Here is a 70,333-nt window from a genome sequence, read left to right on the forward strand (position 1 = left end):
CATTGAAATATGAGAGGGTTGTGCTGAGAAAAACTAGGGTGGGTAATGGAAGTCGAGAATCCCTGGTGAGTAAGGAAGTGCTAGAAATAAAACGGAGATTGGACCATCGCCTCAAAGAGATTGCTGCCATCTTACTTTACGGCGCTGGGTTCTGGTTACACCCAAAGCCACTTCCGGCCTTGCCCAGGAAGTCGGAAGTGGGCTTGTGGGCTTGTGAGCTTCCGGCCGTAGCAGTCATCGTCGTTCAAGGCAGGCGCGAGCGGACTCTGCTGCTGGGACGAGGGGTAGTTTTCCAGGAATGACTGTCCTCACTCAAGTGAAGTCAGCGGTGCCCTTAGTTCGTAACGGGGTCTAAACGGCAGCTCTGATGGGTAAATCTCTCCTGCCGGCGTCCCCACCATGGCCCCAGCGCTGCACTTCGCCAGCCCCTTCCCGAGCCAGGCCCTGTCCCACTGAACGTCATTGCAGTGGGGTCACTGATTACCCCATGAACACTGATTAGAAGTTTAGTTAATCTGAACTCAGTGCTCTCGTGCACCCTGCTCAAAAGCCTGCGAGGAGGAGGAGTTTGTTTACATGGCTTTGTGTATCAATGAAAGGACCTGACCTAAAGTCATCACTTCTGAGTGTCGCCAAGAGAGGCCTAAGGGGAAGGCTTCAGGATGGATGTTTTATTTTTGCAAAAGACCTAACTTCCTCTGAGGTGAACAAGTCAAATGGACTGAATTTTTCCTTCTTCCGTTTGGAACTCCTCCCTACATCCCCTTGCCCCATGAATAACCACATCAGGGAAAAAAAAACAAAATTTTTTTAAAGATGTAGAGCCAAATATATTTTTTAAGTGATTTAAAAGATGTTTTTCAACAAAATTGGAAATTTTATTTTTTAAATTCTGGAAGTGATTTTTCTCCAGTGAATCAGCGAGACCCTAACAGTTCTAAGTAGACAGATCTGATGGATAATGATGCCTCAGACATATCACATTCCTTTTTGTTATTAAGGTGCCGTACAAAAACCATGAAAATTACATACAGAAATCAGAAACTACTTATTTGTTGTCTACCAGTCTCATTAATTTTGCAAAGCTGGAGTTTCACTGTAATGGTTCTATTTAACCTACCATCTTCTGTGTACCCTAACCTGAATTTTCTAAACCTTTCCTGTTCAGCACTACTACAATATCTATTATCCTTATATTTTGTCGCACAGCATCTTTTGCCTGTGCATTCATTCCTTAGCAGGCATGAGCTTCAAGTTGTCACATATCTGTTGCATTTGGTGGGAAAACATCTTAAATACATGTAATGCCCAGACTGCTCCTAGATCACATCCTGAGGTTCAGTAGCCTCCCTGATGTCTCCACTGGCCTCCCCCAGGGTTAACTCTCACTCACCAAGAGCAAAAGTGATCTCATCATGTATAGATTGTAATATCCCCAGCGGTTTTTCTGCTGAGTTTGGATAATGTTTCAGGTAGCAAGAGGTTAGCTTCTGAGTCACCCTTGTCCTGGGTTTCCTCTTACTTCTCTGACCTGTTGGTTAATTCCTTCATACAGTGTGTTTACTGAGTGTCTGCTACATGCCAGGCACTAACAGCATGTGACTTATAGTCTGTGGTGCTCATTTTATAAATTGGTGATATTCAAACTAATCACAACTCAGAAATATGTTTTACCTTGCAACCTAGTATACATATATGTATGTAAATATATTCATAACAAAAGTTTCGGGAAAAGATCTTTACTCAATATGCAAACCATATTAATATTTGCTATGCTATTATTTTTAATGCTGGTGGAGACCTATTCTGTTGATTTCATGAGCCACTCACAGTTTGAAAACCCTGCCCTAAATGTCAGTGCTTCCCAGGCCCTGATGCTAGCCTCTTACCTCATGCAGCCTAATTTCTCTGAAAGCCCTCAACCAAGTGCATGTCTCTGACTCCTACCCCTGGCTACTGCTTCTTCCTTGGACCTCCGTCTCTACCCAGAATCCCCACAGATCACATTCTGAGATCCAGAAGCTTCTCAGACCAATGGCCAGTCCATGGCTGCCTCTCACTCATTGCATACAAATCTGATTTCATCCCCTTTTCCCAAATCCTGCTGCTGCTTCTGTATTTACTTTGTTGGTGAATGGTTCTAATCATCAACCTATTTACTCCAAGGAGAAACCTAGAAGACATCCTAAATGAATCCCCCTGTCTTCACTCTGCATCACATTAAGTATCTCAGAGAGATCCCTCCTCTCCATTTCATTGCCATTGCTTCAGCTTAGACCTTCCTCACCTCCCCTGTAGATAATATACCTCAAGAATCTTCTAAATTAGCTCTGTAGAATAGAACTTTGAGCAATGATGCTAATTTCTGTAACCACACTGTTCAATATGGTAGCCACTAGCCATGTGAGGGGTGCTTGAGAGCTTAAAATGTGGCTAGTGCAACTGAGGAACTAAAATTTTAAGTTAAGACAGCCATACATGGCTGGTGACTAATATATTGGACAGCACAATATCAATGTTCTCCCCACCACAAGTGTACCGCCTTCCAGTCCCTGACACAAATAAACAACCAATCAACCCCTGTTGACGAATGAATGAAATATGAAAGCCATATAAAGATGTTAGTAACATCACCAATTACTAGGTAGCATCACAACTCATCTCTTTTATTAGTAACTTAATTTCTTCATACAAAAACTCTGTTATCTTCATGTTTAAAAGCTACCTTTATTAGTTTGTTTTTTTCTACCAGTAGAAACTACCTTTTATGTTGTTTTTCCTACTATCAGTCAAATATTTAATAAATACCACCATCAGTTGCTCATTAAACATATTAGTTGACTAGTGTATAGTGATAGAAAGCAGATCAGTAGTTGCCTAGGGGAGTGGTAGGAGGGATTACAAAGTAGCACACAGAAACTTGTGGGTAATGGATGTATTTTCTATCCTGATTGTTAGGAAGATTTGATTTGTGTATACGTTTGTCAGAAGTTTTCAAACTTCACATTTCAATATCTGAAATTTTGTATGTCAATTATACCTCAGTAAAGCTGTTTTTTAAAAAATCTGATTGAATACTTGCTGCTCCCAGAAATAGAGTCTACCAGTAAAGGTTGATAAAAGGGACAGCCTTTACTCAAATGCCAGAATTATTTCTACCCTTGTTAAATCTACTGGGTTTTCCAGAAGTAAATTATTTTCCCTGACTTGCTCATGTCATTTGACAATAAAAAAAAAAGCAAACACTTATGCAGTGTTTATCTTGTACAGGCACTGTTCTGAGCAGTTTATATCTATTCATTTGATCCTCATGACAACAAACTGAGGTATAGTGTACCTCCATTTTACAATTAAGGAACTAGAGGTTAAATAACTTGATCCAGTTTAGTGGAGAGTTGGAGAGAACAGACTGGAAAGGCAGGTTGGAACAGGTGGAAAAAGGGACTTAATATCATATCTGGAGAGTAAACTTCATTTAGTGGTTAATAAAAACCTTTGACAGTTTTTGAGCAGGAGTACGACACAGCCAGAGCTTATTTTAGGGAAATTCATATGGCAGTTCATAGCTGTATTCGCCAATGCCTGGAACACTACCTGGCATATAGTAGGCCCTCCATAAAAATCTTGAATATTTATGGAACCATGTTGGGAGTTATTTATTGATGTAGATTTGTGGGGAAAGACAACCATTTGGATCCAATATTTTCAATTTGTCAAATATGCCCATAACTTTATTCTTGACCTTCTAACTTTCTCTCACTACACTCATTATTACTGTTCCAATTATCATTCCCCTCTATAATGACTCCCATAAGAAACAAAAATACACCTTCCTGGATTTTCTCTTCATGGTTTGAGTTCTCCCCTCCATAGCTACACAAAAGAAAGTTCTGTAATCGAGCCCTCTTTCACATGTGTGTCAAACCTTGTGTACAGTCATCATGTACAAATTTCTCTTTTCCAGGTTAAATATTCTCAGCCCATTCAGTTATGTGATGTATCTGTCACCATCCTAGTCACTCCTCTGGGACTGGCCAATGTTACTTAAATGCATGACATCAATACCGAACAGTGAGTCCAGAAATATCCTAATTAGTCCATTTATCTGGCTTGAAAAGCTTTGGAATTATCCTCAACCAGTCATCCTCTACACCAGGGGTCCCCAAACCCCAGGCCACGGACCGGTGCTGGTCCGTGCCTGTTAGGAACTGGGCCAAATGGCAGGAGGTGAGTGGCAGGCAAGCAAGCAAAGCTTCATCTGTATTTACAGCCGCTTCCCATCGCTTGCATTACCACCTGAGCTCCGCCTTCTGTCAGATCAGCGGTAGCATTAGATTTTTATAGGACCGCGAACCCTACGGTGAACTGCGCATGTGAGGGATATAAGTCGCGTGCTCCTTATGAGAATCTAATGCCTGATGATCTGAGGTGGAGCTGAGGGAGTGATGCTAGCGCTGGGGGATGGCTGCAAATACAGATTATCATTAACAGAGAGGTCTGACTGCACAGAGACCATAATAAGTCAATTGCTTGCAGACTCATATCAAAACCCTATCAGTGAGTGGCAAGTGACAATTAAGCTGCATCTGGTGGCAGGCTTTACAGTGGCAAGTGAGTTGATGTACTTCAATTGTACAGCTGCATCTGCTGGCAGACTTTAAGTCAGAATAGGACACATTTTAGTCCGCGCATGGCCCGCCCATTATTTTATTTACCACTTCCATCCGCGCCTCTTTCCCACACTGTACACTTGTCTCAGTCATGTTTTGGTAAGCCCACAAGCTAACCCTAGCCAAAATGAGTAAAAAACAAATGTCGCTGGAGAGCTTCTTTGAAAAGGGGGAAAGACCCAATGATGGGACAGCAGAAGACTCTAAGACGCCAACAAAAAGAAAGCTGCATTTAAAAGAAAATACCAGGAGTCCTACTTAAATTATGGGTTCATTGCAACAGGTGATTCACATTCTCCAAGCCCGCTTTGTATAATATGTGGCGACTGGCTATGCAGCGAAGCCATGAAACCTTCAAAACTGCCTTGCCAAATGAAGACCAAGCACCCTGCATTAAAAGACAAGCCTTTGGGGTTTTTCAAGAGAAAAAAACGTGAACAGGAAGAACAGAAGCAATTATTGAAGGCCACCACTTCATCAAATGTGTCTACACTGAGAGCATCATTCTTAGTGGCTAACTGCATTGCTAAAGCTAAGAAGCCCTTTACTGTTGGTGAAGAGTTGATCCTGCCTGCTGCTAAGGACATTTGTTGTGAACTTTTAGGAGACCCTGCAGTTCGAAAGGTGGCACGTGTTCCTCTTTTGGCTAGCACCATAACTAGACGAATTGATGAAATAGCAGAGGATATCGAGGCACAATTGTTAGGGTTAATGAGTCACCGTGGTACCCAGTCCAGGTTGACAGGTCTCTACTGATGTTGACAACAAGGCAATAATACTTGTTTTTGTGCAATGCATTTTTCAGGAGGATGTGCATGAGGATATGTTATGTGCACTTTTGTTGCTAACCAACACCACAGCTGCAGAACTATTCAAGCCTTTGAATGATAACAGGAAAACTGAATTGGTCATTTTGTGTTGGTATATGCACGGACGGAGCAGCTGCCATGACTGGACGGCTTTCTGGTTTCACTACCTGGGTCAAAGAGTTCGCTTCTGAGTGTGAGTCTACGCACTGTGTCATCCATAGAAAAATGCTGGCTAGCTGAAAAATGTCACCTGGACTTAACAACGTTTTTCAGGATATGATTAAAATCATCAACCGCATTAAAGTACATGCCCTTAACTCACGTCTCTTCATGTAGCTCTGTGAGGAGATGGATGCAGAGCACACACGTCTTCTCTTATACACAGAAGTGAGATGGCTCCTAAAGGTAGATCACTGGCCAGAGTTTTTGAGGTATGAGAGCTGCTCCAGAGATTTTTAGAAAAACAGTCACCACTGGCAGCACATTTCAGTGACACACAATGGGTTGCAAAACTTGCTTACTTGTGTGACATATCCAACCTGCGCAGTGAACTCAATCTGTCACTTCAGGGGAGAACGACAACTGTGTTCAAGTCGGCAGATAAAGTGGCTGCATTCAAAGCCAAACTGGAATTAAGGGGGCAATGAGTGAACACTGGGATTTTTGACATTTAAACATTAGCAGAGATTTTGAAAGAGACTGAGCCAGGGCCTTCTTTCTCCCAGCTGGTGCATGATCATCTATCTCAGCTTTCAAAAGAGTTTGTGCATTACTTCCCAACCACAAAAGATCCCCGAACTGGGAAGGAATGGATCCGCGACCCATTTGTGAATAAGCCAGGTGAATCGACTTCATGCTAGAAGAGGATCAACTGCTTGAGATCGCAAATGACAGTGCCCTTAAAAGTATGTTTGAGACAACTTCAAATCTCCATGTGTTCTGGATTAAAGTCAAGGCCGAATATCCTGAGATTGCCACAAAAGCACTGAAAAGCCTGATTCCATTTCCAGCATCCTGTCTTTGTGAAGCAGGGTTTTCTGCAGTGACGGCGACCGAAATGAGATTACGGAGTAGGCTGGACATAAGCAACACACTTCGGGTGTCACTGTCTCCCATTGCCCCCAGATGGGACCATCTAGTTGCAGGAGAACAAGCTCAGGGCTCCCACTGATTCTGCATTATGGTGAGTTGTATAATTATTTCATTATATTTTACAACGTAATAATAATAGAAATAAAGTGCAGAATAAATGTAATGCTCTTTAATCACCCCGAAACTCTCCCCCACCCCCCACCCTGGTCTGTGGAAAAACTGTCTTCCACGAAACAGGTCCCCGGTGCCAAAAAGGTTGGGGACCACTGCTCTACACAATGCTACCTTAAAATGTATCTACATCTCCCACCTCCATGCCTTTCTGGTTCAGGCTGTCATCACCCTAGGCCTGCATCCTGTGTCTGTTTTCCACTTACTTGCCTCCTGCTGCCAGACTTGTACTCCTTACACCATGATGCTATACATGGATCAGCAGACATTCATTGAGTATCTGTGATGAGCAGGTACTGTGCTCATGCTTCAGGGCATTGTTTATGAGTGGAGCAAAGCCCCTCCCTTAAACTATGGGGGAGAAAAGCACATTCTAGCATAGGCATCTCCAGGTTTATGGAGATGGCATTTGACTAAACTGTTAAGAACGTGTGGATTTCAAAGCAGAGTTCAATTGCATTCCAAAACCACCACAAGCTAGGAGGAGAGGCATGGATTAGATTCTTCCTCATATCCTTCCAAAATAACCAACCCTGCTGACACTTGAGCTCAGACTTCTAGACTCCAGAACTGTGAGAAAATAAACTTCTGTTGCTTAAGTCACTCAGTTTGTAGTACTTTGTTACAGCAGCCCTAGGAAACTAATACAAGCCCCAAACTAGAAACAACCCAAATGTCCATCAGCTGTATTTATTCAGTAAAACAGGTAAAGTATGGTATAGTCACACAATGGAATACTATACAGTAACAAATATGAACTAACTACAACCACTCTTAACAATACGAATAAACCTTACATATGTAAAGTTGAGCAAAAGTATCGGACTCAAAAAGAGTACATATAGTATGATTCTGTGCATATAAAGTCAAAACTATAAATTAGCCCAAACTAATTTATGGTGTCAGGATTATGGTTACCCTTTCCGTGGGAGTAGAGACAAGAAGTGGGCCAAAGGGTTTTCTGGGGTTCTGGAAATATTCCATTTCTTAATATGTGTGCTTATGCATGGGTTTGTCTAGTTTAGAAAAAAGCAAGGGGAAGGTCTGAGGGATCTAAGTGTACGCTGATTTAGGGAACCCCTGAGCAGAGAAGAGGGGTCGAAGCTCTGGATGAGTGGCAGGATGTGTGGTACTAAGTGACCTTGAAAGGAAGATTAGAAATGGTAAACAATGGTCCTGAGAGCCATCATCCACAGTCTGATAGGCAGCCCTGAAGAGGGGATAGTCACATTCCCCAAAGCGTTTCCGGAAGCCAACACTAACAGCACATCTCAGTGGAACAAGACATTGCACAGAGAGCTCAGCCAGTAAGATCTTGTAGAGACAATTGGCAAGCAGGCCAGGAGTACCCCCAACCCTGGCAGTGCGACCCTGGATAGGTCATTAATTTGTGGGTGCCTCCTTGGCAGAGCTGTGGCGAGGATTAAGATAATAGGTATGAAGTCTGGTCTCATTGTAAGAAGTCACTAACTTACTGACGGGACTGTTCGGGCGGGTGGCCCCCAAGGCCACACAGGGCCGGGCACCCGTATCCCCGGCTGTAGCACCCGCGGGGACCCCCTTTGGCGACCCAGCGGGCGCCTGTGAGCCGCAGGAACGCCATACAGGGCACCTGGACCCAGCCACTGGATGCTGAGGCGGTGCACGTGGGTCAGCGCCTTTTCCTCTGATTGGGCTGGAAGAGACCCGGGGAGGGGACGTGGACAAAGGAGGAGGCAGGGACTGGTTAAGCCTGGGAAGAAGGCGGGGCCTTGACAAGGGAGGGAGGCGGAACCGGAGTCTCCCTAGGCTCCGCCTTTTAGCGCCGCCCCCTTACTGGGATTTCTGGCTTGGGCAGGCGAGGCTGAACCTTTAGTGGAGCCTTCTTACGTCTCCTAATCCTCCCAGCAACCGGTGACGCGGCCCTCATGAGGCCCACCACTGGCCAACCCGGGAGAGCGGGGCTGGAGCGTGACCCCCAATCCCGAGGCGCCTCCCAGCTCCCCCTACTCGGCGGCCCCGCGCTCCGCCAGCTCCTTCCCTCCCTTCCCCGCCCCAGTCCCGCAGTGCGGCAGGCTGGGGTCGGCGAGCCAGCTGAGTGGGAGCCGCGCGGTGTCCGAGGATCCAGTCGGCGACCGGTGAGGGGACCGAAGGGCCGGGAGGGAGGGTTAGCGCGGGGCAGTGGTCCCCAGCTTGCGCCCGGCTTCTTCCCTCCGCTCCGGGAGGCTAGCGTTTGCAGCCGTCGAGAACGACGCCCCGGCAACGAGTGACGCGGCGCCGCAGCGGAGCAAGCGATTGGCCGGCGCCCGCCCGCTGCTGCCTCGCGGCCTGCTCCTCCCAGGCCTTGCCCTCCGTATGTCCTCGCCAGTCCTCCCCTGGTGACCTTCGTGGCTGGCGGCCCCACGATGCGGACATCGCCAGGCTGAGTCAGTTTAAAAGGGCAGCGGCAGCCTCTGGACTCGGTCGATGTTAAACGCCCCCTACTCTCCACTGCGTTTTTGGTGCCCTGTCTTGCCCTTCGCGTGGGCTGGCGCCAAGTGTGAAGAGCTGGGGTGGGCCCGGGGTGGGAAGTTTCGTGCAAGGAGAATCTGACCAGTAACTCGTGACGAAAACTGACTGATGCACCCGGGATTGGCTGCGCTGCGGGAGGGCCAGGGAAGGCGACCTGCTCCTGTGGGGCGTTCCTCATTCCTCGAATAGTTGTGCTCAGCTCCCGTTAAGTACTAGGCACCAAGTCTTAAAATGAGTAACCAATGTCACTACTTACTCTCGAAGCTGCCGGTGTGTGGGGAGGGTCTACGAAAGCCCCACACTGCTCTAATCCTGTTAAGTAGGGTTCTTTTGGGGGGTGGGTCGGGGGGAAAAGACTTAAAAAAGGTCTTGTAGAACGTTTAGGATGCTTAGGTGGTAAGAGTCAGACCTCTTTTTCAGGGTTCCATAAAATTTACCTGGGGAGAGTAAATCCTAAAAACTCGGCAACTGCAGTTCTCAGACTTAACACCTTCCCTCTTTTCATAGGAAACATTATCGCAGCTTCCTTTACTGAGTTTTCTCAGGCAGGAGTGTTAGACACCCCGCGTCCCCTGTCCAAGGTCACACAGCTGGTAATGGAAGACCCAGAATTTGGACACTTGCCTCTCGGGTCTCCTACACAGGTTGCAGTTAAGGACTTAGTAAACCAAGCCAGAGTATTTGCAGTATATGCAGTGGATAGGGCTGTGGAGGATAAGATGACTAGAGAGACGCCCTCTCCTCCAGGAACCTAACGTTTGAAAGAATTGTATTCCAGATTAATACATCATTTAAAAAAAGTATTAGATGCCTTATGTGTGCCCAACTTCTTGCTAGGCCTATAGGAAGAGTGCAAAGTACCATATAGTCCCTTCCTCATCCCAGTTCTGGGCTCCTCTGGCTCTTCTGGGCTGTAGTCTTGCCCATGTGTGAAAGGAACATAGAGAATAATCTATCCTACTATGTTCTCTCCCTGTTAATATACATACATTCTCCACACTTCCCAGATTTCACAGGAAAATCTTTGTGAAAAAACCTTGCAAAAGAATCTGTTTGGATCATGATCGGGCTTGGGTACTTGGAATGGGGAGGGAGCTGTCATTCCTGTTTCCACCAACTCCTTAAACATGTCAGACTGGATCCGAAGCTGGAAGGGGCAATGTCTTTTAAAGTACTGGACCTTGTTTCTGTTATGGGAAAAAGGGAAGTGAGGACTGGCCATTCTGGTGCTCTGGATTTCATACCCCATGCTCACCTAGAAAAGAGAACGAAACCTTTCCAGAGTAGATTGGGAATCACTGTTTTGGAGGAGTGAAGGTGCTCAGTAGGGCTTCTCTGAGGAGGGATTATTGGAGCAGAGCCCTGAATGAAGGAGGAGAAAGGGCTTTCGGGTAGAAAGAACTACAAGTGGAAAGGCCCCAAAGCAGGCCCCAGAGGGTCAGGGAAACTATTTCATCCATCCAGTTCCTCCCCCCTCCTCCTCCCAACAGTGAGAAGTGGGTTATTTGCTTCTAGATGGATGTAAATTTCAGCAGCCTCTCGGGGTGTCTCAGAGTCCTGGAGACTACATTGTCATTAGGGCTGGGCAACAGACTTTAGGACTGGGACCAGGGTGGGGGTTAAGTATATATAGAGAGGCCAGCAGAAGAATCTTCTCTCCCGAATGCAGCTACTGCTCCCCAAACCACTTCTTAGGCTGCCCGTTTCCTTTCCTCTACCAGGACCGCAAAGGAATCCACCGCAGAGTACACAGAGTGAGCCCCGGTCCCATGGTGGTCCCTGGGGCCGCCAGGGGCTTCCTGCCGCACTGCTGCCAGCTGGCCAGGGCCAGGAAGGGTTGGGGACTATCGGGGAGAGCCCGAGACGGGCCTCCCAGCCTGCCATCCCCTTCCTGTCCCTGGACCCACCTGCCGTCCTTGTGGCTCTGGATGAGCTTGCACCACAGGGGAACCTCAAGTCACATAGGGGTAACCAGTAGTACCCACCTCAAAGGACTACTGGGAGGATGAAAGGGGTACATACACAGAAACATATGACAGCCATTCCATATTGATGCTAGTAATAACTGGAGAGCAGCAGTGATAGGCTTTGCATGAGTTATAACGCCAAGTCCCAACCAGGTCTCCTAGATGGCAGTGCGGATATTCACTTTCCTGAAGAGCAGATGGGCCCTCTGGAGGGTATGGCCAGAGCCCCACATCTTAGGAGATGAGGAGAGTGGCTATCTTCTGGTTACTGAAGCTCTAAGGGTCAGGGCAGTTGGTGACCTCTTCCCATGCAGTCCCCTTCAGGGACTGTGAGGTGGGTCAGCCTCCCTTTGTACATTGTTCCAGGGTTTGGAAAGGCCATTTGGCAAACACTATCTAATAGAACAGAAATGTGAGCCACATTTGTAATCATCACTTTTCTTAAAAACAGGTGAAATAAATTTTTAAAATATATTTCATTTAACCCACTATATATAAAATATTATTTCAATATATAGTCAACATTAAACATTATTAATGAGATATTTTGTATTCTTTTTTCATACTAAGTCTTTGAAGTTAGGAGTGTATTTGACCTGTATCACGTCTCACTTTGGACCAGCCACATTTCAAGTTTCAGTTGCCACATGTGGCTTGTGGCTACTGTAGCAGACAGCACAGCTGAGACAGCCCTCAGACCCACTCCTGCAGCCCAGACCAGTTTTATCCAACTCTGGCTTCAAGATGGAGGAATTGTGAGATGATCACTTGCCCCAGAAATGTCGGCCTGGCAGAAAAGATAACCAGGGAGGAAAATCTTTATACTGACTGAACAACACAGCTCAGAAGAAAAAGAACTACACTTCTCTCACAGTAGATTGTTAGTAAATGTACTAAATCCTGATTAAGTCCAACACTCCTGTGAACAGTTAGATATGGCATGAAATGCCTGCAATATCTATTAAGAAACAAGTTTCGTGGTATACGAAACAAATTTATTGTGAATATTAATTTTTGCCATTAGCTTATCTTAGTAATTGTCTTTTATTAATTACGTGTAAGTTTGTAAGTATTAAATACTTGAAAGGTACTAAAATACTTTAAAGTATTGAACAATTAGGACTTTTCATCAATTCACACGTAATTACCCCCTTCCCTCTTTCGAAGCCTCCCTTGTACTTATTTTTTTTCCAAAAATCAAAGAAATTTGGTGGTATAGCAACTTCAGAATTCAATCAGGAAAATGATGGTTAGGACAGTCTAGAAATTGTTCTTCTTTTGGCACAGTAATATTTTTTTTTTCTTTCAGATTTCTTCCCAAGCATAGACCCTTTCCTTCCAGGGCAAGCTCCAGCATGGGGTGAGGTACAGAAGAGATACTTGAAGGATACACCCTGGCACTCAAGCACAAAACCCGCACCCTTGACCAGGGTCTCTTATTCCATGTCTGTGATGGGGCAAAATGGTATCTTTGTTCATATGTCATTTATGTGTGTGTGTTTTCATTTGTGCATTTGTCTTTCCTTCCTTGGGCATGTGCCCTTGAAGGCAGTAGCCTGGCAGAGGGTGTAATCCCAGAAACTTGGCCTGAGAGGTGCCAGGGTCTCCAGAGACACTCAGGTGAGGGGGAATACTCACTAGGACATAAGCATTGCTCTCTTTGCCATTTGGGATCAACCACTGACCCTTGAGAGAAGGTTGTATTCACACAAGGGCAAACATTCTTTTGAATTTGACCAGCTATAATTAGCAGCCCAAGCAAGTGCCTGGGCTGAAAAATGTCTCTGGAAGAACCAAGAAACTCCCTCTAAAGTCTGCTCTCAGGTCTGCAGAGGGGCTCTTGCCCCTGCTTACAGATTTTGTTTAAAACTCATCCTCTTTGAATAAGATGTCTAGGATTTAAAATACTCCAGACCGCCCCCCCCCAAAAAAAATAGTGTATGGGCTGGGGTAGGGTGGGGGGAGTGTCATAGATGAAACAAAATAGCAAAATGTAAATAGATGCTGAAGGTGAGTGAGTGATTTGTGGTACTATTCTTGTTAGTTTTTTATATTTGAAAATATCCATTTTAAAAATACTCTCTTCCAAGAAATGTTTCCTTCTTTCTCTTCTACCTGCATCTGTCCCCTTTGCTCAGTTTAAATTCACATTGTCCCTCTTATTTTATCCTTCCTGCAGGGCACAGCACATCCTGCTCCAGAGGCACAGGGAGAGAACATGCTATATCCACCACTCCTTCCCAAGAAGGAGGGGAACAGAAGCTTCAGAGCCCACCCCTGCAGGTCTGTAGTTTTAAAGGCTTTTTTCAATTGACCCTATTTGCGTCCAAAAGATGAGGACCCCATCTATGGGGTGTTTTAACCACAGCTCTGGGTATTTGAGTTTCCATCTGCTAATAAGAAAATGACTGATGACTATTTTGTTTGCTTACTCTTACTGATCTGTTGGGTGACATGGCCTGTAACTTATAGTGACTATACCTGTCTCCCGTGTCCCACTGAACTGAACTGGGGACAGATCCATGGATCTTGAGGGGAACAGTCAGTGATGAGGCCAGTCAGGTGAGGAGAGCAGCCCAATTTGTGCTTTAAATAGAGGGCACAGGAGGTTCTGTGCACAAATGCTGACCCTGCTCACAGAGAGCCACCTGGACCAACTTGTCAGAAGGATCCAGGGATACCATTTGAGATAAAGAAAATAGGAGAGCAGATTCCATCCCCATAAAGGGGCTTCTTTGCTACTCCAGGTTCTCAGATCCCTGGAGCTGGGGCAATGAGGAAAGTCTGCAGAATGTTTGCAAACAACATGAATGCCCGGAGAATTAGAAAGGATGTCCCTTCTCCCCAGCCTTCCCTAGAAATGGGAAAATCACTTCTTTGATAATGCCATCAACTTTTGATAATATTCTTTGTGAATTATCCATGCTTCCTTTTACCCCTTTCCTGGGTCCTGAGTTGCTTTCTCAAGGCTAGGCCACAGAACTTTGAGACTGTGTACTGATGTGGTATGATTGTGTATCAGGTGCTGTCCAAAGCCAAGGAGCAATACTTTGGGTTTTCTCAGATACCTTCCCTTGCCCAGGTCCCAGCTGTCCCTGAGCCTTTTGCCTGGGCTGCTGCTGGATAGGTTTATGCTTCACCGCTTCCAACCCAGGCCTGGCTGGGTTCACACTGGTTACTCAGGAAACCCTGGGTCTTCAGAGGAAGGTGCTGATGTGGTTTAGGCCCAGGGGACTTCTCATTACCCATCTCTCCTTGGTCGTTTCCTAGTGCATCTCCAGGCCAAGGTCCCTGGGCTAAGGTCATAAAACAAGCTGGACACTCTTCCTTCCCTCCCGAACAGTGTACTGGAGGAAAGCTCCCCTCTTGAGTCCCTACTGCCCTTCCTGGTGGCACAAGGACCTCTCCCCCCCCATATTTCTAGGACTCCCATGGCTTTGCCTCCTCTTGGAGAATGGAACTCCAGAGATGGTCTAGCTGGGGAAGGTACAGAAAACAGGGAGCCTGTGCTTGCCCCTCCATTCCCCAAGGTGTAGCTGTCATAGATGTTGCTGGGGCTCACAGTGACCTTCTCCCTGCAGGGCTCACGGTACATGGTAAACCTAGCTGCAGCCCACCTCTGAAACAGCCACAGCACCTGCTGTGAGAGAAGGAACCCCAGAATCCGCGGACCAGTTTTCCGGGCCTCCCTCTCTTCCCTCTGCTACCGTTCCCTTTCTAGGCCTTAAGAAAACTGAAAATAACTCTCAGCTGGAGGAGGTGGACTCCAGAGTGTGAGTGGCACGCTGCACCCTGAGGGCGCCCGGCCTGGCCCTCATCATGCTCGCTGCTGCCTCAGAGGCAGCAGCCGGCAGGCCTTATGGGTGCAGTGAGTGTGGAAAGAGCTTCCGCTACAGTTCGGTGCTGCTGCGGCATGAGCGCGCCCATGGTGGCGACAGCCGCTTCCGCTGTCTAGAGTGCGGCGAGCGCTGCGCACAGGCCGCAGACCTCCGTGCGCACCGACGCGCTCATGCGGGCCAGACGCTCTACATCTGCAATGAGTGTGGCCAGAGCTTCCATCACAGCGGCCGCCTTGACCTACACCAGAGCGCGCACAGGCGGCGCAGCCGCTCCTGCCGCTGCCGAGCTTGCGGCCGCTGCTTCCCACACCTCCCGGCTCTGCTGCTGCACAGGCGCCACTGGCACCCTCCTGAGCGGCCCCGCCGCTGTCCGCTGTGCCCTCGTGCCTTCCGCCAGAGCGCACTGCGCTTCCACCAGGCACGGGCACACCCGTGGGGGACACCGGCCGTGCCCGCTGACACGCTCCATCGCTGCACTCAGTGCCCGCGGGTCTTCCGCAGCGGTGCGGGACTTCGGAGCCATTTGCGTGTCCACGCGGCCAGGAGCCCTGGTGACTCCACACTTCGGCAGCCAGGCACTTCGGACGCACACCAATGTAGTATGTGTGGCAAGAGCTTTGGCAAGAGCTCCACACTAACGCGACACCTGCAGACGCACTCGGGTGAGAAACCTTTCAAATGCCCAGAGTGTGGCAAGGGCTTCTTGGAGAGCGCCACCCTGGTGCGCCATCAGCGCACGCACACGGGCGAGAAGCCCTACACCTGCAGCGACTGCGGGCGCCGCTTCAGTGAGAGCTCCACGCTGCTGCGCCATCGGCGCAGCCACCAGGGAGAGCGGCCACACGCGTGCGCCACGTGTGGCAAGGGCTTCGGGCAGCGCTCCGACCTTGTGGTGCACCAGCGCATCCACACAGGCGAGAGGCCCTTCCCCTGTACCGAGTGTGGCCGCTGCTTCAGCGACCGCTCGGACCTCACAAAGCACAGGCGCACACACACAGGCGAGAAGCCCTACCGCTGTGAGTTGTGCGGCAAGCACTTCACGTGCGTGTCCAACCTCAACGTGCACCGGCGCAACCATGCTGGCCACAAGCCCCACAAGTGCCCTGAGTGTGGCAAAGCCTTCAGTGTGGGCTCCAAGCTGGCACTGCATCGCAAAACGCACCTGGGCGAGCGGCCGGCGGAATGTGCGGAGTGTGGCAAGTGTTTCAGCCATAGCCGCTCCCTGTCGCAGCACCAGCGGGCCCACACACGTGCTCGCGCCGCCGCAGCTACAGCTGCCGCTGCCGCTGCCACTGAGGCCAAGGCGGGCACTGCCCTCATCTTTGCTGGGCAAGCAGGACAGGAAAAGCCAGGGCTTTTTGTGTCTCAGTTGAGAGAGACTTGCTGAGAGTCTTCTCCAGAGTGGACTAGATAAGCACTTTTATAGTGCCATAGGGATGGGTGGGACGACTCGCAGATGGAGTTCTGTGGAAAGACAGCGTGGCACATTACCTTTCTCCATCTTTGTTGGTAGCACTTCACCTGGCCTCTCGCTGCACCCCTACACCTGCTTCCCCTGTCAGCTCTTTGCCTGTTCTCTGTCCGTCCTTCTCCCCCTCTGAGGTGTAGGTGCAGGGGGAACCTCTCAGACCCCACACGTGGGAGAGCGCCCAAGTATTGGTGTGTCCCATCCCTGCGGCTGTGCTCTCAGGTGTTTCCTGTTTTCCCATCAGCATCCTGTCTTCTCTTGTCCGATCTCCTTTTCCCATCTCCTTTTTCCAGCCTGAGTGTCTTCTACCTCTTCTTTCTAGATACTTTTGGTGTACTGCCTCTTCAGGTAATGACCACAGATGTGGCTGGAGTCACATCCCACAGGCCCTGTGGTTTTCTTGCCTTTCACTTGACTGTTAGTCTCTCTGCTGCTTTCTCCCTCAGCTTCTGAGAGATGGGAAATTTGCAGAGAGGTAGTGGGAAAGCTCACTTCACTGAAAGATATCTCCACGCCAGAAGCACCCAGAGAAGTGCTTCACACCATGTAAAGGTGGGCAGGAGCTCTCAGCGTGGCTGCCCACCTGTCCCATGGGACAGACCTGTTGGTGTACAGATCAAGGTGCCTCTCAGGACAGTGTTCTCCAGGTGGGGGACATCAACCCTGGGACCTGAGTCAAGACCACATGGGTCCACAAAGCTGGGCACTGCCAAGTGTAGTAAGAACGCTATACACAAATTAAGCTTGCAGCCATGAGGAAACTGAGCTCCACAGAGGCCACAGTGCAGGGATGAAAATTCCCTGTAATTGGCCAGCGATTTTTTTGCTTGCAGGTGGTGAAATAAAGAATTATTTGAGTTCCAGATGCCAAGAGCTTCCTTTGTCAAACCTGAGGCTGCTGTATTTGCAGACTTCAGGAGTCACCCAAGAGACAGGCCCTTTCAAAATTCCAAGGTCTCTGGTCCCTTCCCAAGCTAGCTCAGCAATCTTGCACATATAGCCCCCTCATTTTTGCACTGGAAGGCAAGACTCTTTAGGGGCCCCTATACATGTGGTTCTCTTGGTTAGTGGAGAGTACAAATGTGGCCCAGGAACACATACCTCTAATCCTACTCCAGCCCAACCCTCTGCAATTACCTAGTGCCTTGCTTGAATGCAAGAGTGGGAGGAGTGCCAAAGCGAACTGGGAAAGAAAGCTGGGTCTTCAGGGTGGGTGCAGGTGGGGGTCTGCAGAGAGAAGAATAAGGCCTGCACTTAGGGTGCACTCAGGCACATTCCAGGAGAGCCTGCTTCCAAAGGAATCAAGATTCCTGTACCTCAGGTGCCAAAACACTCGCTCTGCTGCTCTGCTCACACACGTCCATGTAAAATACTGGGTTTATTCTGTCCTTTAGGAAGACTAAAGTAGCCTGGCTCCCCTAGAGCACAGTCTTGCCCCTGCCCTGCACTCCCCATCACCCTAGTCCCCAGGGACCAGTCATCTGGCCCTTCTTGCTCCTTTCCAGTCCCTGGCTCCCCAAATTCTGGGGAGTGCTCACTGCTAAGGGCGCAGTGTGGGAGCCTGAGGAGCCAGAGAGGGCCTGGATCCCTCGTCGGTCCCCAGGGATGCAGGGGCAGAGATGCTGGAACAGGACTCCAATGGACCAGCTAATTCTTGTGGGGCCGGGAGCAAGGCGGGGTGGCTTTTGCTGCGGTGAGCTGTGACACTGTCTGGCTTCTCGAAGCGCTTGCCGCAGAACTCACAGGGGAATCGCAAGGCAGCCACCGTCTCTGCATGCTTGCGCCGATGCCAATTCAGGGACGCCTTCTGGCGGCAGGTGAACCCGCAGATCTCACACCTGAGCCAGGGACAGCAGGGGGAAGAAACGGGCCTCAGCCCATCTTGACTTCCCCAGGGGTTCCTCCTCGTCCCAACTGCCCAGATGTCCTGCCAGCACCTCCCCATTTCCCCCCACCCCGGGCTCCCTTCCCCACACTCACTGCAGGGGTTTCTCTCCAGTGTGGATGCGCCGGTGGATGACCAAGTTGCTGCTGGTGCGGAAAGACCGGGCGCAGAACTCACAAATGTAGTCTCGGGTATCTGTGGGCACATGGGGGACAGCCCAGCATCCATCCCCAAGCTGAGGCCCTTCCTTGGTCCACCCCCACTGTCCCCCAAACGAGTACTGTCCCTATTCAGCCTGCATATCTCACTCCTCCCACCACCCCCCAACAGTGCCGTGTGACCTGTCAGATGCCCTGTGGGTGTCAAGAGCCAATCCCCTCTCCTTTCTCCCTGAACCTGCCCCCCTGCCAGCTCTAACAGCACCTGCCCGTCGCCCATCTCCAGCAGTTCTCACAGCCCTGCTGTGGTTTTTCTCCTACACCTCCTGCAGCAGAGGAGGTAGACTTGCTTTTCATGGCATCCTGTAGACCTCTGTACCACCGCTGCTCTGTATACCCTGCCATCAGACCACACACACACCCCTACAGCCTTCATCCCCATCACGCTCCGGCACTCCACACAGCTCTGGCTCCAGGCCCTCTCCTCAGCCATCACCACTGCTGTCAGTTTGTTTTCTACATGTCCAGCACTCCCCTCCCCTGACCTTCACTGACCTGGCCGCCCCCCACAACCCTTCTCAGCCACCATTCCCAGGTCATGCCCCATCACTGCACCACCTTGAAATCACAATTTCAGACATCCCAGTTCCAGCCAGGGCCCCCTACCTTGTCCTGTTACAGTTATCCCACAGTTCCAGGCTGCCAGTCCAGCAGCCCACTGCCTTCCCACTGTCCCCCTCCCCTCTCTTTGCCCAGTTCATTTCCAGGGCATCTTTGTAGCCTTCCTCCACTCCCACTACCAACTCACCTGTCCCTCTCTTCCTCAGCTGTGCCTGCTTGGTTAAAGCCCAACTCAGGATAAATACAACCCTTGGCCTGATCCAGGCCGGCACACGTACGCCAAGGGGGGCGGGAACACAACCTACAACATCCCACCCTCACCCCACTCTGAGCTCTACTTTCATACACAACTACAAGTGTCAAGCCTCACCCCCGCCGCACACACACAATGCCTCTGCATCTCCTTGGTCAGTTCACTCTCCCACTTTCTAGGGTTCAGAAGGGCATTTACCACACGACCTCCTCTTTCTACCAACCTCACTCAGCAGTGACCTCGTTTTATAAGTCACCAGGAAGAGAGGAGCCGGGAGAGAAAGCCCACATCCTCCCCCCACCTAATCCACCAGCCAACTTGCTTCTGTGCCCATATATGTGAATAGTCCCTGCTTCCCTGGGGCTGCCCTCCAACTGTGCTCAGATACAACCCTCCTCAACGACTTAGGGTTGCTCAACCCACCCTGGCATCAGCAAGCCTTTCCTCTCTGTGGGATCATTCCCATCTCTGTGCTCAGGCTCAGAGCCCTCCAACTTACACCCGTTTCTCTGCTTGTCTTCACAGTAGAACTCCAAAGAGTTGTCCATACTTGCTGTCCACACTTCCTTAGCTCGTCTCTGCTCTGAACCCAGTCCATTCTGGCCGTCATCTCCCTTGTCACATGCCACTTTGTCCTCTGGTCAAGGACGGCTTCCCATCGCCCTGCCTGGCGGCCCGTACGCATCCTCACCTCACTCAGCTCTGCAGCACCGGCACATCTCACCCCTCCCTCCTCCCTGGAGCACTTTCTCCACTTGGCTCCTCAGATACCGCTCTCTTCACCTGCCGCAACAGCACCTCTGTAGCTGCCCTTCCTACCTGCCCTGCTCAGACCTCTTCTCTACCCATGTTCACTCTCTCCCTGTAGGAACACTCCACCCGTGGCTCTAAACACCACCCATATGCTCACGATGAACACTTTTTTCTCGCCCAACATCTCCCCTGAACACCAGATTCACATTTTCTGGGATACCTAAGTAGCATGTCCCCCCAAAAATGTCATGTCCCTTTCCTGAGGCCTGCTTCTCCCTCATTTTCAGGAAGTCACATCACCTTCTGCCCAGTTGGCTCAGGCTGGAACCCTCCAAGTCCTACCCATGGACAATCTGTTCTTCCCACAGTAGCCCTGGCTCCATCTTCACTCTCTTGTCAGTCTCCAGCCACTTCTCATCAACTCGACTGTCTAGGTCTCTATCACTGTGCACTGCACATTCCTGCTATCCCCTATTCTCCACATGGCAGCCACAATGCTCCTTTTAAAATCAGTTCTGTCCCTCCCTCCACCGCACTGGTGCCCATCACATTTGGCCAGGAGCCAAGCCAAACGATGGTGGTCTTGCAGGCCCCTACCACCTATCTGACCTCTCTTCCTTCCTTTCTAATCTCCTGGCCTCCTCTCCATTCCTGGAACATGCCCGCAGATGCCAGTTTAGGGTCCTCTCATGTGCTGCCTCTCATGTGGATGTGGCGAAGCCTCCATTCCTCCCTTCACTTAGGTCTTTGCTCAAAGCACCTTTCACAGCTCTTTGTAGCCCTTCACTAGAGTGGACATCTTAGGTGAGTACTGCCTGCTTTATTCACTGCTGTATCCCAGCACCTAGAACAGTTTCAAGCAGGGAGGATCGAAACACACAGAGAGTGCAGGATGAGTGTGTGAGTGCGAGTTATCCCAGAGCAGTGTGACAAGACCTGCAGATAGGAGGTGATTGGCCTCATGGGGGAGGTGAAGGGACTCACAGAGGGAGGGGAAGGGACCCACAGGGGGAGGGGAAGGGACCCACAGTGGGAGGTGAGGAGGCATTTCCACCACTCACCACTGTGTAGCTTCACATGCTCCTTCAGGTGTTTCTTAAAGTTAAAGGACTTCCCACAGGCCGGCTCTGGGCAGGAGAAGGACTTTTGGTGGATGTGCTGGTACTTCTTGTGGTGCTAGGGGAGGAAGCACATGGTTTCCTCAGGGCAACCACCAGAGCTGACCCAGCAGGCAGGCTCTTCTGCCCTCTCCCACAACAGTTCTCCTTGTCACCGCCAGCTCATATCATCCTGGCCAGTCCTCACCTATACATGAGCACCCCAATCCCATCCCTTCCTGACCCCAAACTCTGCCCTCACCCTATCCTGCCCTCGACTTCCATTATCTCACCTCTTTGTCACAACCTCACCTTGCAATGCCCAGGTCCCTGAAAAAAGTGCACTTCTGGTGACACTCTTGGTTCCCTAACTATGGATTTGCCATCTGCCAGGGATGGGAACACATATTTTGGTGGGTATGATATTCTCCTTGATATCAATATCAATGTACAACAATACATTACAATGTATGTACAATGTACAACAATACATTACAATACAATACAATGGCCTACTTTTTATTAATAGCTCACCATGGGATTATATCATTTTCTCCTAAATCTGCTTTGGAAGCACACACACACACACACACACACACACACACACACTTCTTCTCAACCTGGAACACTTTTAAGGATAGTGTATTCTTCAACCTTAACTCCCCAAGTATTTCTGGGAAATATTTCTCTTTTTATCTGGTCTAATTTCACATCCTGGCACACTAAGTTGCATGCGCTTTCCCTTTCTCCATAATCCTATTTTCCCATAATTAAACTGCTGCTGGGGGCTGCTTCAGTCTCCTCCATTAATAGACTCAAGTATGTCTGACCAGCCCTGCTGAATGTTCTTCTCAGAAGCCCAGAGCTTCACCACCACTTGGGGACCTTCCCCCTCTCCCAAATCCCATCCACCCAGGCTTCACCATCCCTCGGGTCTGGGTCCTCTCCCAGCCTCAGAACCCTGTGAGAGCTCTGGCTGAGTGTGGGGTGGGACTCTTCTCTCTCTCTGCCTCAAACCTCTCCTGCAGTGAGGCTGGGGACAGGTCTGTCCCCTAATCCTCCTGGAGTGAGGACCACCCACATGAGACAGCAGGGCGAGGCAGCCCGATGGAGTGAGGAACCCAGCACCATGACACACTAGCTGAGAAGCCTTGGGCAATGCTTAACATTTCTGTTTTCCTTGGTTTCCTCATCTGCAAAGCAGGAGTAGTACCAGCACCCACTTCATAGGAATGCCGAGAAGATCAAAAGACTTGACACATATCAAGTGCTTAGAATAGTCACTAGCACCCCAAAAGCCTGAGGAATGCCACCATCATCTCCACGTGGTCATCAGAGGGCCTGTGTAACAAGCAGTAGTGGGCAGCAGCTGCGCACCTGAGGCTTGGTTTTCTGCCTTATCTACGAGTCATCTGGATTAGTGATTATTAACTATAGGCAAGCTCTGCACGTCCATCCCAACTCTTCTCTCCCTGGCTCTGAATTCCCCGCACACCCTAGGCTTCTTTGCCTCAGCTTCTCCTTCAGCCCTTCTCCTCCACCCATGAGGCTACACAGAACCCAGCCTGTACCCCTCACATCCTCACATTCAAATACTGCCGGTTTGAGAAGATCCTTCCGCAGCCAGGGAAGTCACAGGGCAGCAGCTCTCTTTTGGCAGCTTTTCTGGGGGAGGAGAATAGGAAGCATGAGGACTTGTGCAGGCTCTCCTCCACCTCGCTCCGCTCCCTTCCCTACCCAGAGCCACTTCCCCCAGTCCTACCTAATTCTCTTGGGGCCGATCTGAGCAGTGTCCTCATCCCATGCCGAGGCCAGAGCAGACTGAGCCTGACTCCCAGGGCTACGGGCAGCAAAGAGGGAGCAGAGGGCCTCGAGGGAGGGCCATGTCCCAGGATGCCCCTGCCCTCTGTCTCAGCCATCAGGTTACCTGGCCAGGGGCTCAGTCTGCTGGTCTGCTTGAGGGGTCCCACTGAGCTCTGGCTGTATCCTGACTTCCACAGGCAGAGGAGCTCCAGAACCCAATGAGGATGCTGATGAGGATGGCGAAGCAAGAGGAGTTGGGACAGCTGCAGGGGCCGGGGGTACCTCCCCATCCTTAAGTGCATGGGTGACAGGGGAAGGGGGTGGTCTGGGAGCATCTGGCTCACTGCTGAAAGGAAAATGAAGAAGAGGAAGGCATTATCTCCCTGGATTCTCAGCCAGCCCCAGCCCAACCCCAACCCCTAAATTGCAAAGATCCCAAACTCAGAACAACCCTACCCCTACCACAGGCTCCCTGTTCATACCTACTTTCAGCTTTCATTTTCCCCCAGAGCCTAACTTCCTTTCCACCCAATCCAAAGCCTCTAGTTCTTTCTGCCTTTTCCAAAGCCTACCCTGCCCTCTCCACCAACAAGCCCCTCCCTCAAGTCTGCAAATCTCTGGGTTCCCCAGCCAGTCACCCCCTCCCTCCTCCTGCTCTGCTCAGCATCCTCCCTCAGCCCCAACTTGCTCATCTGGGGAGGAGCTGTAGGTCCATGGGCTGGCATCACTGAGCATCTCCTCTTCATCCTCATCTTCCTCTTCCCCGTCTTCTTCTCCTAGGGATGGGAAGGCCTCTGGCGGGGGTCCCACCTCTCTGCAGGTCCAAGGAAGGCAAGCATGAGGTCGTGCTCCCTCACTCCCATTGTCCACCCAGGTCTGTCTTGTTCCGCCCCCCCCAACCCCAAACTCACCTGGGCAACCTGGCCTCCTCAGTCCTCTCATCATGCTTAGATTCCAAACCTGTTGGCATAGGTAGGGTCAAAGGGGAAGGAACTCTGTATTGGAGGGATGAGGACGGTGGAGTTCTAAGGTCTGAAGTGGTAGGAAGACTCTTAGGAAGGAGGAAGAGGGGGCAGAGGCTACTGGAGTGGGAGGGGCTGTTTTATTTTAGAGATGGTACATTCACATGGTTCAAAAAAAAGGGGGTTTTTTCTGAACCACGTGAAAAGTCTCCTTTCCAATACTATACCCCAGCCACCTCATTCCTCCTACAGGTAACCTGGTTTCCTACATGCCCTTCTAGAAATATCCTATACATTCATAAGTACATACAAACATTTTCCTTTCTCCTCTTATTTTTCCACCAACGGTAATATACCATACATCCAATTCTGTATTTTGCTTTTCATACCTAAAAGTATATTTGAGGATGTATTTCCTTGTCACCATAGAGTTTTTCCACAGAGAAAGGATCATTTTTAAAGAATGGGGTTCTGAGCTACAGGGACAAGAACACTTTTCCCTCCTTTTTCTCCATAACTCTTCTTTCCCCCAGCCTACCTGCGGGCTCCGGCCCACTCCTGGCTTCTGGGCACCAGCTTCTCTGGCCAGTACTTGCAGGGGGGACCGGATTGGGCTCCTCTGGAGATGTGGGGCCTGAAGAGGGGCCCCAGGAGAAGGTGTGGCCAGCTGAGCACTCCCACACAAGCCCCCCATCTCGGCCCCCAGGTCCCCGCAGCCCAGGCACCAGGCTGCACTCTCGACTGTGAGTATGAGACAGGAGCACCAGATACTGAAGACCCTTGGGGGCCACAGGCTCAGGACCTAGAGCAGTGAAGGCAACAGTCAGGGTGAGCTGGGAGGTCCTCTCCTCTCATCCTGGAGATCCACACTCAGACAGCCCTGTACCCCCACCACCTGGGCAACCCTGGTCCCTAATCCAGTTTACCATTCTTCAGAGCCCAAACCCCAGGGTTCTGAGATATTGCTCCCTTCTCCACAGGCTGCCTCCTTGGGCTCCCCAACTCCCCCATCTCTTCCCAAACACACTCAAGGCTCCCTCTTATCCAATCCCCTTAGGGAGGGTGTTTCTGGGTCACACAACTCCTTGTTGCCCCTATTCTCTCTCTGGCTCCTAATCCTCTACCCCTAGCCATTCCCTACCCACCTGCACAAAGCACGCAGCCTGAAGAAGTGTACCTGCCAGGGGGACAAGAGGCAGGTCAGGTGGGGGCCCATGTGGCCAACTGCCCTCAGCTCTGGGCATTCACACACTTACGGGGTCCCCTATTCTCCGGGACCAAGAGGTGGGGGGAGACCCTGGGAGGCCACAAATCACACTGGCCTTACTGCTGAAGTGAGAAATCTGCCAGTGGGAAGGAGCAGCAGGCCAGCACTTGATGTGGGGGAAAGGGGACGGGTAGGGTGCTGGGTGTTGCAGCCTGGGTGCCCTCCGCCAGAACCCTTGACCCGGCCCCTAACCGGTCCAACAGGAACTTGGCCAGCTGCGAGTGCAGGGAGAAGCCCAGCTGCTCCTTGAGGAGGCACCACTGTTCCATGTGGCCGCCCAGGCGGATGCGGCACTTGCTGCGGCGCGCGTCCAGCTGCCGCCGCTTCTCTCGCCGCCTGCGGGACGCGTCCGCAGGGGAGGCAGCCATGAGTACCAGGGCCTGCGGGGTCGGGGAGACACGCGTGTGGGCCGACCTGATCCGAGGCCAGAGGCCCCGGCTCCACCCACCGCTGGGGCCTCAGTTTCCTCAACGGTGAATTGGGGCAGAACTAAACCACTGCAATAGCATTCGCTGACACTGGGTCCAAACCACCTCTGCTTCCATTACAGGGCGTGTAAATGAGCGCTACGGGGTGGGTATCTTGGGGGTGGGAGGCAGGCGTACTGCATCAAAGTCAGAATGGCCTGATCCTGGGCCCACTGACGTGAAGAACTGGAGCTATGGGTAAGGAAATTTCGACTAGGAAGGGGCAGAGGGTAAGGTAACAGTTTCATCTTCAAAAGGGCATGGGTCTTTACTGGTTGATGAGGGAAGGAGAGGTCGTGTGCATTGGGAGAGCTCCTCATAGTTGGGTCGTTGTGGGTGGAGCCGGGACAGGAGGGCGGGAAAGGGGGGGTCTGGAAGGCGCCCCCCACTCCGTCTCGGGCCGCCCCACTGAACACTCACACTGCGTCGGATGGGCCAATTCCTAAGGCAGCTCCCAGGCCGCCCAGAGCTCCCGCCGCGGCCCACTCCCACCCCGGCCTTACCTGAGCGCCCCCACCCGCCCTCATCCCGACTGCGCCTGCGCCTCCCCAGCGTCGCGCGCAGGCCCGGAGAGCGGCGAGAGGACAGGGGCCCACCTAGCGCGCGCCGCCTCCGTTTCTCTTTTAAGAGGAACCCGTCCCCCTTCGCGTCGGTGGCTCCAGCTTGGAACTGGGGCCGGGGCTTGCCGGGGAGGGGAGAGTCGGAGGCTGGCTGCGCGCGCCTGCGCACTAACCGCCCAGCGCAACGCCTGCTGGGAGCCTTGGTTCCCACACGAAGTGTTCAGGTTCGTTGCTGAGCCCTGCGAGGGCTGTGGACGGGTCGCTTCCGCGGCAACCGCCTGTGCTTGGTGACCAAAGGCATGGAGAAATGGAATAAGTAGGGCGAAGCCCTCCTCCCGTGCGCCGACCCCAGCCCCTTCCAGCCCCTTCAACTTGCCCAGGGACGTGGCTTCTGCAGTTGTTCCTACTTTGTACTTCACCTTCGTTTTCCCCCCCTCAATTGCCACCAAGAAGCAAACACGTGCTGCAGAATCAGACACCTTTTTTTTTTTGCGGTACGCGGGCCTCCCACCGCTGCGGCCCCTCCCGTTGCGGAGCACAGGCTCCGGACGCTCAGGCCCAGCCGCGGAATGGCACGTGGAGACCCTCCCGGACCGGGGCACGAACCCTCGTCCTCTGCATCGGCAGGCGGACGCTCAACCATTGCGCCACCAGGGAAGCCCCGGAATCAGACACCTTTAAAACCAATTAGAGCCCTCTCCAGACCCCAAGGCAGCCACCACCTATGGCCCATTCCCTCTGTTCCCCGTCAAAAGTCATCCGAAAAGTTGCCTAGACTTGCAGCGGACTATTCCGCACTTCATTCCCTCTTCAGTTGACTTCGCGTGGAGCTTTTCTCTCCACCGAGCCACTGGAATGGCGCTTGTCAGGGCCACTTGGGGTAGCCACCTTGCTAAAGGCAGCTGTCAGTTCTCTGCCTCTCTACCCCTAGAGCAACATCTGACAATGTAGATATTTCCCTCCATGCAACGCCCCAACCTCCACTACAGGTTGGCTTCTGTCACTTCACACACTCCTGGTTTCCCTCCCTCCTCATCGGCTCCTCCTTTCCTTTGCTGGATCTTTATCCACTGTCTAGGCAAAACAGATTGAGTGTCCTCTGGTTTGGGCTTTGTCCCTGGACCAACTCCTCTCTCTTCTGGACCAAGTCTTCTCTTTTCTTTCTTCTTGTTTGATGTATTTGGCCCCATGGCTTTAAATACAGGACACTGATGACTCCCAGTTTATATTTCCAGTCTAGCCTTCTTTCAGCTCCAGACTCATATCTAACTGCCCACTTTACACTGATAATTGAGTTAAGAACTAGAACAGGGCTTCCCTGGTGGCGCAGTGGTTGGGAGTCCGCCTGCCGATGCAGGGGACACGGGTTCGTGCCCCGGTCCGGGAAGATCCCACATGCCGCAGAGCGGCTGGGCCCGTGAGCCGTGGCCGCTGAGCCTGCCTGGCACATAGAGAGCAGTGACAAAAGCTAGTTGATATTTTCTCAAACATGAGTGTGGCTAACACATAACCCTTAACAATCCTTGCCCCTCTCCTATCTCAGTAAATGTTGCCATCATCCACCCACTTGTTCAGAACAAAAACCTGGGAATGATCCTTGACTCTTCTTCTGTAATACCAACACCATATATTGATACATCAGCTAGTCCTGCTGATACTATCTGTAAAAATATATCTTGAATCCAATCAATTCTGGCCCTCTCCACTGCTAAAACCTTACTCCAAGTCACCTGTATTAGTTTTCTGTGGTTGCTGTAACATCACCACAAACTTGGTGGCTAAAAACAGCAGACATTTTTTCACTCATAGTTATGGAAGCCAGAAGTTCGTATCAAGCTGTCATCTGGGTCATATTTCCGGTAAAGGTTCTAGGGGAAAATCCTTTCCTTGCCTCTTGTAGCTTCTAATGATGACCTGGCATTATCAGGCCTGTGGCCACATCACTCCAATCTCTGTCTCACTGGTCACATTGCTACCTCCTCTTTTGTCTGTATCAAATCTCCCTCTGCTTCTCTTTTATAGGGACATTTGTGAAGGTTTTTGGACCGACCTAGATAATCCAAATAATCTCTCCAACTCAATAACCTAAAATAATCACATCTGCAAAGTGTTTGCCAGATTGATCTGCTTCTTTCCACTCTCACCCTCACAAAGCAGGAAGGAGCAAATCTCCTGCTTAAAACCTTTCATGTTTACCAGTACAATCCAAAACCCTTATTATGGCCTCAAGGCCTGTGTGGTCTGGCCCTTGGCTGCTTCTCGGCCACCCCACCTTTCCTCACTTTGTCCACTCTGTCCTACTATTCCCACTTTTTTGCTATTTCTCAAATGTACCAAGCATGCTGGAGGGAGTTCCTTCTCTCCGGAGCATCCACTCCCCAGCTCTTCATGGGGTTGTTTCCTTCTTACGTAAATCTCAGCTCCAAGATCACCTACTCAGATCCTTTTTGTCATTCTCTGCCCCACTGTGTCCTCTTCCTTCTCCGTCATAGCACTCATAGTTCTCTGAAATGAGTTTAGGAACTTATTTGCTAGTGTGTTTGTTGTTCGTATATGATGATTGTCGGCTATCCCAAGCTTCTCCTCTGTGGTCTAAACAGCCCAAATGACATGCTGTCCGATCATAAGCTGCCCTTTAGGATGAAGCCACTATGTCCTGCCGATATCATACTCTTGAATTGTGGTACCAATGACTCAACATGACATTTGTCTGCCCAGTATAAGTTTGGAAGAAAGATCACCCACCTTATTCCAGATACTTTACTAATTAATGAAGATCCTTCATTAATCAAAAGAACAGGACTCCACAGGGAACAAACAGAAAAAAAGACTTTATTCTTTCCCTTCATGGTCCCTTACTAGACATCTGCAAAATCCTAATTTCTCTGTCCCATGGATGAAATCACAAGCGAGTTCTATAATTCTTGGTTACTCTTAGATAATAAAAAGTCCTTTATTGATTTGAGACCCAAGAACACTCTTGGTTCTGTCAGTCTGATACTGTTCAAAATAATAAAGCTCTAAACTCCTTAATCCTCCAGTAACCCTCTCCAAAGGAATCCTCTTTTTTTCTCTCAGCCTCTCTTCAATTTCTTACATCATTGAAGTAAGGGATGAGCCAAGCCTCATCCTTTGTAATAAATCCTGAAGAGAAGCACTAACTTCTTTGGCATGGAGGGGAAGGGGGGCTTCTCTATATTTGTTCTCTGCCTTTAGTGATACCTTAGCCTGATCTGAGACTTTAAGAGTTCCATTTTATCACCCCATTGCAAAGGTTAAGATTAAATTTGAGCTTTTTGTAGCTTTAGCCCTGTTGAGTTACACAGAGTTTACAGTCTCTTGAAACTGCCAATTTTTTTTTTTCACGGGAAGTTCGTAAGTCTCCCTATGAAGGACTTGTGAGCTAGGCGACGGGATCCATGTGGGGGGCATTACATTTATCCTCATGACATTTATTTTTCCTGGACTCCAGATGGCACCCTAGCTTCCTCCTTATCCCCTGCCTTGGGAAAAGCCATATCTAATAATACTGCTGTATCCTCTTAGTTCTCAGTATCTTCTCTCTAAATAGAAAAACCACCTTCCACTCCCCTGGTCCAAGAAGAGCCAAACTGCTACAGCGTTGTAACAAACCGGTGATCCGAAATCCTGAGAAGGCTCATTTGAAGTGGAGAAGGAGCACTCCACAGGCAGTTTATGCCCCAAATTTCATGAGACCCACAGACAGGATTAGACCTTTTCAGGCCCCAAGTCTATGCACGAGTCCTTCCTCCCACCCTTTGTCTCCCCCTCATCCAATCAACGTCCGGCATCTGTTTTCTCCAGCCAATTAGCATCTCGAGGAGCCCTGTCCCGTTTGTCTTCGCCCCCTGACCATCAGTGGGCGGTGCCTGCGTTCTGAGGACAATCACACCCGAGCATGGCCGGCCACTGCCCTCCTTGACGCCATGTGGGCGGGGCGGGACTGTAGATAAGAGTCGCGGGTCGCTTCTGCTCTTGGCAGGATAGCTCGCCCGCCCTGCGTCTGGAGACCCAAGTCCCAGCCCGGGAGGGCGGAGGACATGAAGGAGAAGGAGGCCGGCTCCCGGGAGAGTCGCCGTCGGGAATGTTGCAGCAGCAGGGGTGCTTTCGGCCGCTGCGGCAGGGGGCGCGGCGGAGCACAGGACGCCGGTCGCAGGGAGACATTGTGTTCCGGGTGCTGAAGCAGCAGCTGTCCAGCGACGCCGTGGTCGTACTGCACGTGGTGGAACGGGGCCTCTTCAACCAGATAGCGCGCGAGGTGACCCGGCTCAGGCGGGAGGGCGCGGACCTACGAGACGAGCGTCGGGCCACCGGGACTGCTGAGATCCGTGCCGCCCTCCGGTCGCTCTTGTCCGCGAGAGCTGCGTTTCGTGCCCGCACGTCCTCCTTCCTGGCGTGTGGCCGGAGGGTGTTCCGCGCGCTGCCCGCTCTAGTCCGGAGGAGCGGGCTCCGCCTGGGGTCTCCCTGGGACAGGCCCTGCTGCCGAATGCTTGCGGAAAATCGCAGATTTACAGATACAACTAGGTTATCATCCAGGCTGTAGCAGAGATACGTGCACCTGGGCCTTTGGTGTGTTGGGGAAGAAATGAAGGTGTTTGCAGAGTAAATACCCAGAAAAGGAAGAAACATTTAAAATCAGGCAGGGATGTCAATGGGCTCAGGTAAAGGTCCAAGCAAACGTGGGAGGTTAGAATCCAGGCACCTGGACCACTCCTTATGCCTCACCCCCTGGTGAAGATGGAAATAAAGGGAAATCTGATTTGCTCTCAGTAGAACCTGGCTTCTTATGTGCTGCTTTGTGGGGTGTATGTGATGGGTGAGGAAAGCTCAGACAAAGATAGGGTTCCTCCAGTAGAGGAAGTGTCCTGTCTCCTCCCCTCCATCCCTAGTTCAGTATTTCTCCTCTTAGTCATCTTCATCCCCTGTACCAGGTCTTTGCACTGTTGTGCCTGTGTATTCAAATGTAGATGAGAGGTGAAGAAGCCAGAAGGGCAAGTAGAGAGTGCTGACAGAACACTAGCCACCCAAACCAAGCTTACTAGGGGAAGAGGAGCCTGAAATGAGGACTGAAGGGTAAGGAAGAGTCCTTCCCATTCCCACACAGGCCTCCTACATTTTTCTCCTATTTCCTGGCAAGCTAGGACTCCCCACCTAGAACTCCCTGCTGCTTTCCTCTCATCCTGCTCCACTTCCTGGGTTTATTCCTTCCCTTTCATTTCTGTTCTCTCTTATTCCTGTTTTATTCTCTCCATTTACTGTCATTTCTTCTGTTTTACTTCTGACTACCCCTTTTTCCTCCTTTCTGGCCCTCAATGCATATTCTTGCCTCCCTTTTCTTTCTGTCTTCTCCCCTTTTCCTTGCCTGTCTTTCATCTATTTTTCTCTGTACCTAGAAAGTTTTACATTTGGGCCAAAAATGGATCCAACCAATCCTCTACTGCCATCTCCCAGCATCAGGCTTCTAATACAGAAGAATTTGTGAGTTACCAGCATTCTGAAGTCCTTTCTTCTAGTTCTGTTCTTGTTGCATTCCCCTCCTGGTCTGTTCAGTCCACTCACCAGGCCATATGTGGATGGTTCCCAAATGAACCATCTCTCCTTGCTTCCACCCTCCCCACACCAGGACCTGGTGAGTCTTGCCCTCCACAGACTGTCCATTCAACTGGTGAGAAATGAAGCCATTTCCACCAGTGAGAACTGGGAAACATGGTTGGAATTCCCTCATTGTCAATCTTCAGTTTACTTTCTCCAGGAGTATCTAAAACAGTTGTGGCTAAACTTCCCGTTGGGAGCCCTGAGCAGAGACTGCAGTTTGCTGGATTAGACTGTTGATCTTCATGCCTCATTAGCCTTGACACCCTTTAGGCTTTCTCTGAAATTCATGCAGAGGCTAACCACACAATCCCTCTTCTCCTAACCCAAAACCCTAATGAAAATGCTCTACCTTGAGAGCTAAATAGACAGGACTTGATCAGAAAGCAACTCTTAAGAATCCTAGAAGCCTGCTGTAGCTGTGTGTAAAAATGCTCCCCATCGGTGTCCTTCCCATAGCCCTGTTTATCTAGAAGGCCTGGAAAAGGAGGAAAGGAGGTAACCTGCTAACAGCCCCAGCAGTAAAATAAGGTGAGAAGCATGTTTAGTAGGTGAGGACATGTGTTGGGAAAAACTTTTGTTGTAAGTCCTGCTTCTGATTATGCCAACCCTCTCCCTGGGTTGTAAAGACACCCAATATGATGCCTAAAACAAAATGCTTACCCCTCAGCCCTCTCCACCAAGAAAACCCAAGTCTGGATATTGCATCTGTTGAGATGACTATTTCGAGTTTATTAAATGAAGTCTTGATATTCTGAAGGCAGTAATTTCAGACTAGAAAGCAAAACTGAGCTCTTGGTGGACATTGGGAAAAGGAGATGGGATCTGAAAGTTGCTTGGCAGCAAGAAGTGGATGGTGTTCAAGGGGCATACAAGAAAATTGTTGGAGACAAATGAGGTGGTTCACATCTCCACTGAGACTTGAAAATAAGTCTGTATTTTCTTGGAGCACTTTAAGGTCATGACAACAGAATGAACAATGATATGGGGGTGGTCATGGGGAATGGCTTGCAGGAAACATTTTCTCCCTTACCATGTGCACCACTGCAGTCCAACACGGAGAGAGGAGGAGAGTTGGCAGAGCACTGTGGGAGGCTTTTTAGAAACTATTATAAGACCCTCTTTGTAACCCGAGCATCTAGACCTACTGAGTCACCTACTCCCTGCCAGCACCATATATTGGAGCCTAGGAGACAGCAGATGTGATGCTGGTAAGTCCTCCAGGATCTCCAAAGCCATTACTAGCTGAGGGTCTGGGCCTTGCTCACCTACTAAAGCTCAGTTTATCTTGAAGGAATCTTGTCCTGGGGCTGGGCAGGACAGGGGAAAGGGAATGTCAAAGGAGATCAGAGGAACAACTGGGAAGCTTGGGGGAAGGACCCTGAGGCACTAAGGAGACAAAGTTCCAAGAGCAGGAAGAAAAGACTCCTCTAAATCAGATGACCCTGACTCTTCATTATTGTTCCATCCTCCACCCCATAACTCCTACCCTGCCCTAGCCTGGCGCTACCTCCTCCTCAGCCTGCCCCCAATTCTTGCTCTGCCAATCATCTCCACTTCACCCAGCTCCCTACAGCAAGGTAAGAAGACACCTTAAGTCCCAGGGCATTGTTATCTTGTACATGTGCATCTACTTCCAGGAGGTGAAACAGCAAAAAGGCAGACGAGTGGAGTTAGAACCAGAGTCAGGGGCATTGCCTGTAAAGAGTTTAAATACAAAAAGCAAATAAGTCAGTGCTTTTTAATTACCATCATACCCTATCAATCACAAACAATGTTAGTGATAAAACACTTCGCCCAGGTAAAATCTCCTAGTGGTCTAAATTCTAAACAACTGTAGAATTACAGTTCAGTTAGTCTATCTCAAGATCCTTATGCTTCAAGTAGTACATTCTTATTTGTCCTTTAATAAACATTATATTCTACATGGAAGTTAATTTGGAGAACTCCCATTACTGGGTTGGCCCACTCGGCTACACATGCTCACTTCCAAAGTAACTTCCTAACAGTTTGGTTTGGAAGCATTTGAGCTCACTTTGGGCACATATAGCATCTCCATGGTTTAAGGTACCACATATACCTGTATTTAAATAGTGGATTCAAAATAAACCGTAGCACAGTGGTTGTAAAGATGGAGATTCAGCTTGAGTTAAACAATTCTGTCATTCTACATAGCCACTTGCCTGGAAGCTAAAGTGGCGAAACAGTGTAAACTACAAAGTGTAATATGTTTGGTGAGCACAGATTTTAGTTTATGCGTGAAATATTTTATGGAATTTGAACATTTTTAAAAATTGATAGAGCCAGAATAAATGAATCTGGAAAAGAAAATATCACATCAGTAGTAGAATTTAGCCAAATAGCTTTAAAGCTTTCCTCAGTCCTGCCCAGCAGTCCTAAAAGCTGCATCTTCTTGCTACATGGCAACATTTCAGTTCCCCTCAAAAGGTATTCTAGGTATTTCAAGTATCTTGCTCTAACACCACCTCTCTTTCTAGTCTACTCCTTCTGGTCCACTTCTTTTTTTTTTTCCTTTTACATCTTTATTGGAGTATAATTGCTTTACACTGGTGTGTTAGTTTCTGCTGTATAACAAAGTGAATCAGCTATACATATACATACATCCCCATATCTCTTCCGTCTTGCGGCTCCCTCCCACCCACCCCATCCCACCCCTCTATGTGGACACAAAGTACCGAGCTCATCTCCCTGTGCTATGTGGCTGCTTCCCACTAGCTACTTTACATTTGGTGGTGTATATATGTCCATGCCACTCTCTCACTTTGTCCCAGCTTACCCTTCCCCCTCCCGGTGTCCTCAAGTCCATTCTCTATGTCTCAGTCTTTATTCCTGTCCTGCCCCTAAAGCTCCATTTTTCTTTCTCAAGATTGCTATGGATCTTCGGGGTCTTTTGAGTTTCCATACAAATCGTCCAATTTTTTGATCTAGTTCTGTGAAAAATTCCACTGGTAGTTTGACAGGGATTGCATTGAATCTGTAGATTGCTTTGGGTAGTATAGTCATTTTCACAATGTTGATTCTTCCCATCCAAGAACATGGTAAACTTTGGGGTTTTTTGTTCTTCTTTCTCTAATTACTTTAGGTGTAAGTTTAGATTGTTTATTTGAGATGTTTCTTATTACTTGAGGTAGGATTGTATTGCTATAGACTTCCCTCTCAGAACTGCTTTTGCTGTGTCCCATAACTTTTCGGTTATCATGTTTTCATTGTCATTTGTTTCTAGGTATTTTTTGATTTCTTTAGTGATCTCTTGATTATTTAGTAGTGTATTTTTTAGCCTCTATGTGTTTGTATTTTTTACAGATTTTTTTCCTGAAATTGATATCTAGTCTCATAGTGTTGTGGTAGGAAAAGATACTTGATATGACTTCAATTTTCTTAAATTTACCAATGCTTGATTAGTGACCCAAGATATGACCTATCCTGGAGAATGTCCCATGAGCACTTGACAAGAAAGTGTAATCTGATGTTTTTGGTTGGAATGTCTTCTAAATATCAATTAAATCCATCTTGTTTAATGTATCATTCAAAGCTTGTGCTTCCTTATGTATTTTCACTTTGGATTATCTGTCCATTGGTGAAAGTGGGGTGTTAAAGTCCCCTACTATGATTGTGTTACTGTCGATTTCCCCTTTTATGGCTCTTAGCATTTGCCTTAGGTATTGCAGTGCTCCTATGTTGGGTGCATAAATGTTTACAATCGTTATATCTTCTTCTTGGTTTGATCCCTTGATCGTTATGTAGTGTCCTTCTTTGTCTCTTTTAATAGTCTTTATTTTAAACTCTATTTAGTATCATATGAGAATTGCTACTCCAGCTTTCTTTTGATTTCCATTTGCATGGAATGTCTTTTTCCATCCCCTCACTTTCAATCTGTATGTGTCCCTAGGTCTGAAGTGGGTCTCTTGTAGACAGCATATGTACAGGTCTTGTTTGTGTGTCCATTCAGCCAGTCTATGTCTTTTGCTTGGAGCCTTTAATATATTTACATTTAAAATAGTTATTGATATATATGTTCCTATTACCATTTTCTTAATTGTTTTGCGTTTGTTATTGTCTTTTCCTTCTCTTGTGTTTCCTGTCTAGAGAAGTTCCTTTAACCTATGTTGTAGAGCTGGTTTGGTGCTGCTGAATTTTCTTAGCTTTTGCTCCTCTGTAAAGGTTTTAGTTTCGAATCTGAATGATATCCTTGCTGGGTAGAGTAATCTTGGTTGTAGTTTTTTCCCTTTCATTGCTTTATGTATGTTCTGCCATTCCCTTCTGGCTTGCAGGGTTTCTGCTGAACGATCAGCTGTTAACCTTATGGAGATTCCCTTTTGTGTAAATTGTTGCTTTTCCCTTGCTGCTTTTAATATTTTTTCTTTGTATTTAATTTTTGACAGTTTTTTAAATATGTGTCTTGGCATGTTTCTCCTTGGATTTATCCTGTATGGGACTCTCTGCACTTCCTGGACTTGACTGACTATTTCCTTACCCATATTAGGGAAATTTTCAACTATAATCTATTCAAGTATTTTCTCAGTCTCTTTTGTTTTCTCTTCTTCTTCTTGGACCCCTATAATTCGAATGCTGGTGTGTTTAATATTGTCCCAGAGGTCTGTGAGACTGTCCTCAATTCTTTTCATTCTTTTTTCTTTATTCTGCTCTGTGGTAGTTATTTCCATTGTTTTATCTTCCAGGTCACTCATTCATTCTTCTCCCTCAGTTATTCTGCTATTGATCCCATCTAGAGTCTTTTTCATTTCATTTATTGTGTTGTTCATCATTGTTTGTTTCAACTTTAGTTCTTCTAGGTCCTTGTTAAATGTTTCTTGCATTTGGTCCATTCTATTTCCAAGCTTTTGGATCATTTTTACTATCATTACTCTGAATTCTTTTTCAGTTAGACTGCCTATTTCCTCTTCATTTGTCTGGTCTGGTGGGTTTTTACCTTGCTTCTTCATCTGCTGTTTTTTTCCTGTCTTCTCATTTTGCTTAACTTACTGTGTTTGGGATCTCTGTTTCGCAGGCTGCAGGTTTGTAGTCCCCGTTTTTTTGGTGCCTGCCCCCAGTGGCTAAGGTTTGTTCACTGGGTTGTGTAGGCTTCCTGGTGGAGGGGACTAGTGCCTGAGTTCTGGTGGATGAGGCTGGATCTTGTCTTTCTGGTAGGCAGTACCATGTTCTGTTTTGTGTTTTGAGGTGTCTGTGACCTTATTTTGATTTTAGGCAGCCTCTCTGCTAATGGGTGGGTTTGTGTTCCTGTCTTGCTAGTTGTTTGGCATAGGTGTCCAGCACTGTAGCTTGCTGGTCGTTGAGTAGAGCTGGGTCTTAGTGTTGAGATGGGGATCTCTGGGAGAGCTTTTGCTGTTTGATATTACATGGGGCCAGGAGGTCTCTGGTGGACCAATGTCCTGAACTTGGCTCTCCCACCTCAGAGGCTCAGGCCTGACACCTGGCCAGAGCACCAAGACCCTGTCAGCCACATGGCCATGGCTGGAGATGGGTGGGAGGCACGGGCTGCAGACACTCGGGCTCCCCGGGGACGGGCACAGCCAGTGGCACAAGTTTGCAGGTCTGGCGGGCACATGCGTGGGCAGGTGGGCTGCGCTGGGCTGCTCTGGTCCACTCTTGACCCCACTGGAACTCCAGCCTTCCACCTTGTTACTGACCCACTCCACCTCTGTCCTCCCTCCCCTCTTAGCCCAGCTTCCAGTCCGGGTTCTACCATTGTAGTCACTCCCCTGGTGCTCACCCTTATGTCCTTGCCCCCTCTCCTTGTGTCTGAATCCCTTGGCAAGAAATCTTTGCTACTGTCCCTGTAACATTTATGTGGAAATCTGAGGCCAACACTTTCCTGGGCACAACAGCTTGCTGCTTCCCCACACCTCCATCCCAGTCATGTCCGTCTCTTCTATCACCAATTTTCTCCCAACTTGAGAGGTTCTTAACTTGGGATTCCAGTGGGTAGAATTCAGGGGCCCATGAATTTGGATGGAAAACAATTTACATCTTTATCTTCACTAAACTCTAGCTAAAATTGAGCATCTCTTTCCATTAACAATGGAGACAACAAACTACAGTAGTATTAGCAGGACCTACTGTCGCAAATAAAAATCATAGATATTTTCATACCATGTTACAGTTGTTGCAGATATTTCAGAATGTCATTTATATTTATCACTAACTCAAAATGCTACTATATCTCATTATTTAATGTGTTAATAAATAAGCACACATATTACTATAGCACAAATTAATTTTAGTATTTTGATAACAATTTCAACATAATTAGTTTCCTTTGTAACTCTATGTATTTTGTCTTATGTATTTAAAAACATCATGAGGGGGACTCCCCTGCTGGTGCAGTGATTAAGAATCCGCCTGCCAATGCAGGGGACACTGGTTGGATCCCTGGTCCGGGAAGATACCACATGTGGCAGAACAACTAAGCCCGTGTACCACAACTACTGAGCCTGCACTCTAGAGCCCATGAGCCACAACTACTGAGCCTGTGTGCTGCAACTACTGAAGCTTGTGTGCCTAGAGCCCGTGCTCTGCAACAAGAGAAGCCACCACAATGAGAAGCCCACGCACTACAACGGAGAGTAGCCCCTTACTCGCCGCAACTAGAGAAAGCCCACGTGCAGCGATGAAGACCCAACGCAGCCAGAAAAATAAAATATAAAAGCATTGTGAGGGAACTTCCTTGACATGATAAAGGGCATGTATGAAAACCCCACAGCTAACAGCATAGCCAATGGGAAAAGACTGAAAGCTTTCCCTCTAAGATCAGAAACAAGACAAAATGTCCACTTTCACCACAGTTATTCAATATTGTGCTAAGAAATTCTTGCCAAAGCAATTAGGCAAGACAAAGAAAGAGAAGACATCAAAATTGTAAAGGAAGAAGTAAAACTTTCTGTCATCACAGATGACATGATCCTATATATTAAAAATCCCAATGAATACACACACACACACACACACTATTAGAGCTAACATGTTTAGTTTGGCAAAATTGTAGAGTACAAGATCAAAACACAAAATTCAGTTGTGTTTCTATACACCAGCAATTTCATTTACAATAGAAAATTCCATTTACAATAGCCCCCAAAGAATAAAATACCTATGCATAAATTTAACCAGAAAGGTGAAAGACTTCTACATTGAAAACTAAAAAACATTACTGAAATAAGTTAAAGACATAAATAAATGGAAATATACCCCATATTCATTGCCTGGAACACAATATTGTTAAGAGTCAAAACTACCCAAAGTGATGTAATCTGTAACAAAATTCCAATGGCTTTTTTTTTTTTTTCAGAAATGGAAAAGCCAATACTCAAATGCATCTATAATTACAAGGGCCCTCAAACAGCCTCAACAATCCTGAAGAAAAGAACAAAATTGGAGGACTCACACTTCCTGATTTCAAAACTTATTACAAAACTATAAAAAAATTATCAAGACAGTGTGGTACTAGAATAAAGATAGACATAGAGACCACTGGAATGGAATTGAGAGCCCAGAAATAAGCCCATATATCTAGGGTCAATGGAGTTTGAATGATGAGGAAAGAATAGTCTCTTAAACAAATGGTGTTAAGACAGCTGGATATCCACATGCAGAGAATGAAGTTGGACCCCTACCTCATACCACACACAAAAATTAACTCAAAATAGATCAACAACATAAATATAAGAGATAAATAAAATAATAAAACTATTAGGAAAAATAGGGATAAATCTTTATGACCTCCAATTTGGCAATGGATTCTTAGGGTACCAAAAGCATGAGCAACAAAAGAAAAATAGATAAATTATATGTAATCAAAATTTAAAAATTTTGTGCATCAAGGACATTATGAAGAATGAAAAGACACCCTACAGAATGGAAAAAAATATTTGCAAGTCGTATAGCTAGTAAAGGTCTAGTATCCAGAATATACAAAGAACTCTTACAACTGAATAACAAAAAGACAAACAACCCAAGTTTTTAAATGGACAAAGAAATAGCCATTTCTCCAAAGAATACATACAAATGGCCAACAAACACATGAAAATATATTAGTCTTTAGGGAAATGCACAGTGAGGCACCACTTCATACCCAGGAGGGTGGCTATAATCAAAAAAAAAAATAAAAAAAGCAGCTGGGGAGGGAATAGGAGAAATTGGAATCCTCATACATGGCCAGTGGGAATGTAAATTGTTCAACAACTGTGGAAAATATATTCTAATGCCCCAAAATAGAATTACCAATAACCCAGCAATTCTATTCCTAGGTATTTACCCAAAGAATTGAAAACAGGTACTTAAACACATGTACACATCAGTTTATAGGAGCACTATTCATAATAGCTAAAATTGCCCAAATGTCTATCAATGGACAAATTGTGATATATTCATACAATGAAATATTATTCAGCCACGAAAAGGAATGAAGTAATGATACATGCTACAATATGGATGCACACTTACTTGGTGTGTGAGCTAAGTGAAAGAAGCCCTGCACAAAAGATTGTATATAATATGATTCCATTTATATGAAATGTCCAGAATAGGTATATTCACAGAGATATAAAGCAGACTGGTGGTTGCCAGGGGCTAGAGGAAGGGAGGAATGGGGAGTGCTGGGGACTGAATTGTGCCACCCCAAATTTACATGTTGAAGCCCTACTCCCCAATGTGATGGTATTTTAAGATGGGGACTTTGGGAGCTAATTAGGTTAAGACAAGTTCATGAGGGTGGGGCCCTCAGAACCATGAGAACGTAAATTTTTATTAAGCCATCCAGTCTATGGTATCTTATTACAGGAGCCCAAGCTGACTAAGACAGGGAGTAACTGCTTAACAGGTACAAGGTATGCTTCTGTGATGATGAAAATATTTTGGAGATAGTGGTTGTACAACATAGTGAATGTACTAAATGCTACTTTGAATAGTTAATTTTATGTTATATCAATTCTCCTCAGTTTTAAAAAAAATAAATGTATTTATTTATTTATGGCTGTGTTGGGTCTTCATTGCTGTGCGCGGGCTCTCTCTGGTTGCGGTGAGTGGGGACTACTCTTCGTTGCGGTGTGCAGGCTTTTCATTGCAGTGGCTTCTCTTCTTGCGGTGCTCGGGCTCTAGGCGCACGGGCTTCAGTAGTTGTGGTGCGCTGGCTTCAGTAGTTGTGGTATGCGGGCTCAGTAGTTGTGGCTCGCGGGCTCTAGAGCACAGGCTCAGTAGTTGTGGCTCAGGGGCTTACTTGTTCTGCCGCACGTGGGATCTTCCCAGACCAGGGCTTGAACCCATGTCCCCTGCATTGGTAGGTGGATTCTTAACCGCTGTGCCACCAGGGAAGTCCCTCCTCAGTTTTTTTTTAAACAAACAAAAACCATGAGAAGTAGTCTTCACCACGTGGCCAGAGGGGTCCAGAGAATGCTAAGAAGTATAACAACACAGGATCATTGGCATCAGTACAACACATTATGTAATGTCTGTTTTCAGACAAACCCAAACCTTGATTCTGTGGTCTCCTGCAGCTAGCATTCCGTATTGCTGACGCCATTTAGGGCAGAACACTCCCAAAGGGCATCAATATGTACTGTCATCACCTCCAGTCTGTCCTCCAAACTCACCAGAACCCTGCTCCACTGGGTTCTCAAGTTACTCTCCTCAGCAGCATTGGACGGTTGATCACTTTTCTTTTCCTCTACCCTCTTTCTCCACATGGCTTCTACAACACCACAGTGTCCTCTTTTTCTTTCTTTCCCACTGGCCATTCTTTCTCAGCCTACTATGCTGCTTCCTCCTCTTTCTCAACTTATTGGAATGTCCCAGGGCTCAGTCTTTGGCCTCTATACCTACTTTCTAGGTGAGCTCATCCTGTTTTATGCCTTTTTTTTTTTTTTTTGCCCCAGGCAGCACGCGGGACCTTATTTCCCCGACCAGGGATCGAACCCGTGTCCCCTGAAGTGGGAGCGCAGGGTCCTAACCACTGGACTGCCAGCGAATTCCCTGTTTTATGGCAGGGATACAAATAAATACAATTTATTGGCCAATGACCTTCCACTTCATATCTCCCACTGTACTCCAGATGCTTGTATCTATCTGCTACTTGACTCCTCTAACAGGCATTTAAATTTTTTTTAAATTTAATTAATTTTTTTATACAGCAGGTTTTTATTAGTTATCCATTTTATGCATATTAGTGTATATATGTCAATCCCAATCTCTCAATTCATCACACCACCCACCTACCTCCCGCCACTTTCCCCCCTTGGTGTCCATACGTTTGTTCTCTACATCTGTGTCTCTATTTCTGCCCTGCAAACCAGTTCATCTGCACCATTTTTTTAGGTTCCACGTATATGCTTTAATATATGATATTTGTTTTTCTCTTTCTGACTTACTTCACTCTGTATGACACTCTCTAGATCCATCCACATCTCTACAAATGACCCAATTTCGTTCCTTTTTATGGCTGAGTAATATTCCATTGTATATATGTACCACATATTCTTTATCCATCTGTCTGTCGATTAACACTTAGGTTGTTTCCATGACCTGGCTATTGTAAATAGTGCTGCAATGAACATTGGGGTGCATGGGTCTTTTTGAATTATGGTTTTCTCAGGGCATATGCCCAGTAGTGGGACTGCTGGGTCATATGGTAGATCTATTTTTAGTTTTTTAAGGAACCTCCATACTGTTCTCCATAGTGGCTGTATCAATTTACATTCTGACCAACAGTGCAAGAGGGTTCCCTTTTCTCCACACCCTCTCCAGCATATTACTTCACTCTGTATGACACTCTCTAGATCCATCCACATCTCTACAAATGACCCAATTTCGTTCCTTTTTATGGCTGAGTAATATTCCATTGTATATATGTACCACATATTCTTTATCCATCTGTCTGTCGATTAACACTTAGGTTGTTTCCATGACCTGGCTATTGTAAATAGTGCTGCAATGAACATTGGCGTGCATGGGTCTTTTTGAATTATGGTTTTCTCAGGGCATATGCCCAGTAGTGGGACTGCTGGGTCACATGGTAGATCTATTTTTAGTTTTTTAAGGAACCTCCATACTGTTCTCCATAGTGGCTGTATCAATTTACATTCTGTCCAACAGTGCAAGAGGGTTCCCTTTTCTCCACCCCCTCTCCAGCATTTGTTGTTTGTAGATTTTCTGATGATGCCCATTCTAACTGGTGTGAGGTGATACCTCATTGTAGTTTTGATTTGCATTTCTCTAATGATTAGTGATGACCAACAGGCAACTTAAACTTGAAGATCAAAAACAATACTCTCCCTCCTCCACAGTCTGCCTCCTCCCTGCCTTCCCTATTAGCCAATTGCTCAGACCCAAATTCCTCTAGGTACACGCCACTTCTTTACTTCTTGTGCATCAACAAATCTTACTGGCTCCATCTTAGAAATATATCCAGAATTCAACTATCTCTCACCACCTGGCCTGCTGTTCCCCTGGTCCATCCAAGGGAGCTTGCACTAGCCTCTCAACTCTTCTCCCTGCTTCATTCATGCACTCTGCAGTCCACTCTCCATACAGCAGGCAGAGGATCCTTGGAAAGCAGGCCATATCTTACCAAACCTCAGCTCTCCTCTTCACTCAGGCTGGCACCAGGCCCTCTCATTCAGTTCCAGCCACATTGTCTGTTTTGCACTCCTTTCTGGCCTTTGCATCTGTTCTCTCTCTCCACAGATATTCTATCTGGTTGCTCCCTGACTCTCTTCAAATGTCTGCTCAAAGCCACATCCTGAGAGGCCTTCTGAACCACTTACATCTCTCTCTACCCTTCTTTCTCTATTTTTCTTCACAGTACTTATCACTCCCCACATATAATTATTTTGTTTATTTTCCATCTTTCTTTGCTGGAATGTCAGCTTCTTGAGCGCAGACATTTTGTTTTCTTCTCTGGTGTATCCCTGGTCCTTGCCCTCCAGGGTCTCAGAGGAATTTTCTGGGTGAGCTAGAAGGAATGAAGGCAGATCAAGCATGTTGAGGAAAAAGCAGCTAGCTCACTGGGGTACATGGGAGACTGTGAGGTAAGGTCAGGCTGGTCAGACGTTCCTGAAGGCCAAGTAGGCCACCAGAGAAATTAGGATATTATTGTCAGGGGAGGGAAAATATCCCTCCCCTTCTCTCAATGCTTATGTCCTCCCTTCAGTTAAGGCTCCAATGTGAAAGAAATGATTATCCAAAACTTGAAAGTAGAAAAGAGATTATTAGTGTGACAAAAGTTCCCTCTTTGACCAAAATTTAGTCAGGCTCCTCTGAGCCCTCTTTTCAACTAGGCCTTGACCTTGTGCTTCCATGTCCTGCCTTGTAGAGTCTAATTTTAATAAGAATCCTGCTAGTTAGTCTAGTGAGGATCCCCCCACCTTTAATACCTGATCACCCTCCACAGCTAATCAAATTCCTCATCCCCACCATTCTCCAGGTGATATCTGATGACCCAGGCCTGCAGGAATCCTATTAAATCAGTTTAGCAAGAATCTCTCTACTCTTGATGTCTCTTCTTAGCCATTTTCCATCCAGAGACCCCACCGTGCTCCTTAGCCAGAAATCCCCACTTTTCCTTGCTGTATTTGGAATTGAGCCCAGTTCTATTATATAAGGTCTCTTTTCCCCTGTTGCAATAGTTCCTGGATAAAATATGTTTTTAATACTTTAACTGTTATTCAGCTCTGATTCTCTTGGACACTAGGTGTCCTTACAGCTTAGCATTGTCTAGCAGATCTTTTGGGGATTATCTGATTCCATGTGCACCTTTGATTGGCTTCTACTGACTTTATTTCACAATTCCATATGGGTAGAAATTAACCTGTAGAAAACCGATAGTAATGCAAATGGTTTCTGTCTGAGTGCAAGGCCAAAGATTCCTATTTATAGCAATACAAATAAAATTTGTCAAGAGATGCACCTGATTTATCTCTGGTGGAAAAAAACAACCCCAAAGTAGTGACCATACCTTAAACATCACAGTTTATTATACCCTTAATATATTAACCTATCTTGCATCTGTTAGCAATCTCTTTTCAACATTCCTTTGGCTGACTATTAAAAGAATAATGGGGGACTTCCCTGATGGCACAGTGGTTGGGAGTCTGCCTGCCAATGTGAGGGGACACGGGTTCGAGCACTGGTCTGGGAGGATCCCACATGCCGTGGAGCAACTAGGCCGTGTGCCACAACTGCTGGGCCTGCGCTCTGGAACCCATGAGCCACAGCTACTGAGCCCACGAGCCACAGCTGCTGAAGCCCACACGCCTAGAGCCCGTGCTCCCCAACGGGAGAGGTCACTGCAATTAGAGGCCCGCGCAACGCAACGAAGAGTAGCCCCTGCTCGCTGCAACTAGAGAAAGCCTGCATGCAGCAACGAAGACCCAACGCAGCCATAAAAAAAATTTTAAAAAATGACGTCTTCAAAATCTCCTTTGGATTGGTTATAACATCTTACAGAGCGCCTCATTAATGAGTTGAGTAAAATCTTGATCCATGTGCATCATTCATATATTTGCATGGGAGTCATGTGTTTTACTTTTTGAAAATTATTTTTAGAAAAAGTCACTGCAGTGAGGTCTTAGTTGATCAAGCCGGTCTAAAAATAGACCTCCACCATCTCATTGCCCTGCTTTTGTTTTGTCCTTACAGCCTGTATGTTTGTTTGTGCCGACTGTGCCCTTCACCGGCAGTCCGCTTGCCAGGGCAGGGACTTTGTTCACTGCTATATCAATAACGACTCAGTGAACAAATGAATGAATGAGTGAGTGAATGGTATGTGGTCTGGAGCACAGGAGTGGGGTCTTTCCATTTGATGCTAAAGCACTCTTGCTATCTTTGCACTCTTTTGTTAACTGCTCCCCTGAACTCTTTTTAAACTAGGCCTGTCTTTCGGACTTCCATGTTTCTCTCTACAATGTCCATTTTTAGCAAGAATCCTACTAAATATGTTTAACCAGAATGCCCCATCCTTGATATATGATCACCCTGAATATATAATGGGGCTCCTTGTCCTCTACCATCTGCCAGGTGATATCTGATATTCTGGCCTACCTTCAGCAAGAACGCTGTTAGATCGGTTTGTACAGAATCCCCCCTTAGTAATTTTCCATCCAATGACGCCCCCCCCAACCTCTCTCTTTGGCTATAAATTTCCACTCTCTCTTGTTGTACTCAGAGCTGAGTCTAATCTCTCCTCCCCCACTGCAAGACCCTGGTGCAGTGGTACCTACACATATCTTGATAACTTCCCCCTTGAATAAAGTCTTCCTTACAGTGCTTTGACAAGCGTCATGAATGAATTTTTTTTCTTGAACACTGATCTCCCCATTATCTCTAACCACGGCTGGGGGACTTGGCAGAGGAAGAGGGGTGCACCTTAAGAGGATGGGTATGCCAGGGACAATAAGGCAGAAAGCCCTAATAATTTTGAAATAACAACAGTAATCACTGTCGCTTACTCTGTGGCAAGCGTACATTCCAGTGCTTGCTTTCCTTGTATTCACTCGTCTAGCCAGTTTTCGAAGCTAGGGCCAGGAATGTGTGGCGGGGACCCGGGATCTGGCAGTGGCGGGTAGCCCGGGTGGGCTGCATCCTGGCGCTTTCTCTTTGCCTTTGCTGCTATAGTTTCCCTCCTTTGCTGGGCCGGGTGGGCACTAACCCCTCTGGTTTTCTAGAGGGATTGTCCTTGCTTCTGGAGATCCGGCTCGATTTCTGGCTTCGCCCGGGAGAGCGAGGCTGGGCACTCCGGAGAGCCCGGTGTCCTCCAAGAGCTCCGCGGCTGGCGGCCGGCGCCCAGCAGGCGGTTCTCCTTCGCCCTGGCCGGTTGGATCCAGCAACAGCCCGCCCGGATCGTGAGGCGGGGCCGCGCAGCAGACTGCCGCAGGAAGCAGGCTCTCTACGAGTAGACAGCTCACGGCGTGTCAGGATGGCCGAGTGGTCTAAGGCGCCAGACTCAAGGTGTGTACCTTCCCCGTGGGCATTCTGGTCTCCGAATGGAGGCGTGGGTTCGAATCCCACTTCTGACAGGCGTTTTTTACCACTTTCGGCTAGGCTGGCTAACATCCGTAAGCGCATTTCCCTCGCGCTACTGGCGTTTTTTTTGTTTGTTTTTTTTCCTGTTTTCTGAGAAGGCGGCCATATTCAGACTTTACCGTTCCTGCTGTTCTCCACTGCCTGTTTTCTCGGATTTACAGTGGCCGAGAGACTGTCTAGGTGGAAGAGGGAGGCGGTGTAAGTACCCGAGGTTCATGTAATCATATTCACGAACCCAGTTTACGTCACACCTTTTACACTTAGTCTAGCCCGATGTAGACGGTGTGCTCATGTGCTCCCTGGTGGTCTAGTGGTTAGGATTCGGCGCTCTCACCGCCGCGGCCCGGGTTCGATTCCCGGTCAGGGAAAGCTCTGTTTTTGTTTCAACTTAACCTCGAAAATACAGTATTTGCTTTCTTTTTGGGAGAAAGGAATTACCAGAGGTGAGAGTTACTCTGGTTAACGGGTGCTAGCTGTGTGTGAATCATTGTCCTATACCTTAATTAGGAAGGCAAGAACATTGTGGACAGCACTAAATGATCCCAAAAGAAAACCCTGGTGCTGCCACAAGTGCCAGTCTTCCAATGCCCAGGGTTAAAAAAAATCTCCCCGAATGCCCAAACTACCATTAGAATGGCAGATGTCATCTACAGGGGGACTCAGGAAGGTCTTAGCTCCTCACAATGGCTCAGACAAGTTTTGCTATGAAAAGAAGTCAGGAGATTCTCTCCCACCCCAACATCTACCTTTTTATTTTGAAAGTAAATTGAAATAATTAAAACAATGACCCAACGAACACCGGTGTTCTTTCTACCTACATACGACATAGGTTAATATTTTGCCACATTTTCTCTTTCTCTCTAGACAGATAGAGCTTCCCCAGCCTCCCATCCATTTGAAAGTTGCAGACAGTATTACACTACTCCATGTCACACCTGAGAAAAGTAACGTTAACTTGTCATCATCAGATACCAGTGCACGTGCAAATTTCCCCTAATTGTTCCCAAAATATCTTTTATAGCTGCTTTTTAAACGTTTTTATTCTAGAAATTTTCACTGCCCATTTTTCTATTGTGACACCTGTGGAAAATAATCTATTTTAATAATAAAAACACTGGTCACACTTAAGTTCTATCTTAATAGTTGTATAATATTTTGACCCTCTATGCTTAATTTGTTGTTTTTCAAAGTATTCATTTCTCCCTGGGTACGTTTTTTAGCCCTCCAGGCCAGAGCTGTTAGGATATATTCTACCTCCATATTAGTTACAAGCGGGCTTTCCAAACGACCCCAGGCCTTGGACAAATAATTTTGCCTCTGCTTTTCTGTGTGCTAGCAGTTGGCTTTTTTGGTAATCTAGCCTTGTGTGGAGTACAGCATGGTGAATGATGGCTGGTGGTCAGGTTGAGCTGAGTTCAAGTTCTGACTGGACTTTTCAGAAGGCAAGATGTCTATCCTTTCTAAGCTTTAGTTTTCTCATCTATAAAACTGGCCAATCAAAGGATGAAGAAGAAAGAGAATGAAAATCCATCTAACCTTTAAGTTTCATTTTGAAATCTTCCCTCATCTTCAAAAGGAATTGGAAGGAATCTAAAAATAAAAAACAAAGGATTTTTTAAAAGCTGGGAAGACATACATCTAAATGTAACTGATTTTCTGTACGTGGTAGGATTATGAAAAATTTAAATTTTCTTTGCTGTAATGTCATGCATTTGCTGATTTTTCTACCATGAGTATATAAAACTTACTAGTAGAAGAATAATACAACTTATTTGAAAAATTGCTCACACCTTACACAAAAATCAACTCAAAATGAGTCATAGATTTAAATGTAACACATAAAACTATAAAAACTTTATAAGAAAACAGGAGAAAACGTTTAGGACCTAGGGCTTAGTGAAGAGGTCTTAGAAATGACAATAAAAACATGATCCACAAAAGAAAATATTAAATTGGACCTCATCAAAATGAAAAACTTATTCTGCAAAAGACCTTGTTAAGAGGATGTAAAGACAAGCAACAAACAGGAAAAAAAATTTGCAAACGACATATCTGACAAATGGCTTATATCTAGGATATAATAGAGAACTCTCAAAACTCAATGGTAAAAAAGCAAACAATCCAATTAGAAAATGAGCCAATGACATGACAAGACATTTATGTTCAACGTTATTAAAGTGCAAATTAAAATCACAATGAGATATCACCACAAACTTTTCAGAATAGCTAAAATAAAAAGCAGTGCTAACACCAAGTGCTAGTGAGGATGAAGGGAAAGTAGATCACTTATTCATTGTTAGTGGGAATGTAAATGGTATAGCCATTTAGGAAAGAGTCTGACAATATTTTACAAAACTAAACATGAACTTACCATATGACCCAACAATTACATACTTAGGCCTTTATCCCAGAGCAGTGAAAGCTGATATTCACAGAAAAACCTGTACACAAATGTTCTTGGCACCCTTATTTGTAACAGCCAAAAGACAGGGAAACAGGGAACAACTGAAATGCCCTTCAATAGGTGAATGGTTAAACAAATGGTGGTACCACCATACCACAGAATGCTACACAGCACTAACAAAAAATGAACTATCGATGCAGGATACAACTTGGATATACCTCAGGGAATTATGTAGAGTGAAAAAGTCAATCTCAAAAGGTCACATACTGCATGATTCTATTTATATAAGATTCTATAAATGATAAAATTATAGTGACTGAGAACAGATTAGTTGTTGCTAGGGATTGTGTTTATTGGGGGTAGGGAGTGGGGTGGAGGTGACTACAGAGGCATAGCAAGAGGGAGATCTTTGTGTTGATGAAATAGCTCTGTGTCTTGATTGTTACATGCTCCCAACTAATGGATGACATCAGCCTTCAGCAGATATAATCCGGGAAGAAGCCCACCTCTGGCATCCCAAGGTTTTTCCTATTTTATTTCTGACAAACACCATCATCTGTCACTTGTCACACTTATTTGAACATGTGTCACAGTCCCTGCTGTGGACTGAACATTTTTGTTGCCCCCCCAAATTCTTATGTTGAAACCTAATCCCCAATATGATGGCAGTCAGAGGTGGCAATTTGGGAGGTGATTAGTTCATGAGGGATGAGCCCTCATGAATGTCATTAGTGCCCTTATAAAAGAGAGCCCAGAGAACTCCCTTGCTCCTGCCACTGTGTGAGGACACAGCAAGAAACTGGGCTCCCAGTAGGCAGGCCCAAATCTGCTGGCACCTTAATCTTGGATTTTCTAGACTCCAAGATTATAAGAAATAAATGTCTACTGTTTATAAGCCACTCAGTTTATTATATTTTTGTTATAGCAGCCCTTACAGTCCCTAAGCTTGTCTCCAAGTTCACCAAAGGCAGGATTTGGGTCTGATTCACCAGATTTCAGAGCCACTGTCAAGAGTGGTTGTTTAATCCATGTGAACTTCATGTGTACAGTGAGATAGACTGGGGACTCAGTGAGACTGGGGGTGCCAGCCCCTATGGAGGTGAACACGAGGAAGGAGATAGAAGCCACACTATGTAGGGAAGTGGTTGAGGTATGGGTCCGTCAATGTTGGGAAAGTCAATCACCAATGAGGCCTGAGTGTCTCTGCACATTCCTGTTGGATATGCTTAAAATGCAAGGCCCTGACTGCTCTTTGCTCGGGCTGTTTCTCAGAGCTGTGTTTTAGTGAGCAACGTTGAGGGATGAGATAATGCCTCCTCCCCCACCTCCTACTCACCCCCCACAAACGCTTACTGCTTGCTATACAACTGGTCACTTTTCTGAGTTCAGTGTTCCTCAGCTGCAATGCAATGCCACTAAATGCACGGTGTCTACCTGGGTACCTCTGCGTTGCCCCCATTGGGACTTGGTGGCTTGGGGTGCTCAAGCTACTTGCTGTGTATGAGTAATAAAATCCTTTGCCTCTGACCCGGGAGTCTTCCGCCAGCATCCATGAAACTGTGGCAAGCTAACTTGTTAGCTTACAAGTAGGATAAGATCCCAGACCCTCCCAGCTGGAGGAGGGTTCTTGGATACCTTGTCGTTCTGTCCTAGCCTCAGACTCTAAAGAGAATGGCACTTTCTCAGCTTGTTCTGAAGGTACCTTTTTGCCTTTGGTGATGAACTCTCCTTTAACCTCATAGTCACCTGGCCCCTTCTTGTGACCCTCTGGGTGATTACTCATACCTCCAAGAGGTCCTTTAGGGACATAATTCAGACCAGGTCACTGCCAAATGATGGGCCTCTTTAGACCTCATGCATCTGTCTGCCTGAAAGTTCTCATCGGTATTGACTCCATCTATCTGCCTCCTCACCCCTCAGCGCTGCCAGGCAAAGAAGATCCAGGGGGATAGGAAAAGGATGGAGGGCAGACCATGCAGTTTTGATGCTGTGCATTCTGAGAACTTCTATCACTCGAGCATTCAACATATTCATTGCTGAATGTCAACAATGTGAATTGTTGTTTCAGGAATACAAAGAAGAATAAGACAGAGCCACTGAGTGTAGAAGCAAGAAGATTTGGGGTTAGATGACTTAGGTTTTGATCCCTCTGGGCCAGCATTTGTGACCGCAGGCAAGTTATTTAACCTCTTGGAAAATCAGTTTTCCTCATCTATAAAATGGAGTGATATTAGAATATGTACACTGGGGGTTGCTTTAATAACGTGGAAAAGCATTGAGCATGTTGCTGGCCACAAGGTTGCCTCCATCTAAGTTCCCAACTTCTCTTAAAGTTCACAGTCACGGGAGATGGAGGAGTAGACATGGGGAGGGGAGGTAGGACTAGACTCAGATTAAAGGAATAACAGAGGAGCCAAGGACCCCAGACAAGGTCCTTGGAAATCAAAGCTCTCCCTAACTCTCAGCACTCAATTCTATAATTATTTAGATGCCACCCAGAATGTAGGTAAAACACTTAGCGATTGCCTTAAACTTAATGAATGCTTTACTGTTTTAATCACCATATCACACGTTGTTGTTGTTGAGACACTGCCAATAAATCCAAGGTCATGGGTGGCCAAATATTAGATGGACTCTGTTCCTTGGCCTTATGTGGCACCTCTTGGTTGGCATCTTTGGAAAAAGGTGGAGATAAAGTGAGAGAGTGGATTTTGAGACTTTTCCTGGTGGACCATGGTGACCAGAGTTACTCCAATTCCTGGTGTCGTAAAGTTGGCTATAGCTCCTTTTTTTTTTTAATTGAAGTGTAGTTGATTTACAGTATCGTGTTTCAGGTGTAGCTATAGCTCCATTTTGGAGTGGGGTTCTTTTGGGTCTCTGGGGTCCTTGGTCAAAGCCATGCCCACAGCCTCTTGGATGTTCTGTGTTGCCCTGAGCCCTGATTTGATCGCTGTGTCAATCCAGCTGGGGGGCAGGGTTGTGTGCTCCCCAGCAAAGTGGACCTGTCCTTCTGGCTTGCAGAGTTCCTGGGCATAGTTCACATGTTGGTGGGGAGTGAAGGAGGCAAAGCCAGCCATGGAGCAGGGGTCCTGGCTCCAATGCTTGACCGTGGAATAGGGGCACGGGGCCCACACCTCCTCCTTGGGGAGATCATGGACTACTGCCAGGTCGTCCAGGACAATATCAATTGCCCGGGCACGTCCATGACAGCGAAGAAAGAGGAGTCATCGTCCAGGGTATAGGAGGCCAGGATGACCCCTGTGCCGTTGGGGAAGATGTGGTTGGCATAGAAGATGAAGAGAAGGCTGGTCGGTGCTGGACTTTCCCCCTAAGATGCCTTTGTGCTCCCAGAAATGCTGCGTGCAGGTCAGGATCACTTTGGTGGCACTGCTGTAGTGGACGGAGCGCAGTGCGTCCTAGTTGCCGTGGGAGAGAGGTGGCCTGAAACAGAGGAGTCAGGCAGCCTTGGCTGTGGTGGCTAAAATCAGGTAATCGGCGGTCAGATGTGCCCTGGTCTGCAGAGGGTCAGGCATTCGGTAGGTGATGTGGATGTGGTCTCCGTACGACTCAACCTCCTCTGCTGGCGAGTGGAGCTGGACTGTCCCGGGCAAGAGGGCAGCGTTGTAGGGCCTGGGGGAGCTGGTCAAAGCCCCCAGCGATTTCATCAAACCTGAGGCAGGCAAGGGAGAGACAGGGAAGCAGGTTGATGGACAAGGCCAGGCAGAGGATGGGCCATTTGGACTGTACAGAGGCTGAGCTCTCTAATGGGACTGCTCTAGCCTGTGTGTTAGGGAGGTAAGCCATTGGCAAAAGAAGGGCATGCCGGGTAGGGTGGCCCTTAGCTCCAGGGAACTAGAGATAGGTGCCATTTTGGGGCTGACAAGTCAGAAAACTGCATTCCCTCTGGGCAGGTACAGCCCCTTGCCAGAGCCTCAGGCTTGAAACGTGGATCATGCCTGGCTCGCAGTCATACACACACCCCGCCCCCCGCCTCCTCAAGTGGTCACCCCACTCGGCCTGCCTTAAGACCCTCCTCTTCCTTCCATTTTCCCTTTAGGACAGTCCTAAAGGCCTGAATATAAATGGATTTACCCTGAAAAAAATTCTGGGAGGAAGGAAGAAGATGCTATTGGGAAAAGAAGAAGACCGGATGCTCAAATAACGGAGCCAGTCCCCTTGGCCACGAAGGCTTGCAGGGTCTGTTGCCCTCTCACGAATATCTGTAGCCTTTTTTTGCAGGAATTGGGTCACAGAACCCTGAGGGAGAGTGAATTCCGGTCTATTTTATCTCTGTAGCTCCAGACCATCCTGACAGCCACCAGGGGTTTGGTGGTTGGGGTCTGGAGTTAGCACCCCTGATACATCTTCCTGGGATGAAAAACAGTGAGACCCCTTGTAAGGACCTTCATCTCTGTAACCAGAGAGCAGGTGAGGCCCAGAGCAAAGTAGATCTGTAGCTTCCTGATGTGATTGTCTCTTAGCCAGAGGTTCTTAAAGTGGGGATCCTAGACAGAAAGCATCAGCAGACCTTGAAACATGTCAGAAATGCATGTTCTCAGGTCCTAGCCCAGATCTACTGAATCAGAGACTCAAGGTGGGGCTCAACCTTCTGTGTTTAACAAGACCCCTACTGATTCTGAGGCTCGTTGGAGTTTGGAAACCCCTGCTTTCCCCTCTTCCCCATTTCTTTTGGGATTTTCTACCAGATTTATCTGAACTTTCTTTCGACCACTGTCCTGGTTAGTAATTGGCTAACCCATGCTCATTTTCCCATTTCTCCACCCCATTTCCCACTGGGGCTCCCGGAAGAGGGAGATAATGGCATGCAGTGTCTCCAAGAAGGCCTCGTAGTAGCCACCATCTGCATTCGGCAGGTCCCCAGTCATCTGCACGGCCCCCCGGCTCAGGTTCCCCGACTTAATCAGGTATCCCGGCAACCAGCCGACCACGTGAAAGGAGAGAAGCCAGGGGAGTCAGATCGTCTGGAAGCCAACATGAGAACCCTTGCTTTGCATCCAGGGACAGGCAGAAACAGAATCGGACAGAGTGGAAAGGCCAGACCATTCAGCCGGGCCCCTTGGGGCTGCCATGGGTCTACTTGTACTAGGCTCTGACAGTCTCAAAATGCTCTCCTTTGTCCTGATAACAGGAAAACAGCTAACTTTCAGTGCTACTTCCCACATACACACCCTCTGATGAGCCCTTCACTTGTATGAGCCTCATATAATCCTAAGAAGTAGCTTATCATCCCTGTTTTACAGGTGGGGGAACTGAGGCCCAGTCTTCCTGTCAACTGCAAGTATGTTGGGCTGCATACACTGATCTGGAGGAATCTAGGTACTGAGTAATTTTTCTCACCCTGCCCTCATCCCCCACCATCACACTGTGGTCCTGGCTAGCCCACCAGCAAGTGACCCTGAAGTTCTCCCTGTGGAAGCGCCCATTGAGGATTGTACCCTATGCTTCATCCCTGCTCCTTTCTCCCAAGCAAGGCCAGAGTTCACACAACAGAACTGGCCAGGAGGGCTTCACCTGTTAGGGTGGCCAACTGTTCAGCTTGCCGAGGGCTGAGGGGTGTCCAGGGATGATCTGGTACCCTTGTCACCAGTGCAGCAGCCCTGGAGGCTGGGCACTCGGGGGGCAGTCCTGACAGGGACTGCCAGGGTGACAGGGCATGGCTGATCTCGCCTTAACCTGGGCAAAAACCTCTATCAAACATGCATGTTTAGGGCTTCCCTGGTGGCGCAGTGGTTGAAAGTCCGCCTGCCGATGCAGGGGACACGGGTTCGTGCCCCGGTCCGGGAAGATCCCACATGCCGCGGAGCGGCTAGGCCCGTGAGCCATGGCCGCTGAGCCTGCACGTCCGGAGCCTGTGCTCCGCAACGAGAGAGTCCACGACAGTGAGAGGCCCACGTACCGCAAAAACAAACAAACAAAAAACATGCATGTTTAACCAGAGACAAGGCAGCAGGGCCCCACCATCCCAGGAAAAGCAACGTCACAAAGTTCCCGGAGACACGCTTCAAGATCTGCAGTGTAGACAACCAGAACCCAGAGAGGGTGGTAGGTTCCCTACCTCTGTGCATGGGGTGTGTGGAAGGTGGGGGGGTAAGGGTGGGTAACTGAGAATCTTCTCTAGCTTGACTTATTCTCCAAGCCCTGTACCTCTCCTCCCTTTTTCCTTCCCTCCTCCCGTTTCCCTTCCCCGCTTCCTTTCCCTCCCTCCCACCACCATTGTCCTCCAGGAGCTTACATTCTAGCAGGGGAAGCAGACCATAAACAAACAAGTAAAATATTCACTACAGTGTGATAAGCATTAGGGTAGAAAAGGAAGATGGGAGGGTGCCAGATGGGAGGAACCTCAGTTCAAAGTGGACACTTGAGCCATGACCTGAAGAAGGTTGAGGGGCAAGCCATGTGATATCTGCAGGAAGAGCATTCCAGGCAGAGGGAACGGCCAATGCCAAGGCCTTGAGGGTGTGCTTGGCTGAGTACGAAACAGCAAGAGGTTGGAGTAGGTGGGTGAGGAAGGACCCCCTCTCCATCTTGGGCAGCCCTGAGCCACAGGCGGGACGATGCCCAGGGACAGGGTCTGTGCACAGGCTCCCTCTGGCTGCCTGCCGGGGAGGGTGGGTCAAGGGTTAACATGTTTCTCCTGCTACAAGCTGGAAAGAGGGTGGGTGGTCCTGCCATGGTTTCCATACATTGTGACAGGGTGGGCTGTGGGCAGCAGGAAGTGTGTCCCAGGACTGACCTTGGTGGAGAAGGAGTCGTACTTCTCCAGCACCTGGCTGCAGCTACTGCTTTTCAGCTCCTCTACCACCTGGTCATGGAGGAAGGAGGGGCATTCAGTGAGAACCAAACCCCACCCCACACGGGCACTCACCTCAGCCTGGTCCAGCCCCCGATGTTCCCACTCCCTCACTCATGCTTCTACTTGTGTGTACGTCCAAGGTTGGTTTATATATGTTCTCTCCTGGATTCAAGGACTTTGTCCCACAACTAGTCTGAATGTCTCGAAGGTGGACACTTAACTATTGGACAGATTACGGGGCTGTAAAGTTAGGGGCCAGAGGTCCCCCACCAACCTGGGAATTACAGAGGTGGGAAGTCTACCTCCTTGTTGGTGTTGGACACATTTCTGTAGGCCTACGAGGCCACTGTGAATAATACGGACAAAGCGGGAAACCTGGCGCCACTGTGGCAGAGTGAGGCTGGGCGGGGTCCGAAAGTTTGGTATGTTCATAATCCCCGGCAGTGATTCTAGCAAGAGCTGTTCTGCTGTCTTCCACTCCTCATTTGCCCTGACCTGATAGCCCAGCGGACGCGGGTAGGCCTGTACCTCCCCCACGCGCTGTGCACCCCGTTGACCAGCACCTAGCTCTGGTTGTTGGAGGTGCGGAACTTACTGAGCTTTAGCCCAAACTTCCCGATGAACTCATGAGATAGCCTGTGGTGCGAATCAGAGACAGCTCAGCAGGGACAAGGAAGCTACCAGCCGTCCCTGCTCCAGGGGCTCTGCCCTTTGCTCCCCACAGATTTACTGGGGCTACTGGCCTCTATCCAAAGACAGAACTACAGACCCCCGTGTCACTACACTAATGGCGGCAGGGCCACGAGGGAACAGGGCCACCATTCTTGTGGCCACACCACACCAGGCTTGTCCTCCGTGCTGGCCACGATCTCTCTCATTTTGTCTGAGACCTCTGGCCTCAAGGTCCAGGAGGTTGCATGAAGAGCAGTGTCAGGGTCCTCTGGGCTTATCTTCCCTGGAGGCCATGTGCATCCTTCCCAAGCCTCCAGGAAGCATCCTCCACCACCCTGCATTCTCCATGGAGCAGGGCCCCCCTTCAGGATGACCCTCCATCAGGTCACCTGATGCTAGTTTCTGGTCCCAGGGCTCCCATCAGACACCACACCGTCCTCCATGGACACTCATTATTCCCATTGCTAGCAAACCTAGCAGGCCACTTTTGACTTTTCAAGGGGCTCTCCCATCCTAATTATCTTTTGGGAACCTCCACATTGGCTTCTAAGCAGGCAGGGCAGGTGCCATAATGCACAGTATATACATTAAAACATTGAGGCTGTGAGTTGGGGCAGACCCAGGCCTGCTGACTTCCAGGAAAGGATGGCCACTCATTGCTATTTGTCTAGGCCTTGGTGTTGACTGCTGTTCTAATTGTGTGTTCTAACTGTGTGTTTTGTGTCTTCTTAGATTCTGTATATTTGATACTCATGAATCACAGGGCCGAACCACATCTCTCCTGCATGTCAGCTTGCCTTGAGCTCTCCTTTCAGTGTGCAGACTGGCTGATCCAAGGCCATGTTCCCACCCACACACCAAGTAAATATCTCCCCTGCCCTAACTCACCCAGGGCCAGGTACCAGGCAACTAGAGACCACTCCTACAGCCCAGGGCCCACTGTAATTATTCAAACCAGCCAAACCTCAGCTGTTTACTCCGTCCCACGTTGCCTTTCCCTCAGGAACTCCAATAAAGGCCATGGTCTGTGCCTTCTCTTTGCTCCTGTCTTCTGCCTCCTGACCATCCCAATGTATCCCCAGGGCCCTGTGTGGTGTGGTTTGTCTCCTTCTCTCTGGAAATGTAAATAATAAATTCTTACAGTGGCATTAACCTCTCCATGGCTACCTATCACCTCCATAAGCTAAAATCCCGAGAGTACAAATGAGACAACTGCCCACACCCCAGCCTTCCCTACCCACTCCCACTTTCCCCGACCGTACCTGTGGTTGGCGGGAATGCTCATGGCTCCCAGCTCCACATACCATTGTGCTCCAGGCACTCTGTTGGTCTCCATTCTGCCACCCACACATGCCCTGAGGCCTCCAGGACAATCACCTAGAAAGACAGCACTTTCCTGACCTCAGTGAGGCTGGACACATCCCCTCCTAGCAGACCTAGCTCCCACAGCCCTCCTGCCTCTTCCCCAGGTCTCCCTTTGTTATACAGTCAGACCACCCAGTTCTCCTAGCCCTTCTACCCCCACCTAGAGCCCTAGACCCAGTCCCCTGCCCCAGCTCTCTGAGGCTGTCCACTTCCCTCTCTCCCAGGTTCCCCATGCAGGACCCTCCCACACCCTATCATGTACCTGGTGGCCAGCGTCCTGCAGGGTCTTGGCAGCGGTGAGCCCTGCCATGCCCGCCCAATCACCACTATCTGTTTCCTTTCTGCCGTCTGCCCCAGCCTGTCTTGGGCCAGCCACACCATCTCTTCATACTGGGGGTCCTCAAAGCACTTGACAAGCCAGCTGTTGAAGGCCTGGGTACCCAGGCTCAGCACAGACAGGAGGGTGAGAGCCAGCCAGCCTGTGCACATGGCTGTGTAGATGTCAAGCAAATGACTGAGGACCCAGAAGTCCTGCTGGTCTTACCACTTGCTTTGAGGAGTGGTTATATCGCTAGACCTGTGATGCAGCATCCCGGCACTCCCATTCCCTTCCTTCCCTACTAGAGGGTGTCTTAGTCACCAGGACTGCCAAGCTGCCCCCAGCGCCCCGGATGGTCAGCACTGCCACCTTGCCACCCACTCTCAAGGAGTGATGCAGGATGGAGCCTTGCCCAAGGTGCCTGCCCTTGGCCATCTGGACTTCCATCCATGAGGCCAAGCCCTCAGTCCAATGGGGGACAGGTGACGTGGACCTTTCCACCACATTGGGTGCCCCATTTCCCCCTTGGAGTTGATAGAATATTTGTTGCAGTGAAAAGACCTAACTCACTGGCTGTGGAAGGATAGGGTGAGGATAGAGAGTATAAAGGCATCATTTAATAATGTTAACAGTTTCTGAGATGTGCATGGCAGTGTACCAGCTTCCCAAGCCCCAGAGAGACATCGTGAGGTCGTTTCCCAGAGGTGGCCAAGGCTCACTGAAGTTAAAGACTTTGCCCAATTGTGAGCCTGCATTTCCACACCTGCCTTGGACAGGGTTCCATTAATTCTGGCTCATACATTCCCTCTAGGAGCCTATGAAAGGTGTGTGTTTTGTGACTGTCATTTTCTTATTGTTGTCCTTGTTGAAATTATTATCTGTGTTCTGGGCTGAATTGTACCTCCCCACCAAGTCCTGTGTTGAAATCTTAACCCCTAGTACCTCAGAATGTGACTGTATTTGGAGACAGGGCCTTTAATGAGGTGATTAAGTTAAAATGAGACTGTTAAGATGGGCCCCATGCAGTGTGACTAGTGTCCTTGTAAGAAGAGGAAATTTTGACACACAGAGAGACACCAGGGATGTGGGCACAGAGCAAAGGCCAGGTGAAGACACAGGGAGAAGGCAGTGATGTACAAGGCAAGGAGAGACGCCTCAGGGGGAACCAACTCTGCTGACACCTTGATCTTGGACTTCCAGCCTCCAGAACTATGAGAAATTTCTGTTGCTTCTGCCACCCAGTCTGTAGTATTTTGTTGTTGCAGCCTGAGCAGACTAATACAGTTTGTAACCGAGTTTCCCTCTGTATCTTTCCCGAGGGTGGGGAGAAGTGAGGGTCTGGTTCTGGCTGTCAGGTCAGACTCACCACCATATACCTTTAAAATCTGCATTCATTTTTTTATATAAGCATCCACGCGAGCAATGTGTGAATGTATCCTTGATTCCAATCTCAGGATTTATGTTTAATTCGGGCCACCTTTCCCCCTTCATTTGTGATGGTATAGTGACATTACAGAAAAAGAAAACATAGAGGGACAAATCGTTTGTACCGCCACTGCCTCACTTTCCCACCCGGTTCCATTTATCACCATCAACAGTTTTCTGCGATTCCTTCTATTCCTGCACAGAGTAAGATGTGAGGCAGTTGCTCAGTCTCCTATCTTCTCCATTTTGGACCAGAAATCAATCCCTTTTGCATATAGCCTGGCTCATAGTGGGCACTTGACATATTCGTGGAATGCAGGAGTGGACGGATGGTCAGATGGACAGACAAATGGATGAAAAAATGGGTAGACAAATAAATGAACAGATGGGTGGACAGAGGAAAGAAAGGATGCATGGACAAACACTTTGGGGCTTCCTACAATGCCTCCCTCTGCCCTCTGCATTTCATTACAGATTTCAAGCTTGGGGGCATTGCTCAGCCCAGACTGTCTGTCCTTTAGTCTACCAGTCTAAAGGTTGACTCTATTTGCCCTGCCTCTCCCACTCTCCTGAGGGCCTCCTGTGCTTCTTCAGCCTCCCTCTGAGAACCCATGTGCCTGACTTTATAATTTCTTTTACTTATAATTGCTTTCACTTTATAATTTCTTTTACGCACATACATTTCAGAATTCAGCCTTCCTCCCCCCTCAGCCATCCACCTTTTCTTCAAGGAACAAGAGTGGGGCTTATCCCTTCTCCCTTCCTTGAGGTGAGAAATGGAATCTGACCCGTCCTGAAGTCGTAAGTTTTGTCTCTTTGTCTCCTTACCGCTTGTGATATTTATATTTTAACCACAGAGCTCTATTGCTGGAAAGCAGTGTTTAATATTGTAAGCAATTACGGCATCTTGCTCGGCCATTAAGAAACAAGAAGATGCACAGCTGGGCCTTCTAGGAAACACAAGTTCTTTGAGTGGAGGAAATTTGCGTGGAGTTACACTTTCCCATCCGCTGCTTGGCCCTGGAAAGTCAGTCCCTTTAGGCAGAGGACTCCTCCCCAGATAAAGAGGAGAGCAGAACAACACATCTTTGAGCTAAAGGAGCTGCCCAAATTATCCAGCTGAGCTCTTGATTTCACCCAGCAGAAACCAGACCAGGCAATCTGTGTTGGCCCTGGTGCCACAGAGGTATTCATTATTTGCCAAGGTAAGTTGACACCAGACCCACAGCCCTCAATCCACTCTTTACTCTCCTGAACTAATCAACCACTGCCTTAAAGATCTGCTGCATCTTATCGCTGGGGTGGAGACACCACTGAGCAGCCCGGATGCCTGCCCTGAGAGCCAGAGACCAGGTCTGCCTTGTCCACTCCAGTGAGGCCCCACACCTGGCACAGCTATAGCTCCACTGTGACTATTTGCTGTATAAATGAATAAATGTAAGTGAGGTGTTGATAAACAGAATATTGCCAGCCATATCAGTAAACAAAGGATGTCACAGTCATCAGTGAATGCAGTCCTCCAACATGAGCTGGTGAGCCCTGAGGGAACTCAGGAAGGAAAGCATACCTGCCTTCTAGCAGCCATCAGACTGCAGGCACTCCCGATGGTGAGCCCTGAGGAAACTCAGGAGGTGAAAACACAGGATACTGGCTCCAGATAGCTGAGGCACATATCAAAGGAATGACTTCAGTGAACCCAGACTCTTGCATCTTCCCATACGTAGAAAAGCCCTAAATTCCTTAACTTGGGATATCTGGTTTTCTTTAATTAACAATAATCTTTTGATGGTCAGACTACCTGCCATTTCACCGCAAGACTTCTATATACCCTGGCTCTCTCCCTCACCTTCTTGGAGCAGTTCTCTCAGGGTTACTTGAGATGCTGCCTCATGGGCTTGAAGTCCTAAAAATTCCCGCCAAATAAAACATAACTCTCAACTTTTAGGTTGTGACTATTTTTTTAGTCGACAGTGTAGTTATGGAAACCACCCATCCTAGGTCTTTAAGAAATTTTTTCCCTTTGTCCCCTCCAAAATACACGTGTCAGATGATATGTTTCCATTATTGGTTTGGAAAGTAGAGTCGCCCTAGGTCCAGGGGCAGGGCAGTAGGGGAGGCCCAGCTTAGAGCCCTGGCCTGGCAGGATAGCTGTGGGTACTCACAGACTCTCAGCATGGTTCTCGGGTCCCCAGGAGAGAGCTCACTGCCCCCAGGCTGGTCCTGCTGGGGCTCAGGTCTGTCTGAGAGATGTGGGCATAGTTAGGAGCTGTATTCTCTCCTGCCTTGAACTTCCCAGCTCCCACCCTTTTAATTGCATCAGCTCTAGGGCCTGGGGGAGGTGCTGGAGAGGGGAGACTGAAGGGGGGATAAGCAGGCAGAATGCAGTGCTCTCCTCTTCTCCACCTGCCGCCAGACCTGCTCCTCCTTGCCTCTCCTTACCTGGATTGAGTGAACACTTGCCCCTCCAGTTTCCTTGGCTAGAAACCCTGAAGTAGATTTGAGTCCTCCTTCTCCAGGGTCTTCGCCTCCAGGTTTCCAGCCCCCTCAGCTCTGCCTCCCCAGGGCCTCTCACTAGCCCCCACAACTTCTTTGCTAAGCTCCCTCCCCAAACTAGCCAAGACACCCTCTCCACATCCCTCACAATGGTCACTGCCTCAGGCTCTCCCCTTCTCTACCTTGGCTACCACCAGAAGGACAGTTCTAAAAATGCAAGTCAGGTTATGGCAACCCCTTAATTTAACCCTGCCCAGCCTCTGGTATACTTTGCCTTTATTTCTACTAAAGCTCTAATTTTGCATGATTATGCCTTTGTCTATTCGGCTGGCGTGTGAACTACGTGATATCAGGGCACTTTATCTATTCGGCTGGCGTGTGAACTACGTGATATCAGGGCGCTTGCAGTTCTTTATCTAGGATGCTTAGTGAAGCATGGTCATGCAGTGGTGCTCAAAGAGTGCTTTAGCAGTGAATGCAGGAATGAGGTGTGGGGCTGTGTGCCCGTCTCGGCCAGCAGCGAGGCCAGAGGACGATTACATACCACTTCTCTGGATTCAGGCAGTGCCCCTGCTCTCTTCACCTCTGCTTAGACTTGGATCCTCCCACAAGGGCTTCCTGGTCACCCCCTACTGCTGTGCTTCAGAATTTTCAGGTTAGATTTCCCCACCTGGGGTTTAACTCTGGTTGCGAGCCCTGCACTTCCTCCTCTTCTGGGTTCCCAGTGTGTTTTTGTTTTCCACGCACACCTCCCACTTCTGGGACTCAAGCCTGCTATAGTTTCTGTAGTCCTCTCATTCTGAGAACTGCCACCCTCTTCTGTCCCGCCCTTTGCTGAGTGGTGGGGATTTGGGGTTGCCCAGGATGTGGTGGAGCACAAAGGACAGGTGCAGCCTAGGCTGCAGAGAAAGGGTGGGATTTGACTGGGTAGAAGGTGGTAGTAAATGTGTAAATGTGTCAGCACCCGCTTCTGGCACACCTTGCTCTCTGCTCTCTGAAACCAAGAGCCATGGAAGGGGGCCTCAAGCTTGGCAGTGCTTAGCAATGTACTAGCCAAGCTGTTCAGCAGGGATGCTGGCATCCTGTTTCAGACCTTTCTAATCACCTCCCAAAGTGCCCCAACTCTGCCACACCTCTCATGCACAGTAACCAAAGGAGACAAATCTACAAAGTGCTGGAGATCTTTGGAGATAGGCATAGTGTCAGCCAGGGGTGAGGGTAAGCCTCTTATTCTGATGGATCTTATTCATTTCTTGATTCATTTATTACTCATTCATTCAGCACATCTTAACTGAACACCCTACTAAAGTGCCTGGGATCCCTTAGGAAAAAACCACACAGGACTTCCACTAGAGGATATGCAAATGAACAGGCATCGTCATTAGTCATCGGGGAAATGTGGATTAAAACCCCAGCGAGGTTCCTCTTAACATCCATTAGCCATTAGAGATGGATGAAATTAAAAGACTGACAGTAGGAAGTACTGGCCAGCATGTGGAGCAACTGGAACTCTCATACAGCGTTGGTGGGTGTGTAACTTGGTACCATCACTTTGGAAAACCGTTTGTCACTATCTACTAATGCTGCGTGTATGTATACCCTATGATCTGGAAATTCCACTCCCTTAGTATATATCCACAAATGAGTGTATATGTCCACCAAAGACACAGACAGGAATGTTCATAATGGCCCCAAACTCAAACTCACATAGATAAACAATATATATAAAGCATATATTCATACAACACTACCCAGCAGAAAAAAAGCAATTAAGCAAAGAAAACAAAACTAATTACTGATAACACTTCTCAACCAACATGGGTAAATGTCACAGGCAGAAAGTTGAGCAAAAGAAACATACTATATTATTTCATACGTGATGTTTAAAAACATACAGAACTAACCACTGGGGATAAAAGTAACAGTAGGGGGGCTTCCCTGGTGGCGCAGCGGTTGAGAGTCCGCCTGCTGATGCAGGGGACGCGGGTTCGTGCCCCGGTCCGGGAAGATCCCACATGCCATGGAGCGGCTGGGCCCGTGAGCCATGGCCTCGGAACCTGCGTGTCCGGAGCCTGTGCGTAACAGTAGGGATTACCTCTTGAGGGTATTGACTGGAAAGGAGCACTTCTAGGGTGATGGAAATGTTTTATATTGTCAGCTGGGTAGCTGTCACTCAAGTGTACGAACATACACAACTTCATCAATTAAGATATGTGCAGTATGCTGTATATAAATTATACCCTAGTAAAAATTTAGAAACAAATTCTACATCATAAAAAGTACCCACATGCTAAAATTAAAATTGCTTTTTTCTAAATTAAAAAAAGGGAGGAAGGAGATAACAGTGGAGGAGAGAGAAAATAAACAAAACTGTGAATAGTATGTCAGGTGGCAAAAAGCATTCTGGAGAAAGACAGGAGGGCACAGGGCATGAGGAGACCTGGGGAGGGCTGGAGCCCAGAGGGAAAGGGGGAGCAGGCAGTCAGGTGTGAGGCTGGTGGGGATTCAGGCTGATGTCTGCTGAGGACCTCCCTGTCCCACAGGCCACGTGCACCACTTCTGAGACCCAATTAAGGCTTTAGATACCCCGAGTACTGACAAGCGAAATTCTCAGTAAAACATTGCCAAACTGCAATAGAAGAGAGTACAACAAAATTCTGATTTTTGTTTATGTTTAAAAAATATCCACTATTGAACTGCTGGGGAGCCCTCATCCTTTTTGGAGGGGTGCCCCGTGTTGCCAGGGCCCAGGGTGTAGGTATGACATCACTCCTGCTAATCCAGCTCTGATGTTATTTCACTCACTCCCCACCCAGACACCTGGAGGCCGGTCCTCTTACTACTGCTGTTTCCCCATGAGGAGGCCAAGGCTCATGGGAAGGAGTCAGGGACTTACTGAGGCCTGGTCACATTTGCGTGCATGTGTCTGAGCTGAGGGTGAGTCCAGCTCTGCCTGGCTTCTGAGTATGCCCTGAGCTGTGCTTCCTGGGGGGAACTCTTGCAGGTCTAGACTGAAAAAAATGTGACCAACATCTGACTCAAGCCCTGGTACTTCATTGACGGAACAGATGTGCGCACAGACACCACACAGAGGAGCACACCAGAGACCCAGCAAGCAGATTAGCTCTCAAGGGTGGGCAGTGCTGCGGCAGGGCTGCCACAGAACCCCAGTCCTGAGAGGTGGACACCCCTTCAAGATGGTGGGGACCAGGCTTCCCAGGTGTGTCTTGGGACCCATGTTCCTAGAACTGGGACCTGACTATGTGGGCTAGGGCTGCCAGCTTCCCAGGTACTTGTGCCTTGGTTGCAGAGTGAGCTCTGCTTGGGGGTTCCCCCAGCCCCTGCCTCATCAAGCATCCTGGACCTGTTCTCCAATTTACTCAGAGCCAGAAGAGAGGAGGGTCTTCAGGATGCCTGAATATGAAGACATTGGTCAAGGGAGGGTTTAGCAAGACCTCAGACCTGTGCTTGGGGAATGTGTCCTGGGAGAGTCAGTCCTGGAGAGGGGCCTGTTCTGGGAGGAGGTCTGTGCTCGAGGAATCTGTACTGGGAGAGTCTATCCTGGGAGATCTATCCTGGGGGAGCCATACTGAGTGCTGAGGGACTCTGTTCTTGAGGGGCCTGTGCTGGGAGGGCCTTTCCTACTTGCCATCTGCTGGGATGAGACAGAACTCAGGGAAGGGGCCCCTCGAAGTGTGGGTTGAAGATGATTTGTTCCATAGTCCCCTGGGGATTAACCTGCTCACTGAGGGTAGGGCTGGTGGAGGTTGGGAGGAGATACGAGCAGGTCATGGAGGCTCCGATAACTAGAAGGAGGAAGACATTGAGACAGGCAGGGTGAGACCCTGGGTAGGTGCCCTGCCTGCAGTCCTACAGGGCCTGTCCCTGGCCTTCACCCCCTGCCCTTTGCCCTCCTCTTTTTGCACCTGCTCAGCTCCTCCTCCACACCCATGGCTTGGGGTGTGAGAGCCCTCTGGAGCCCGGCCTGCTCACGCTGTCTGCATCCCACACAGTAAATTATCACTGAGCCCTGCCCTTGTGTCCTCCTCTTGGCACAGGTGTCAAGTAGAGTGAAACAGACATGGTGGGTGGGCTATGTGGGCCTTGCACCTCCCCACTCTCCTCTGCAAGCGTAATGCAGAACCTCACAAACTGCATGGAGGCCTTTGAAGGGGTGGGGCATGCAGGGTAGGGAGAGGGGAGAAAGATCATGGAACCAGGAGGAGGGGGTGGCGCACACACAAACCCTGACTTTGTACAGCTCCAGACCCCCCCGCCTCACCCCCATGGAGGCTGACTCACCCACAAGTCATGCAGAGCCTGCCCCTGAGACACGTCCTCCTCTGCCTACATCAGCTCCCAGGAAAAAGGGAGACAGACTGTCCTTGGGGCCACCCCAAGACCATCTTACCCTTATGAGAAGATGAAATGACAGGATGCAGGGAGAGGCATCTCTCCTTTGGTCACAGATGTCCCATCCCACCCCAGCCCTTGTACCAGCTCACCAAGAAGCCAGTCCCAGGGAAGGGTGCTGGTCCAGATGGAAGAAGACCAGGCCTCAGGTCAGGGGGAGATGAACACACCCTCTTCGGGGGTGGCAGGCTGGTTAGAAGAGGGGTTACTTACAGCGTCTGCCAAGTTCATCCTGAAAGGCTGTGCTGTGAGAGAAGGTGAGGGGCCAACATGCTCCAGAGCCTGCTTAGAGGTAGGGCACGGGCACAAGGTCAGGGCTTGCGCCTAGCCATCAGCATCTGGGAGAGTGGGCGGAGTTCAGAGTCCAGGGCAAGGATGTACCCATTGTGTTCCTGTCCCCTTGTGCCTGGGCTTCCTGGTCTCACTTCCTCCTGCTTTTCAGACCTCCACTGACAGGCCCTGCTGGAGTACAAGGAGAAAAAGGTGGGATTTCAGGGCTGTTAGCCAAAACCAAATGCTAAGGCTTGTTTTCCTTCCCTCAGCAGACGTCTAGGAAGAAGTCCTTCTGATGCAACAGGAGCATGTACAAGAGCATACCTATCAATGACCCAGCAGGACCAGGCCACCTGAGGCTGGGTGGGTGGGGCTGACCCTTGGTTTCTACCTCTCACCACCTCCCTCCCCCTAGCTCCTGTGCTCATTTCCCAGCAAATCCTGCCGGGAGTAGGTTGGGGTGACCTGGGGTGGCCCCATGCATGGCTTATCTCTCCATCTTTTTTTTTTTTTTTGCGGTACGCGGGCCTCTCACTGTTGTGGCCTCTCCCGTTGCGGAGCACAGGCTCCGGACGCGCAGGCTCAGCGGCCATGGCTCACGGGCCCAGCCGCTCCGCGGCATGTGGGATCCTCCCGGACCGGGGCACGAACCCGTGTCCCCTGCCTCGGCAGGCGGACTCTCAACCACTGCGCCACCAGGGAAGCCCTATCTCTCCGTCTCGAAACCTGGTCTTCCTTCTCTCAAGCACTGCACATGGAGGAAAAGTTCCGGTTTGACCAGCAGCCTTTAGGTGCCCCTTGGAGGGATGAGGCAGCACAGTGGAAGGTCCACAAGCTGAGTGGTGCCTGTCGCCCAGACTGCACTCTGCCCTTGCCTGTGTGTCTCCAAGCTGCTCTCTTCCTCCTGGAAACCCATTTCTCCCACACTCTCACCCCACCTGCACGTCTGGGGTCAGTGTTGTACTCCCCACGATGGGTGGGGCTGTGGAGGAGGTGGCTGGAACACCTGCCCGTTGTCTTTCTTGGCTCTCTGCCTGGGTTTGCTGTGTGTTTGGCTCATCACACACGTCCAGTCTGTTGTTTCTGAACCCCACTTTGCCCTGACAGGAGAAGATTCATGTCCCCCAAAATCTGAACTTCTATTAAAAGCTGCCAATGAACTATCATTGCCTATGAACCAGCTTATATATTTGGCACAGATTTTCTACTTGCTCAATGAGGTTTATCCTGGCTCCACTGATCCTAAAATTCCATCTGTCCCATGTAGAGTGGCGCTTCTGACCCTGAGGTGCTCAGAAGCAAGGCTGTGCCTCTGTCCTATGAGGTGCTCTGTGCACAGGGATGCAGCACGGTGGGGAAGGCTGGGAGAGGGAGATGGAGGGACAGGGAAGTGAAGGAGAAGGGCGCAGGGAGGGAGGGTTAGAGGGAGGGAGGAAGAGAGTCAGGAAAGGAGAGAGGGAAGCGGGGGAGAGAGAGGGAGGGTCAGGGGGAGGGAGGAAGCGAGGAAATGAGAAGGGAGGGAAAGAGGGAAAAAATGGCAAGATGGATACCAAGTACTTTCCAGATTTGGACACATGGGGTCAAGGAGCAGGCACATAACAGCGTTTATTAAATCACTGAAAAGATCAAGAAAATAACCCCTGTCTTCGAGTAGTTCCTGTCTGCATACAGTAAATAGCTGTCCTGAACAATAACTCCACTATTCACATTCCTTCATTTTTGTCACTCTCAAATACGCCTGTGTACCTGTGGCGTACAGGCCCCGAGTATACGGTGGTGAATAAGGCAGGCAAACATCAAGGGTCCTACGGAATTTACAGTCTAAGGACAGACAAAATGAAAGAGTAAAATGTACCTTCTATTGTTAGGTGATGATAGTGCCAAGGGTTAAAACAGCAAAGGAGGGGACAAGAAGTGATTGGGGTGGTTCCAGTTTTAGGTGAAGTAGCAATCCTGGGTGGCTATCTGGAGTGTGTGGTGGTATATGTAGTGGAGACGCAGAGTGATGGAGGTGTGTGCGGGTGGATGGTGGAGGAGGTGTGTATAGTAGAGCTGTGTGTGGTGGAGGTATGTGTGATGGAGCTGTGCAGACTGGAGAGGTGTGGTAGTGGAGATGTTGTTTGTGGTACTGGGGTGTCCGTGCAACAAGCGTCCTTCCTGGTGCCTCTGGTGGTGGTCCCATCCTGAATCAGTGACCTGTGGTGCTGTCCGTCCAAGCCTCAGATGAACCCGAGGCCATTTTCCCCACCTTCCTGCCTGCTGCTCTAGTGGTCAGTTTTCTCCCCAGGCTCTCCCCAGGCTCGTCGACCTGCAGGACACCTGGCCGGATGGGGTCCATATTGATTTTCAGGCTTAGGACTGCCAGAGGGATCTTTTCAAATATGTCAGAAAAGGGCCCACTCTGCTTGTCTCCCTAACCCCATGCCTCTTCATTTTGATCAGAGGAAGAGCCGAGGGCCTACAGAGCCCTCCAAGCGCCCACCAAGCTCTGCCCCTATTACTCTTCCACCTGGTCCATACTCTTTTCCCCTTTTGCCTTTGGCTTCAAGCACACTGACCTCCTGCAGGTCACTGAACAGTTCAGGCTGGCTCCAGCCTAATCCTTTGAATGAGCTGTTTTCTTTGCCTGGAATGGTCTTCCCTAGGTTTCTCAGTGGCCCTCACCTTCTACAATCTTTGCTTAAATGCTACCTTCCCAGTCATACCTTCTATGACCACACACCTGCCCCACGCTTCACCTGCCTCCTGCTTTATTTTCTCTATAATACTTGTCATCTTCTAATAGCCTATATATTTATAGTCTCCCTCTACAGAAAATGGAAACTCCACAAGGTCAGGGAATGCCATTTTGGTCACTGCTGTATCCCAGTTCTTGACCCATAGTAAGTGCTCAATAAATATCTATTGAACGGGGAGCTCAAAATATTCATTAAATTTGAGACAGCAGAGTAGCTTTTTTTTTTTCAGAATCTTTAGGACAGAGGGAGCTGAGTTGTGGGGACCTTCCCATTTCTCAGGGACCTTCCCCACCTGGAACTCTCCTCCAGCAGGAGACTGCACTGCAGTTGCTCCAGTTTGGCCCATCCATCTCTGGCCAGGCTGCTGGTGCCCCCTTGGAATTACCAAAACACAAGGTGTTCAGCATGTAGTGTCCCCCTTTCC

At 48.6% G+C, this 70,333-nt stretch overlaps 3 protein-coding genes and 2 non-coding genes across 10 annotated transcripts in view; 3 read left to right on the forward strand and 2 right to left on the reverse strand.

The window, feature by feature from the left end:
* Positions 1 to 105, reverse strand: part of SH3BP5L (SH3 binding domain protein 5 like) — a 12,600-nt gene extending 12,495 nt beyond the window's left edge. Inside the window, exon 1 of the mRNA XM_024750701.1 lies at positions 1 to 105. This exon is cut by the window's left edge and continues 41 nt beyond it. The gene's annotated coding sequence lies outside the window, so the exon portion shown is untranslated.
* An 8,474-nt stretch (positions 106 to 8,579) lies between these two features.
* Positions 8,580 to 17,371, forward strand: ZNF672 (zinc finger protein 672). Of its 2 annotated transcripts, XM_024750706.1 has the most exons (4): positions 8,580 to 8,859; positions 12,509 to 12,664; positions 13,379 to 13,482; positions 14,781 to 17,371. In XM_024750706.1, exon 4 carries the CDS (start codon positions 15,019 to 15,021, stop codon positions 16,423 to 16,425), a length of 1,407 nt encoding a protein of 468 aa, XP_024606474.1. In that variant the 5' UTR covers positions 8,580 to 8,859; positions 12,509 to 12,664; positions 13,379 to 13,482; positions 14,781 to 15,018; the 3' UTR covers positions 16,426 to 17,371. The 2 variants fall into 2 exon arrangements, with proteins under 2 accessions (XP_024606474.1, XP_024606475.1); XM_024750707.1 differs by having other exon boundaries at positions 12,509 to 13,482.
* A 494-nt stretch (positions 17,372 to 17,865) lies between these two features.
* On the reverse strand, positions 17,866 to 26,478 carry ZNF692 (zinc finger protein 692). 5 transcript variants are annotated; one of them, XM_024750714.1, is made up of 12 exons: positions 26,369 to 26,478; positions 25,498 to 25,685; positions 25,184 to 25,215; positions 24,577 to 24,840; positions 23,988 to 24,036; positions 23,765 to 23,890; positions 23,201 to 23,419; positions 23,036 to 23,113; positions 22,860 to 22,938; positions 21,238 to 21,352; positions 18,487 to 18,586; positions 17,866 to 18,344 (listed from the first exon to the last, which is right to left on the reverse strand). In XM_024750714.1, exons 2-12 carry the CDS (start codon positions 25,671 to 25,673, stop codon positions 18,047 to 18,049), a joined length of 1,536 nt encoding a protein of 511 aa, XP_024606482.1. In that variant the 5' UTR covers positions 25,674 to 25,685; positions 26,369 to 26,478; the 3' UTR covers positions 17,866 to 18,046. The 5 variants fall into 5 exon arrangements, with proteins under 5 accessions (XP_024606482.1, XP_024606480.1, XP_024606483.1 ...); XM_024750712.1 differs by having other exon boundaries at positions 23,201 to 23,422; XM_024750715.1 differs by lacking the exon at positions 26,369 to 26,478 and adding an exon at positions 26,193 to 26,274.
* A 20,402-nt stretch (positions 26,479 to 46,880) lies between these two features.
* Positions 46,881 to 46,986, forward strand: TRNAL-CAA (transfer RNA leucine (anticodon CAA)). The gene is made up of 2 exons: positions 46,881 to 46,918; positions 46,941 to 46,986. It is a non-coding gene; the product is annotated as a tRNA-Leu (tRNA).
* Positions 46,987 to 47,289: 303 nt separating this feature from the next.
* TRNAE-CUC (transfer RNA glutamic acid (anticodon CUC)) lies at positions 47,290 to 47,361 on the forward strand. The gene has a single exon. It is a non-coding gene; the product is annotated as a tRNA-Glu (tRNA).
* Positions 47,362 to 70,333: the final 22,972 nt, after the last annotated feature.

This window comes from Neophocaena asiaeorientalis, unplaced genomic scaffold, assembly GCF_003031525.2.
Source record: "Neophocaena asiaeorientalis asiaeorientalis breed wild unplaced genomic scaffold, Neophocaena_asiaeorientalis_V1.1 scaffold742, whole genome shotgun sequence".
Lineage (NCBI taxonomy): Eukaryota > Metazoa > Chordata > Mammalia > Artiodactyla > Phocoenidae > Neophocaena > Neophocaena asiaeorientalis.

Excerpts from the sequence above, each read along its gene's own strand:
- ZNF672 (XM_024750707.1), top strand. The coding sequence starts at position 15,019 with ATGCTCGCTGCTGCCTCAGAGGCAGCAGCCGGCAGGCCTTATGGGTGC.
- ZNF692 (XM_024750712.1), bottom strand. The coding sequence starts at position 25,673 with ATGGCTGCCTCCCCTGCGGACGCGTCCCGCAGGCGGCGAGAGAAGCGG. Across the intron at positions 25,216-25,497 it reads GCCAAGTTCCTGTTGGACCG|GTACACTTCTTCAGGCTGCG; the intron begins GTTAGGGGCCGG and ends TCCCCCTGGCAG. Across the intron at positions 23,114-23,200 it reads CAGACTGAGCCCCTGGCCAG|CCCTGGGAGTCAGGCTCAGT; the intron begins GTAACCTGATGG and ends TGCTGCCCGTAG.